The sequence below is a fragment of the Pinus tabuliformis genome, chromosome 6, assembly GCF_031772625.1.
Source record: "Pinus tabuliformis cultivar Carrire ecotype Pingquan chromosome 6, CPIR1, whole genome shotgun sequence".
Classification (NCBI taxonomy): Eukaryota; Viridiplantae; Streptophyta; class Pinopsida; order Pinales; family Pinaceae; genus Pinus; species Pinus tabuliformis.
This window is the reverse complement of record NC_142292.1, coordinates 1,353,931,391-1,353,997,766: the sequence shown is the minus strand read 5'-3', so window position 1 is coordinate 1,353,997,766 and position 66,376 is coordinate 1,353,931,391. Positions and strand designations below refer to the sequence as shown.

The 66,376-nt window shown below is 32.9% G+C and overlaps 3 protein-coding genes across 3 annotated transcripts; all 3 read left to right on the top strand.

Annotated features, from left to right (window-relative positions):
- The first annotated feature begins 16,190 nt into the window (after positions 1-16,190).
- On the top strand, positions 16,191-17,512 carry LOC149263652 (putative expansin-B2). The gene is made up of 5 exons (XM_089389551.1): positions 16,191-16,335; positions 16,549-16,661; positions 16,744-16,940; positions 17,050-17,179; positions 17,273-17,512. The coding sequence occupies exons 1-5, from the start codon at positions 16,191-16,193 to the stop codon at positions 17,510-17,512; spliced, it is 825 nt and encodes a 274-aa protein (XP_089245677.1).
- Positions 17,513-35,796: 18,284 nt separating this feature from the next.
- On the top strand, positions 35,797-37,106 carry LOC149263651 (putative expansin-B2). The gene is made up of 5 exons (XM_089389546.1): positions 35,797-35,909; positions 36,161-36,272; positions 36,355-36,551; positions 36,661-36,790; positions 36,867-37,106. Exons 1-5 carry the CDS (start codon positions 35,797-35,799, stop codon positions 37,104-37,106), a joined length of 792 nt encoding a protein of 263 aa, XP_089245672.1.
- Positions 37,107-51,001: 13,895 nt separating this feature from the next.
- LOC149263650 (expansin-B15-like) lies at positions 51,002-52,323 on the top strand. The gene is made up of 5 exons (XM_089389538.1): positions 51,002-51,146; positions 51,366-51,478; positions 51,561-51,778; positions 51,878-52,007; positions 52,084-52,323. Exons 1-5 carry the CDS (start codon positions 51,002-51,004, stop codon positions 52,321-52,323), a joined length of 846 nt encoding a protein of 281 aa, XP_089245664.1.
- The last annotated feature ends 14,053 nt before the right edge of the window (positions 52,324-66,376 follow it).

Below are 66,376 nucleotides of genomic sequence, written 5' to 3'. Positions count from 1 at the left end.
TACTTTGCTAATTTGAATTTTTCTGAAATATCCAGTTTGCCTAACTCTACCAAATTTAAATCAATTACAACTTTTACTCAAATTCGATGAATCCACCCATGGATTCTAAGTTACTTTGAACAAAATAATATTTTAGGCAAATTTTTTAAATCCATAATTTTTAATGGACTAAACTATCTTGTTTATTTTATGTTATTAAATTTAATTGAATATACAAGTATTTTTAAAATTAATGATGTGATATATAATTAAAATATTCTCTTAACTAATTTATTAATATGATTAAAATAAAATGTAAAATTTGGTTAAATCTAATTAAATATACAATAGTTTTTTAATAATTAATTAAGAGATATATATGATTTTTGATTAAATTTAATTGAATAAACAAATATTTTTAAATAATTAATTAATGATTTATTGCCTTAAATAATTTATTAATATTATTAAAATAAAAATGTAAAATTTGGTTAAATCTAGTGTAATTCTTTTTTTAAGAATTAATTAAAGGGTATATATGAATTTTTTCCCTCAATATGTTTAAGATTAATTAATATTTTTTTATATTGTTAAAATATTCTCATATATATATATATATATACACTATTACACCTGACAAAAGTCATGCCAATTATAACAAGAGAACCAAATACACACATGCATGTACCATGTATGCCAAACCTAGCAAGGAAACCATACATGCAACTCGATACCTGCAAGGTAATCCCACTATAGATACTTGATCCAACTCTTCCTTGCTTGATCCTTGCTTTCCTTTGCTTTCTTTTCCTTCCTTTTCCTTTATTTCTTAAATGCTAGAGTGATCCAAGGATGCTCTAAGTGTGCAAGAGTATGAGAGACAAAATAAAGAGATATCTCTAGGCTAAAATTGACAAAAGTTTGTGAATTGATCCTCATAAGCCTTTTTATTATTGAGGCATATATTTTCTTCAATTTCCTGTAATTTTCCTTTAATTTTACTCTCATACAATTTTGTGACCTTTCACCTTTGTTTTCTCATTGTTTCCTTTATTTTCATAAATAAAATGCCAATTAATGCCTCTTCATCTTTCAAATTCCTTTGTCAATTTCCTTATCCATAATAAACCAAATGAACACTCATTAGGATGTTTTGCCAAATATGCATCTTGGAATATGTGTCCCACATCCTTGGTCTTATTTTTTCCTTTATTAACTTTATTACATGAAATTTTAACCTGGGGCCGTTACAGACCCCACTCCCTTAGCGGAAAACTATCCTGGGTGTTCTATGACACCTACAACTAGCAAATACTACTGAAACCAAAACATACTACCCTTGGAGATTTATAAATTAGCTCAATGTAGTATTTATAGTGGCATCCCACTGAAAGCAAAGCCAACATGACAAACATAACAACATGAAAACCATACCGCTTATTGGATCTTTATAACATAACTTGTTGTGCTATTTACATCAACAACAACCATACATAAGTATGTACATATACAAAAACACATTTGCCTCAATTGGAAAACTATGAAGTATACAAATCCCACATTTGGTCAATCATCTCCGATGTATCTTCATTGGGCTCAAAGTGCTTCCACTACACTTTAACTTGCTCGATTTCTCAGTTCTGGAGCATGATCTATTTTTACTATAAAATGCACTAAGGTTCTCACTGGAATTATTCTTCTGGCTCCACCTACTACAAACCAGTCAATCACATGATCAACATCTTTCACATATTTATTAAGCAAAGAAACATGGAAAACATCATGGACTCTCATTGTTAGAGGCAGTGCAAGTTTGTAGGCCACTGGTCCAATCCTCTCAAGGATCTCAAAAGGCCTACAATACCAAGGTACCAACTTTGCACATGATCCAATAATCAAGGATGTCTTTTTGCACTTGATGCACAAGTACACATGCTCTCAAACCTAAAACTCCTTGAACACATTGTTCTAATTTGCACAACTCTTTTTTTTATCCTATGTTTCCTTTAGATTATTCTTTATAACCTACATTTCTCGTTCCATCTCTGCCAACATGTACAGTCCAATCAATACCCTGTTCGATGGATCACTCCAATTGATGGGAGTATTACAACTCCACCCATAAAGTTCCTCAAATGAACTAATCCTCATTGTCTCCTAATGCCCATTATTATAAGTAAACTCCACCTATGGAAGATATTCCTCCAATCTCCTCTATTGATGCATAACATACATCCTGAACATGTCCTCCAAAATCCTATTGACCCTCTCTCTCTATGGATGATAAGTTGTACAGAAGGCCAACTCTGTACCCAAACCTGCAAATAACTCCTTCCAAGACTTGGAAGTGAACTTGGCATCTCTTTCTATCACAATCCTCTTAGGAATACCATGCAGTTTCACTATCTCCCCGATGAAGACCTGAGCTACCTAACTAGCTGAATAAGTAGACATAACTGCTATGAATTATGAGCTACCTTAGTTAACTTATCAACCACAACCATGATGGAGTCATGTAGTCTAGATGTTCTTGAAAAACATGTAAAGAAATCCATAGAAATGACCTCCCATCTCCATTCAAAAATCAGAATCAGCTGCAATAACCACCTAGATGATTGCACTTTTCTTTTACATGTTTAAAATGAAAGCATCTCACAACAAACACAACTACCTCTTTCTTCATATTCAGAAAATATTAGACTTCTTAACTGATGTTAGTGTCTTCTGATATCCTGGATGACCTAAATACAACTTAACATAAAATTCCCTCAAGATAAGATTCTTGAGCTCATTATTTTCTAGCACATAGATTTTGTCCCTAAATTTTACCAAACCATATGTAGCTAGATGATAATCCACATCATATTCACATGTACCCTACTGTTGTAACCTGTTCCTAAACTTGCTATACATGTCATCTTGTTGTCCTACCTGTAAGGTCTGTTCTTGTAAATGTGTCCCATATGAAATTATAACTGCTATATGATTTCTTTTTCTAAGATAATTTGCAACCTTGTTCTCCTTACCCTTAATGTACTTGATGTTGAAGTCAAACTCACTAAGCTAGGCAACCACCTAGCTTATCTGACATTCATATTGGGTTGATAAAAAAAGTATCTCAACCCATTGTTATCACTAATCAATACAAACCTCCTACCAAGAAGATAATTCCTCCACATATTCAATGCATGAATGATAAATACCAACTCAAGATCACACTTCAGATAATTCTTCTCATGGTCATTCAATTCCCTTGACTTGTAGCATACCACCTATCCCTATTGCACTATGACTCAACCAAGCCCTCTCTTAGAATAATTTGTACACACCACAAAGTCTTTATCTGGATATGTAATCTTTAGAACTGGAGCATTTGTAAGAAATTGCTCCAACTTCTCAAAACTAGCTGCACGTTCCTCTATCCATTCAAATTTGTTTCCCTTTCTCTGCAAAGAAGTGATAGGATAGGAAATCCATGAGAAGTTCCTAATGAACCTATAATAACCTGCTAAACCCATGAATGATATGACCTCATCCACATTCCTAAGAGCTTCCCATTCCATGATAGATCTTATCTTTTCCAGATCCACTACTATGCCTTCCTTGGAAACAACATGTCCCAAGCAATGTACCTATGTCTGAAAGAAACTGCATTTACTAAGCTTGGCATACAACTGATGATCTCTTAGCAATATCAATATTGATGCTAAGTGTTTGAAATTATCTTCATCATTCTTAGAATATATCAATATATCATCAATGAATACAATCACAAACTTGTCCAAATAAGGACAGAACACACTATTCATCAAACACATGAAATTAGCTGGAGCATTAGGTAGAAAAAAAGGAACTAAGACAAACTCATAATGTCCATACCTGGTTTAGAAAGAAGTCTTGTAGATCTCCTCCTCTTTGATACATACCTGATGATAAAATTATCTTAAATCAATATTCGAAAACTCCTTTTCCTTACTATCATAGTACCACTATGACATGTTCTTCTTTTTGAAGAGTCTCTTGAATTCATGCCAACTCACCTACTCTATCCTAATGTATCTGACACACTTCACACCTTTCCACCAAATGTATGCTTTCTCTTTGAGGTTCAAAATAACTATCTTGGACTTCATGTTATCTATATAGTCATGAAGCTCAAATAATTTCTTCATTCCAAGAAACCATGCCTATGAATCTTTTTGTTTCTTCAAATCTCCATCAGATGTAGGTGGCTTGGTTGTCTTGAACTCATTCAAAAAATATCCCCTCTCACTCCTCCTCGAAGGAGGATAGCAATGGTGAGCATGGTACCTATTTGAGCTAGAACTAGAGTAGAACCCATATCCACTTCCTCTCTATTAACAACGATGGACTTGCCAACATTCAAAGGGGTATCCTTGATATGAAGTCCTAATTAGGCCTCACACCATTTGGGATGGGAGCCCCATCTAGAATTCGATTCAACTAATGTCTACTTAAATATCTACCTTGGCTTTAGCTATCAACAAGAGAGATAATCACATATCTACCTTCGAAAAGTAAGCTAGTGTGCCTGGTGAATGTTCAATTGTAGGTACATAAGATTTCTTCTATTATGGATGGGAAGAGGGTGATTCTCAAAGAGAGAGGTAATAGTACCACCTTAATAAATACACATGTAAATGAGAGTGTTCAGTGTAACACCTAGTGGAATAGTCCATAGAGATGCGACGATCATTATAACCATAACAACAAATTCTCAACAAGATAAGCACTAAAATAGATGAAATAGTTCAAGTACCTTAGTACTGGTGAAAGAAAAAATGAACCATAAACATTCATATAATAGTCTTCCAAGCACTCATAGTCCATGTATGAAAACTTGCTGGCCATATGATCGAAAAAGGATCCTAAAAATGCTCTAAGTCTTCGAATAATTAAACTCTATCACATAGGAAAAACCTTCACAACAGGTGGAAAACACTATTACATGAGAAAAACATGAAGAAATTGTGGAAACAGAGCCTATTGGAGGCTAAAACAACATTGCACAGGAGCCGTTGGATCATGCTGATCAACACTCTAGATCTAATTGGAATATCGCAATAGGAGGTAGCAGGTATAGTCTATTGGAGGCAGCCTTATGGAAATCACGATGGAAATCAGCACAATTAAACAAGGACCATCGATCAAGTGCATAGATCAATAGTCCAGATTTACCCACATTATCGCATCGCTCTTATGTAGAAGGACTTAGCCCATGGTTAGAAGGATTGGCAATATGCGATTGCAATTTATCGCATTGCAATATTGCATCACAACTTTGTAAGGGGTGATGCCAAGAAGGCTAGCGACCATGTGATGCGTCGATAGCTGATAAGGCTGATCGGCGTAATCAGTGATCGGAAGCCAAAAGGGATATGCGATAGCAATATATAGCTAGACCTGAAAGGGTTATGAATGCGATAATATAATATTTGAAGTCTGATATGGAGAATTTTGTCAGGTTTCCTTTGTATTTTGGGTTTCTCGCTATAAATCCAAATATGAAGGAAACCATGACTAAGCGATTTGCGATAGCAATTTAAAGTCAGAGCCGATGGAGTTTATGGCAAATTCCATAATATTTCAAGTCCGATAAAAGGCATTTTTGCATATTTTATAGCGTTTTATGTGTATTTCTCTGTGGAACGATATTTTTTTGATTTTAACATGTTGATGATCCCCTCCATTACAAAATAGGCGGCCACCATCCCTTAAGATGTTTAAAAATTATTGTTTAATGCTCAGAGGGGATTTGAGCAGATAGAGGCTGGGAGCCAGAGAGCTGAAAGGGAGAACGAATAGACAAGTGCCGATTGGCTTAAAAGAAACTCAGTGTCAGGGATAGAGAAAAGCGGTGCTAAGATAGAGAGAAAACAGAGACATAGAATGAGAGGGAGAGTATGTGTACGCAGAGAGACTTGAGGGATTCAAGAAAAACCCTGTTGCTTGTTCCTGTTGTGTTGAGACTCAATTTGAGCTCACATTTGTAAAAAATCTACTCTTGAAGACATATTAGAGAGGTCACAACTTAAAGCTGGACCAGGAGATGTAGCCCAAGAGTTTTGGGTGAACTCCTTGATTATTTGCTATGTTATGTGTGTGTATCTGCTATGTTTCTCTAACTGCTCATTGTCTATATTATTCGCGATCTTTTCAATCCGTTGCACTAAGTAATATAGGAAAATTCTACACATGAGTCTGTAATACCTTAATATTAATCTAAGATCACATTTACAAATCAAGTGGTATCAGAGCTTTTGGTTTTGGTTTTGGTAAGGTTAGACAAGATTGTGTTGGATTTTTGTATGCTAACTAGATCAAAGCTCAAACTAGGAGAAGGAGAACTTGTTGAGGCTAATCCAAAGATTGGAAGAGTCTATCCTTAGAGGAGAATGGCAGAAGAAGTTCCATTGGAATTAGAATCCAAGTTCATGAATAGTTTTATGGCGATGCGAACCATGGTGGAAGAGATGTATTGGGAATTTAAGAAGGGTCAAGGTGAAAGCACTTCAAAAAATAAACAAGACAAAGGGGTAGAGGAACCTTCTTTAGTTGACCCTCCAGAGTGTAAAGGGAAAGGGGAAAAGCCTCCTCCATCATCTCCTCCACCATCACCTTCATCATCCTCATCTCCTAGCCCTGATAAGAAAAAGAAGAAAGCTTCTTTGATTAAATTAGATGTAAAGTTTGATTTTCCAATTTATGATGGAGAACTAAATGCAGAAAAGCTAGATAACTAGATTAGACAGATTGATGTATATTGCAGGGTGCAGAAAATTGATTCAAAAAGGAGAAAGATTCAGCCAGCTAGCCTTCGCCTTGGAGGAACTGCACTAGTGTGGTGGGAAGGCAAGACACAAGTTGATCTAAAGAGACATGGTAAAATTCTTTCTACCTGGAATTAATTTGTTTCTGCCATAAAAAAACAATTCTATCCTCTAGCTTATATGCTGCAAGTAATGATGATTTGTCAAACTCTTCACTAATTAAAGGGATAAAGTGTACAAAGTTATACCCAGGAATTTAGAAAAAGAGCTTTAACTCTAGGCATATCTCTAGACACACCTGAAACTCTGTTGAAGTATATAGGTGGTCTGCATAGCTATTTTAATCACACCATTCTAATGTTTAATCCCACTAGCCTAGATGATGTATCAGTTCAGGCTACACATCTAGAAGCTAGAGGCATGAATGTGAACCCAAAGGTTGGGGGATCATCAAAACCCTCTGCAATTAAGAACAAGGAAAAGAAGAAGCTGAAATGGAAGGAGAGGAAGACAAACGTTGTACAAAAGGACAAACCTTCATGCACTCACTGCAAGAAGGATGGACATGATGATGAACACTGTTGGTCTTTGCATCCAGAGATGAAACCTAAGAAGTTGTAAGAAGAAGAAGACTGTTGCTACTATTCAGAAAGGCTCGGGGTCACACTCAGGTGATGAAACAACAATCATAACCATAGGCATAAAAGGTAAAAATTCTGAAGCATCTACAAGTAATTCTGCACATCTGATAATGAAGATAATTAGAGGAAAAGACATGAGCTTTTTCATATTAGAGTTATTTCCAAGAACCAAGAGATTGATACTTTACTTGATAATGGATCACAAGTAAACTTGATTTCTGAAACAATTGTAAAGAAGTTGTGATTACTAACAACACCTCACAAGAAGCCATATCCATTAGGTTGGGTATGTGATAAGGCAAAGCTACAAGTGATAAGACAATGTAAACTTAGGTTTGCTATTGGGTCAACATTTGTAAATGAGGTTGAGTAAGATATAGTTCCTTTGGATATATGCGGTATTGTTTTAGGAATTCCTTACTTGTATGATAGAAAAGCCATTTTTGATAGAGCTAAAAATAAGTATCAACTCGCTAAATATGGAATAGAATATATTGTAAGAGCTCATAAACTCAAAAATAACTATTCTCTCATAAACTCAGGGCAAATTAAAAGAATTGTAAATTCATGCAAGCAATTTTTACTAATGTTTGTAAAGGAAAAGAACCCTAATAAAACCAATGCATTTGAAGGCTGTGATGCTAAACAGAAAGCTGATTTAGTTAAAGTTGTTTTAGAATATGATATCCTATTTCAAGAGCCTAAAGGTGTGCCACCCAAAAGGGAAATAGTACATGATATTCATTTGCAACAAGATTCTCCATTAGCAAACATCATAATGTATAGGTTATCTGCTTTAGAGAATGCAAAGAAAAAGAAGCAGGTACAGGAGCTGCTCAATAAATGGTTCATAAGACCAAGAACATCACCATGTGAATCTCCAATCATACTGGTGAGAAAGAAAGATGGTTCGTGGAGGATGTGCATTGATTTTAGAGCACTGAATAAGATAACGTTCAAGAATCGTTATCCTCTTCCTCGCATTGATGATCTATTAGATCAGTTGAAAGAATCAGTTTACTTTTCCAAGTTAGAATTTCGTAGTGGCTATCATCAGGTCAGAGTTGCAGAACAAGATGCATGGAAGACTACTTTCAAGACAAAGCAAGGGCTGTATTAATGGCTGGTTATGCCTTTTGTCTTAACTAATGCTCTTGCCACTTTCATGAGAGTTATGAATGATGTACGCAAACCTTTTATTAATGATTTTGTAATTGTATATTTAGATGACCTTCTTGTTTTTAGTAAAACATGGGAAGAACATTTGAAGCATGTAAAGCAGACTTTCGATGTTTTGAAAAGAGAAAATCTCTATGTGAAGTTATCAAAATGTGAATTTGGCGAAACATATTTAAATTATTTGGGTCATATTGTAGGGGGTGGTGAATTGAAGATAGATCCCTCTAAGGTTGAAGTCATTGTGAACTGGCCTAAACCCAAATCTGCGACACAAGTTAGGAGTTCCCTAGGAGTAGCACAATATTAGAGAAAGTTGATTGCTAACTTTCCTTGATTTCAGCTCCCTTACATGCTTTAACAGGATTGAACAAGGCATTTCAGTGGGGAGGCAAATACCAGAAAGCCTTCGACACCTTAAAAGAAAAAGTTAGTACAGCACCAGTACTAGGACTTCCAGATCTTCAACACCCATTTGAGATTTAAATAGATGCCAATGACTATTCCATACGAACAGTGTTGATGCAACACGATAAACCCATATGCTATCATTCTGAGATATTTAGTTCTGCAGTAGTTAATTATCTCACGTATGATAAACAATGTATGCATTAGTGTAGAATGTGAAAAAGTGGAAACATTTCCTAATGGGCAAAGAAAAAATTATGCATACAAATCATCAACCACTTCAATATTTGCACTCACAAACTAAATTGCAGCAATCAAGACATTATAGGTGGAGGGGTTTCCTACAACAATTTCATCTTGTCATCAGATATAAGAGAGGCATACCGAATAAGGTTGCAGATATGCTATCAAGACCAATCATAAATGCATCTACTATACTTAAGCATAACTCAGTAATGCATGATAGTTACATTGAACAATATGCTCAAGATGTAGATTTTAAAGATGTATATGCAACTTTAAGTCATGGAAAGAAAGTAGAAGAATTGGATTATTATATTAAGGACCAACTCTTATATCATTTGGGAAAGTTATGCATTACACAATCTGAAAGAGTTAACATAATTTGAGAAGCAAATTCTTCTCTTATATCAGGTCATTTTGGTGTAAGTAAAAGAGTTGCACAGTTGCAAAGGTTCTGTTATTGGCCAAGAATGCATGAAACAATTTCTAGATATATTAAGGGGTGTACTATGTGTGCTACAAGCAAGCCGAGTAATAGAAAATTAGGCTTGTACACTCCACTTATAGTTCCTTCTCATCCTTGGGAAAGTGTTTCCATGGACTTTGTTGGGGGATTGCAAAAATCTAGGAAAGGTCATGATTATTTGTATGTTATTGTGGATAGGTTCAGTAAAATGTGTATTTTGATACCTTGTAACAAGCAGGTTATAGCTGAACAAACAACAAAGTTTTTCTTTCAGCATGTATGGGTTCATTTTGGGCTACCCACTTCTATTTTATTTGATTGAGATTCCCAATTTGTTGGGAAGTTTTGGTCGAGTCTATGGGAGTTGATGGAAACCAGATTGAAGAAGAGCACAACATTTTATCCACAAACAGATGGTAAAACAGATGTGGTCAACAGGATAGTGATCTGGTTGCTCAGAGGCTATTGTAGCAAGCATCTGAAGATTTGGGATGAACATTTGTGTTATGTGCAACATGATTACAACCATGCCAAGCACTCTTCTACTCAGAGATATCCTTTTGAGACTTGTTTTGGTTTTATACCAAAGTCTCCATTGGATTTTGTCTTTGGTAAAGACATAGCAGTTGATGGACACAGTGATTTGGACAAAGCAACCAAGTTCATTGAATAGATCCAAGAAATTCACCAAGCAGTGCATGAACAATTAGAAAGAAGCCAAGCCAAGTACAAGGCAAGGCATGACAAGCATCGAATTGAGCATAGTTTCCAAGTTAGTGATCAAGTCTGGCTATACATCATCAAAGACAGAATTCAAGATGAAGGTAAGAAGTTGAAACCAATAAGGTATGGGCCTTTCAAGATACTTGAGAAAATTGGTGAAAACGTTTTTCGCCTTGATTTGCCAACTTATATGCACACCTATTTAGTCGCTAATGTAGAGAACTTGAGACTGTATGAACCTTGATTGATTGAAGATCCTAAACAGAAAAGTCAGTTTCCTTATGTTGATGATTTCTTGCCTGAATATCTCAATGAGTTACAGGAAGACACAGTTCTGGACAAGAAGGTGAGAAGTACACGTAGAGGGCATGTTGAGTACCCGAGAATCAGACTCAAAGGTTCAAAACCAAGTAGTCCATGATGGATAGAGATTGGACAAGTGAGGAAGTTGTATCCTCACTTGATCGATGCTTAAAAACCAACATTTGGTGGTCCAAAAGCTTTTAAGTGGGAAGAAATGATCCAAAAAGAATGCTAAAAATCCTCTAAGTATTCGAATACTTAAACTCTATTGCATGGGAAAAACCTTCACAAAAGGCAGAAAACACTATCGCATGAGAAAGACATGAAGAAATGCTGAAAATAGAGCCTATTGGAGGCTAAAACAACATTGCACAGGAGTCATCAAATCTGGCAGATCAACGATCTAGATCTAATCGACATATCACAATCAGAGGCAATAGATGGAGTCTATCGAAGGAAGCCTTATGGAAATCACGATGGCAATCAACACGATTAAATGAGAATCGTCGATCAAGAGTGTAGCTCAACGGTCTAGATTTACCCGCACTATCGCACCGCTCATATGCAAAAGGACTTAGCCCACGGTTAGAAGGATTGGCGATATGCGATTGTGATCTATCGCATCGCAGCTTTGTAAGGGGTGATGCCAAGGATGCAAGCAACCATGTGATGCACTAATAGCTGATAAGGCCTATTGGTGCAATCGATGATGGGAAGCCAAAAGGGATATGCGAAAGCGATATATAGCTAAACCCGAAAGGGTTATGAATGTGATAATATATTAGTTGAAGTCCGATATGGAGCATCTTTTTGGGTTTTCCTTTGTATTTGGCATTTTTCTCTATAAACCCAAATATAAAGGAAACCACGACTAAGCAATTTGCTTAGCATAAATAAGGTATAAATATTTAGCACAGAGAAAACTTAGCATAGAAGGTTTGAATGGATTGCTTGCGAGGGTGAATTCACGTGTACCAGGAATTTGTTTCTTCTCCAATGAGCTTATTTCCGACTTACCACCGATTATTGAGAATTATGTAAAGAATTTGGGGTCTTTGCTTGAAGTTCTTGTCATTGTCACCATAAGAAGCATTCGAGTCAAGATAGTGCTTTTGTCAGAGATATATATGGTTGGAAAACTAGAGCCAAAGGGTGTGTATAAATGCATAGCCCAATATGGTTACAAATATGCCCCAAACATGGAAGGATTTCACTTTATCAACTAGGTTGTTGAAAGCATAAAAGATTATCTCAAGCTTAGAGGAACTCATTCCTCCTCACATGACAAAATTTATGCAAGCAGAAATACAGTGGCAGAAAGTAACTACTGTGTAGATGAGGAATTGCAATAGCTTGAATTGGCAAAGAATACAGGGGTTGTCAACCTTGAAAAAAGCACTGGCAAGCAATTCATGTGCCTTGCATCAGATACTAGATTGAATTTTTTCAGAACGTAAAATGGTGGAAAGGATATCAACTCGAAGACAAAGGAATTGCTTGGGAAGAGTGCAACGACTTAGAATTTTTTTTTGATTGTTGTTATGATGGGCACTTGTATGGTGATTGGCTGGAGTGCTGACTATTGAAATATCAGGTCTTCCCATAAATGAATCTCAAAGCATTCTTTCATGTCAAATTAGTATCAGCTTGGCACCTCAACTCAATGATCCATCACACATGTTGATTTTGTTCCAAATTATGATGCCTTTTTTAATCCTGCAGTGTTGTCAGCTATGCAAGGAATTCAGTCAAGGAAGAGTAACATGAGCCAAGGTAAGATGATACAAGAATGCAAAATAGACACTATTAGCTTGGCTTCCATGAGTATATTGGGATGTAATCAAGTTTTTCAGTATGGGTTAGTTTATTTGAAGGAGGGATGCAGCTCCCTATCATAAACATGATATCATCTGTGTGTATAATGTGAATTATGGCATCCCACTTCCTGACATAATTTATGTTTTCGTATGTTAACTCAAGCAGGCGTTGTTGTACTCGTGTCATTTTTTTTTATCCTGTTACTACTGTTCCTTTTTCAAAAACTCGATACAAGTTAAGTTAGCTTCATTTTCTCACCCATAATGATTGCCTGGTTCATGACCAACATCATGATAGGGCAGTATAATATTGTGAAATATTATCCTGGAGCATTCAAGGCATTCAACCCATATTATATACACTATTACTTTCATGAATATCACTAATAAGGATGGGTGATGCTTGGAGGTGTAGTCTTATGTATAACAGGTATTGATTGATGATATGTGTCTCATTTTATCAAATAGTATCCTTGGAATTGTTTTCTAACTCAATTGATAAATCCATACCAATGATTTTCTCAAACACAATTCATAACTTCATCCCAATTATTTATGCTAAATTTGAACAAATAAAAACACTAACATTAGTTCTTTGTTTTGACTAGATCCAGGTGCCGAGGCCATGTTTGCAGACTTGGGCCATTTCAATAGGAAATCAATCTAGGTCCAATCTATATGTCAAAGACAGAATTATTAGTATTTCATCATACCTGTATGCTTCATCCTCCTTAAGTTTTAGTAACATAATGAGAAATTTGGGTGTTTTGTTGCAGCTTGCTTTCTGTGTGTTGGTTTACCCATCTCTACTTATCACATATACGATACAAGCGGCTTATTTGATAAAAAACCCAGGGGACAAAGGCTCTACATTTTACAAAGAAATACCACAGCCTATTTATTGGTTAATGATCATTGTTGCCACTTTAGCAGCCATTGTAGCTAGTAAAGCATTGATTACAACAACATTCTCAATCATAAAATAGTCCATAGGTCTTAGCTTCTTCCCTCGAGTGAAGATTCTGCATTAAGGAATTTGTGCATCCCTATATTTATGAAAATTTCACCGAGAGTTTGATTTCAGCGAGGAGTTTGATGGCGTTCACTTGTATTTTTGGAAACCCTAGTTGACAGAACCATGTAGTAGGAAAAGGACATCTAATTTTTACTCTCACGATGGTAAATCAAATTATACAACAAATAAAATCATATTTATAGTCAGTGGAATATTTTGTGATAGCTAGCAACCTTGTGTGCCCTCTTTAAAAGTGACAATTCATTCTTAAATATGTAACATATGGAAAAACAAAATCTCCAAATACAAAAAAAAAAACTTAAAATAATGTACAAAAACATGTTCACATAAACAACAACTGCTACATGAATAATGGATAACCTCTATATGACATTAACTATAACTCATTATCATCCACCCTTGCTTTCAAGAATGTCCATTCACATGTTGCTATTCTTCCATGTGCTACTATTACTTATCCAAATTCAAAATATACATAACTAATAGTTTCAAGTGTAACTCAATATCATCCACCCTTGCTTTCAACAATGTCCATTCACATGTCACTATTCTTCTACACACTATTATTTACAAAATATCTATATTCAACATAACATAACTAACAATTTCAATTGCAACTCATTATCAGGCACCCTTGCTTTCAACAATGCCCATTCACATGTCCCTATTCTTCCACACTCTATGCCTTACGTCGTTTCCTTTGCAACATCAGGTGCAAATGCTAGTATCCATTATAAGCATTATTATATTAGAGCTTACATATATTATTGATTGCACATAGTGACAATTCTCGATCATATAGATGGAGGGGGATAGAGGCAAAAGGAGATGTAGACAAAGGGAGAGAGAGAGAGAGAGAGAGAGAGAGAGAGAGAGAGAGATGGGAGGGAGACATAGAGAGGGAGGTGTTAGAAAAAGGGCGAGAGAGGAGGGGGCTTTAGAAGGAGAGAGGGAGGGAGATAAAAAGATGAATTTGGAGGGGAGAGAGGGAAGATAGTGACCAATTTGGAAGGAAAAGGGAGAAAGAGAGAGGGAGAGAGAGAGGATAGGAGAGAGAGAAGGAGGGAAGAACAAAGACATAGATAGATATAGGTGTAGAGAGAGGGGGAGTGAAAAGGGAGAGACAAATAAATACTAAGGGAGAGAGGAGAGAAGGAGAGAAGATATAGAGAAGGAGAAGAGAGAGCAAGGGAGACAAGGGGAATATAGAGAGAGGGAGACAAATATTGAGGGGGGAGAGAGGAGGAGAGAGGGAGGGAGATAGCGACAAAGTTAGAGAGAGAAAGAGAGAGGATGAGGGAGGTGGGAGAGAAGAGGAGGGAGAGTACTTGAGAGAGAGATTTAGTTGGAGGAGGGGGGAGAGGGAGGGAAGAAGAAAGACACAACGAGAGAAAAGTGGAGAGAGAGAGAGAGATGAGGAGGATGTAGGGAGAGAGATAGATATGGGTAGAGAGTGTGTAATTTTTTGGGATGAGATAGAGAGACAAAGAAGAAGAGACATAGGAAAATAGAGATATAGATGTAGGATGAGAGAGAAAGAAGAAGCCAGAGATAAAAAGGAGGGTATATATGGAGATATAAAAGTATATACATACAAATATTTTAAATATATAGTGTAAAAATACCATGCAGTATCAGCCCACCAATTATTAACGTAGTTTCACATAATGAATAACTAAAAGCATAAGAACAAGTTGGCTTAACTTAAGCCTGCTAAGGTTTCATCTCTTAAATTTAGATATGTAAATCAAATATTTTGATGGTTGACCAAATATAAAACAAACAAACAAAATCTAAATCAATTATTAAGATAACGATATTAAGAACGTTTCAATTTTTAGACTTTTCGAAACGATCAGAATTTCGATTATGATACAGTAATAATTCCATCACTCTAAATATTAAATTGTTATTTGAAAATTTAGTTTTGCTAACCGAAGTTTCGTATAATCTGGTGACACCAAGAAAATAGAATCGAGAGAGGATCCGTGGTCCAGTTCCGTCAAACTTCAGTGTGCAAACTTAATTGGTTAAATGTGGATTCGGTTGGCATAAGAATATTTGGAATTGGTTACATGGTAAACTTGAAGTATCATGTGTTAAGATAATGGTTATAGGGTAAATATGGTAAATATTAAGCATCATGGTGTTAGGCAAATGATTGGTTTTCGCATTCATTTTATTTATTGGATAAGAATAATATGTTATTTAAATAGATAAGATAAAATCACTTACCAATTCTTAGGCTAGTGAACCAAATATTTACTTAGCATTATTACATTGATTTTTTAATTGTTTATGCTTTATATTGGGTAAATTGATAGAGCCATCCTATCGCTAGAGCGGACTACCGTTAGAGCTGTTATGATATTTGCATTTGCATCCTGGTTTTCGGGAAACAAATGTATTTGCTTGATTTGTTTTCTTATTATAAAAGAGGCACTGCGCAGGAGAGAATTGCCATACATTTGGACTTGGGGACTTCTTTCCATCCATTTTCAGTTGGGGGCTTGGCTTGGCTTGAGATGCTCCAGTGGCAAAATTCTCACATTCTTTGATTCTGGTTCACTGTAGTTTCTCGAAGCTCAGTCTATGTTGTCTACTTCTATGGCATCCAAAATGAGACTTTCCTTTGCTTCTCTAATTCATGTACTTCTCACCTCTCTATTCTTGCGCTCCGAAGCAGCCACTGATGGCTGGAAGACGGCCACTGCTACTTGGTATGGAGATGTATATGGTGCTGGGAGTGAAGGTAATTGTAATGAGTCCTTTTAATCATATTAGTTTTCTGTAATCCGGAATTTGTAATGATATTTGTTTATATTTTTGGAATCTGCAATCCGCAACATATATTATATATTAGATTTATATAAAAATATATTATATATTAAATTTAAATTCAGAAATAGATAAAATTTATTCTACCATTCATCATCATTAAAATTGTTTAAATTTTCTTTGACAGGAGGCGCATGTGGGTTTCAAAGCATTGTGAAACAACCCCCTTTCAATTCTATAGTATCCGCAGGAAGTCCAGTGATATTCCAACGCGGAAAAGGCTGTGGAGCTTGTTATAAAGTATAGATTGAACTGTTGCTGCAATTTTTAGTAGTAAAGTTAATTACTTTTTTGAGGATTCTCAAGAGTTATATGTAAACAGGTAAAGTGCACGGAGAAAGATGTTTGTAGTGGAAAACCCTCTACTGTGGTTATTACTGATGAATGTCCAGAGGGTGGAGTCTGCGGAGGTGGCAAAACACACTTTGATCTCAGCGGTGCCGCTATTAACAGCATTGCAATTCCCGGGAGAGATGCAGATCTCCGTAAAATTGGAGTCATACCTATATTATTCCAAAGGTGAAATTATGTATTTATTTTTATTAGATATTTTCATGTAAATTGTAGATTTCAGAAATCTACGATAAACATAATTCACAGACTGAAACACTTCCTCTTTGTTGTACAGGACACCTTGCCAATATTCGGGAGTGAATATTAACTTCCACGTTGATGCAGGAGCCAATAATTATTATTTCTCTGTATTTATTCAATATATAGGAGGAGATGGTAGTCTTGGGAAAGTTGAGCTCCGACAGGTATCGTATCGTTCATATATATATATATATGAAATTATATTTATTTGAATATCTGATTATATGAGGGATTCATTTCATTTTTATTTTGTGCAGGCCAATTCTAATTCATGGCAAAACATGAGGCAAGTATGGGGTGTAGATTGGGCTCTGAATAGTGCTGACCCTCTCCAAGCTCCTTTTTCTCTTCGTTTGACAACACTTTCCGGCAAGAAAAGGGTGACTGCAAATAACGTTATTCCTAAGAATTGGCAACCAAATGGTGATTACAAATCAAAAACTCAAATGGTTTCAGTTGATCTAACGTCCGACTTGTCCCATTCGTTGGAGTTCTGATCAAATATTGTAATATCTATGGAATACTTACTTTATTGAATATAAGAGAATACTTTTATTTTAAAATTGGTACTTTCAAATTGGTAGAGTTCATTAAATTCCTAGATTATTGGAGTTATGAAGTCATGGTCGTTATAAAGATGCGATTTGTTAAACAAAAATGATGGTCTCTTCTCTCTCTTTTTCTTATAATAAAAGTGAGATTTTAACGATAGATTTGCGTATTAATTATAATATTTAGTTTTTAAGAATCAAAATACTTGTTTTATAATATATCTTATATTAATAAAACTTAAAATGTGATAACAGTAATTAAATTAAAACAATTATTTAAATTAAATGACAAATAAATGGTGATAGGCATCAATTCATCATAAACGTCAAAACACCTATTTCAGAAAACATCTGAAAATGTCTATATTAAAAAATAGATCATAAAATTTTATTTTAAATTAAATTATTATTATTAACTATAAAAAGAATTAATATTAAACAATATTATTAACCATGGAGATTCATTCCAATTTTACAATGGATTTTCTTAACATATAAATAGATTATGCTATAATAGCATCAGTCAATACTACTACTTATCAATGCCACATGCCCAACATGACAAGCTTTGATATAACATTTTCTTTGATTAATTAATTTGAGATATATTAAATAAAAAACAATAGCTATTTCAAAGATAAATTTTAACCCTTGATCTATGAATATTACTATAAATATTCAGACATTTTTCATAGAGGTCAAATCTCTACCACCCACCCAATAATTACTAATAATTAAAGTACAATTCTAGAAGACCTATTCTCAAATAGACAAGTCTATATGCTTAATTAGTATCAACCAAGATATTAATAATAGATTTGAATTATTAATCATTATTAACAATGATGTTTAGTTTTGAAAAATAGTTAGCAAATCCATATAAATTAGATGAACTCCTAAATGTTGATAGACATCAATCCATAATAAGCATAAAAACACTTATTTTATAATATATGCAAAGTTGCTAAAATTTAAAAAGTCATGAAAACTAATTAAATTATAACTTTATTTTAAATTTTTATTATTCTTAATCATAAAATGAATTAATAAATAAGTTAAACATATATACATTTAAAAAAGCATGAAACAAGATCCTTCACTATAAAGATTCACTCCCACCTTACTATGGGGATTCTTAATATGTAAATGTACTTTGTTACAATACTACTATGAGCCAATACAATGACTTATCAATATCACATGCCCAAAAAGCCATGACACTTTTTTTAATTAATCAAATCAATTAAAAGGATAAAAGGACATAGTTGCCTCGAAGATAAATCTCAACATTTCATTTGTGTATAGTATTATAGATATTCTAAGTTATTCCATAAAGGTTAAATCCCTACAATCTTTCTAATAATTATTGATAACTAAATTAAAATTCTTAAAATCCATATTGCACACACACTCAATATTTAATTTTCAATATTATAAAAAAAACTATTTTGTAACATTTAATTGGACCACAACTTGAAGATCTTGTCGCAGTAATTCAACAATACAATGCCATCTGGATAATTGTACCAAATATTTTGTTTTTCTATGATTTCTTGATACAATTCCAATAGTTATGCCATCCACTTACCAGAAATTAGTGCCCACCATTATTTATTTCTTTTAAGTATTTCTCTAAAAAGGAGTAAGTAAAATTGTAAATGTGCATACTTACAAGTGGTTCCTACACACCAAAATTTATGAAGTACTTGTACATAAGTAGAAAATTAATTTCTCCACTTTAGACATCAATTTATTAGTCCCTTTGTGAGAAATAAGTATAACAATTAAATTGTTTGTTCATCACTATTAGTTTAATATCGACCAACCCAAGTTGTAGTGTTTAAATTTGAAAAATAAATATTTATTTTTCAATATTAATTAAAAAAATATTTGTCAAAAATATGATTCCACCATTAACTGTGAAAGTCTTTTTCCAACTTTTACACAATATAACATCACATAGATAAGTATATCACATATTTTATATAATATTTTTTTTAGTACAATTGCAATATTCATACCAATATTTTTAAATATTTACATAGCCATGTTTTATTTTTAAACTTTGCATATTGCTCTTATTTTATGGGATGTTTCCCACAATCATTATTGAAACTCTCAAGCTTTAGCCACAAAATAATAATCTTCATTTGTTTTGTAATCATGTCTCTAAATGTTTTTTACAATTTAGTTTCACAATTTATGTAATAAAATTGATGAAAAATGCAATTTAATAATCTCAAATTGCAATTTAGTTTTACAATTTATGTAATAAAATTGATGGAAAATACAATTTAATAAACATCAAAATACCTATCCAAAAAAGCATCCGAATGTTCCTATATTAAAAAATAAATCATAAAATTTAATTTAAAATTAAATTATTATTATTATTTTTTCTTTGTAAAAGCTAATTCTATTAAAAGGAAGGCAAAAAATATTTACAATGAGGCGGTAGCCTCAGCATAGAACAACTAAGTCCCTTCTGGAAAACATAATTGCCCCAGATTTGGGGAAACCAGTTTGGAGTTTCAGAAAACCATGCTAAAGACCGAGAAAACAACAACAAAACCATAATGAAGACTTGAGAATGCACCATTTTGAAACAGTTGAAAGACCAGATAAAACTTCCTAACCACAGAGCAAGATACAAAACCACAGGAAACATGACCTGACCATTCAACATGAAAACACTGAGGTGGCTTTTGGGAGGGCATGTGTCGTCACATTGGGAAATCCTAGTCTGGAGCCTCCTCGACAACTGGACATTCGTTTCCATACCAAACCATGCCTTCAGTCACCGCATCACTGTCTACCCTGCCAGCTCGAGGACCAGTCGCCAGAGGTATGCCGCTTGAGCAGCGAGTAATGGCATGAGGAGCATTGCCACCCCGGGTCTCCGTAACCGGGGGAGTGCCACTCAAGCTGCCCACGAAAGTTGACGAAGTAGTGGCTCCTCAAGTGTTTCCACCTAGGCGCCTGGTGTAACCTCCAGAATCACCAGAAACATTCAGGTCGACACGCCAGGCAACTCCACCTTCATCCACCGGAGGCTGCTCAGGGCCCAAATTGAATTCCATTCTGCGAATGTTCTGAGTTTGGTTCGCAGAGAAACGCGTAGGAGCACTAAGCTAGCTTCCTTCTTCAGAAAAGATAATGGTGACATTAGCCGAAACAATGGGCTGGTTCAGGTTGCTCTCGAACTTGAAATGGTTCGAGTGGAAAGCTGAGTGAGGGTAGTGATGTCTAGGCGGACTGGGACGGAGAGAGTTGGTCTGAGAAGGAGGCAGAGAAGCAAGAGGTGGAGGCGGAGCCTCATTGCATGCAACCTGAAATTAAATTATTATTATTAACTATAAAAAGAATTAATATTAAACAATATTATTAACTATGGAGATTCGTTCCAATTTTACAATGGTTTTTCTTAACAGATAAATAGATTTTTCTATAATACCATCCGTAAATACTACAATTTATCAATACCACATGCCCAACATGACAAGATTTGATATAACATTTTCTTTGATTAATTAATTTGAGATATATTAAATAAAAAACATAACTATTTTGAAGATAAGTTTTAACCCTTGATCTATGAATACTACTATAAATATTTTGACATTTTCCATAGAGGTCAAATCTCTACCACTCACCCAATAATTACTAATAATTAAACTAAAATTCTAGAAGACCTATTCTCAAATAGACAAGTCTATAGGCTTAATTAGTATCAAGCAAGATATTAATAATAGAATTGAATTATTAATCATTATTAATAATAATGTTTATTTTTGAAAAATAGTTAGCAAATCCATATAAATTAGATGACTCATAAATGTTGATAGACATCAATCCATAATAATCATAAAAACACTTATTTTATAATATATGCAAAGTTTCTAAAATTTAAAAAGTCATGAAAACTAATTAAATTATAACGTTATTTTAAATTCTTATTATTCTTAATCATAAAATGAATCAATAAATAACTTAAACATATATACATTTAAAAAAACATGAAACAAAATCCTTAACTATAAAGATTCACTCCCACTTTACTATGGGGATTCTTAATATGTAAATATACTTTTTTACTATACTACTACGAGCCAATACAATTACTTCTCAATATGACATGCCCAAAAAAACGATGACACTTTTTTTAATTAATCAAATTGATTAAAAGGATAAAAATGACATAATTGCTTTGAAGATAAATCTCAACATTTCATTTGTGTATAGTATTATGGATATTCTAAAATATTCCATGACGGTTAAATCCCTACCATCTATCTAATAATTATTGATAGCTGAATTAAAATTTTAAAATCCATATTCCACACAAAGTCAATATTTAATTTTCAATATTATTAGAAAAACTATTTTCTAACATTTAATTGGACCACAACTTGAGGATCTTGTCATAGTAATTCAACAATACAATGCCATCAAGATAATTGTACCACATATTTTGTTTTTCTATGATTTCTCGAATCAATTACAATATTTATGCCATAAACTTAACAGCAATTTGTGCCCACCATTATTTATTTGTTTTAAGTACTTCAATAAAAAGGAGCAAGTAAAAATGTAAATGTGCATACTTACAAGTGGTTCCTACACACCAAAATTTATGAAGTACTTGTACATAAGCAGAGAGTTAATTTCTCCACTTTAGACATCAATTTAATAGTCCATTGCCAAAAAATAAGTATAACAATTAATTTGTTTGTTCATCACTATTAGTTTAATATCGACCAACCCAAGTTGTAGTGTTTAAATTTGAAAAATAAATATTTATTTTTCAATATTAATTAAAAAAAGTATTTGTCAAAGATTTGATTCCACCATTAACTGTGAAAGTCTTATTGCAACTTTTACACAATATAACATCGCATGGATAACTAAATCACATATTTTCTATAATATTTTTGTGAATACAATTACAATATTCATGCCAATATTTTTAAATATTTACATAGCCATTTTTTATTCTTAAACTTTGCATATTGCTCTTATTTTATGGGATGTTTCCCACATTCATTATTGAAAATCTCAAGATTTAGCCACAAATTAATAATCTCCATTTGTTTTTTAATCATGTCTCTAAATATTTTTACAATTTAGTTTTACAATTTATGTAATAAAATTGATGAAAAATGCAATTTAATAATCTCAAATTGCAATTTAGTTTTACAATTTATGTAATAAAATTGAAGTAAAATGCAATTTAATAATGTCAATTTGTTTTGTAGTCATGTGTACAAACATTTAAGTCTTAAAATATGTGAAACAAAGACTATAGTAAAGGGATATAGTTTCAGTTAGAGTTTCAACATCTAATGGTGGTTCTGCTTTACTAATGTGATCTGTTCATCATACTACAAGATTATCTAATAATTTTCTAGTAAACTTGTGCATATCAATCCATCTTAAAATAGTAATTATTAAGTGATACCCTACAATTAAGGATAATGAAAACTAGCATTATTAACTCCCCACAATTTGTTGTGTCTTTTTATAAATTTCATAATTAACACATACATATTTCATACTTTGAATTTTTCTAAAATATCCTTTTCCCTTAATCCCATTGAATTTAAATCAATTACAACTTTTACTCAAATTTAATAAAACCACCTATTGATTCTAAATTACTTTGAACACGATAATATTTTATGCAATTTTTTTAAATGCATAATTTCTAATGGACTAAAATATCTTGTTTGTTCGTTCTATGTTATTAAAGTTAATTGAATATACAAATATTTTTAAACTAGAAATTGCACCAAATGTTGCAAAGGAAATGACCTAAGGCCCTAGAATAGGAAAGAGTAGTATAGAGGAAATAAGTTCCTAGTGGTCATTCTAGCTTATGGGAATAGCATATTGAAAGTGATGTATAGACTTTTGTCACATATTTTTCCTTTACTATGTTGAGTTTGGATAAAATTTTTGTGATAGCATATTGAAAATGATGTATTGACGTTTGTCACATATTTTCCTTTACTATGCTGAGTTTGGATAAAATTGTTGTGAGAATGTTCATTTCTTCTTCTACACTCATCTGCAACAAAATAGAGTATAGTACTCATAGCAGAAACCAAATTTGAAAATATGAGTTCATTTACAACGTGGCCATGACCATAAAGAAGAAATGATTGTGGCAAACTAAACAATGACAATGTTGGCTAGTGGCAAACTTTTTCCCTTAGTTCATCACCATTAAAAATACATGGGTTAGAAACATAAAAGGGATGGATAATGAACACAAACACAATTGCTTCAAAAATTGTGCTAATACCAAATGAGATGATACCAACAAAATGACATGGGATGTGGAAATCCCTAAAAAAAGTATTTTGACAATTATCATGACTATAGTGACAATCACATTGGTAATTTTAAATATTGTATTAAAATATTTATAAAATAAGTGTTGAAATATTAAAAAGTTAAATATAACATATTTTTTTAATTGGTGTAAAATTATAATAATATTTAAGTGAAAAAAGTGATAAACCATAACTAACAAATATTTAAGCAAATAAACGATAACTAACCTCTCTAATACTTGTTCTTACTTTTAATTATCCTATGAAATTAGGAATTTGTTGCATAATAAAGTAAATAACAATATTTATATAACTTGGGTGGGTGTTACACCTCCTCATATTTTGCATTCACCTCTCGAAATTATTTAACTACAACTTTCCATACATTTAAAGAAAAAGAAATAAAAGAAAACCAAATTTATAACTATCTTCCCTTTCATTCATTAATTTTCCAAATGAAAAAAATAGTGTTTCTTTCATAAAATTTTAAACTTTCCATGCATTTAAAAAAAACTAAATTTATAACTCCTATCCCATTCATTTCCTTCCACTGCTACATGTAATCAAATTTATAACTACCTTCCCATTCATTTCGTATCCCATTCATTTCCTCCTACTGCTACATGTAATCAAATTTATAACTACCTTCCCATTCATTTCCTTCTAATGCATGTAATTAGTTCTAACAGTAGGATGAACTTATTATACTACAAATCCTTTCCAATTTCATCGAACCATATAGTTTCAGTTTGAATTTCAACATCTAATGGTGGTTCTACTTTACTAATGTGATCTTTTCATCATACTACAAGATTATCTAATAATTTTCTAGTAAACTTGTGCATATCAATCCATCCTAAAATAGTAATTATTAAGTGATACCCTACAATTAAGGATAATGAAAACTAGCATTATTAAGTCCCCACAATTTGTTGTGTCTTTTTATAAATGTCATAATTAACACATACTTATTTCATACTTTGAATTTTTCTAAAATATCCTTTTCCCCTAATCCCATTGAATTTAAATCAATTACAACTTTTCCTCAAATTTAATAAAACCACCTATTGATTCTAAGTTACTTTGAACACAATAATATTTTATGCAATTTTTTTAAATGCATAATTTCTAATGGACTTAAATATCTTGTTTGTTTGTTCTATGTTATTAAAGTTAATTGAATATACAAATATTTTTAAACTAGAAATTGCACCAAATGTTGCAAAGGAAATGACCTAAGGCCCTAGAATAGGAAAGAGTAGTATAGAGGAAATAAGTTCCTAGTGGTCATTCTAGCTTATGGGAATAGCATATTGAAGTGATGTATTGACACATATTTTTCCTTTACTACGTTGAGTTTGGATAAAATTGTTGTGATACCATATTGAAAATGATGTATTGACTTTTGTCACATATTTTTCCTTTACTATGCTGAGTTTGGATAAAATTGTTGTGAGAATGTTCATTTCTTCTTCTACACTCATCTACAACAAAATAGTGTATAGTACTCAAAGCAGAAACCAAATTTGAAAAGATGAGTTCATTTGCAACGTGGCCATGACCATAAAGAAGAAATGATTGTGGCAAACTAAGCAATGACAATGTTGGCTAGTGGCAAACTTTTTCCCTTAGGTCATCACCATTAAAAATACACGGGTCAGAAACATAAAAGGGATGGATAATGAACACAAACACAATTGCTTCAAAAATTGTGCTAATACCAAATGAGATGATACCAACAAAATGACATGGGATGTGGCAATCCCTAAAACAAGTATTTTGACAATTATCATGACTACAGTGACAATCACATTGGTAATTTTAAATATTGTATTAAAGATTTATAAAATAAGTGTTGAAATATTAAAAAGTTAAATATAACATATTTTTTTAATTGGTGTAAAATTATAATAATATTTAACTGAAAAAAGTTATAAACCATAACTAACAAATATTTAAGCAAATAAACCATAACTAACAAATATTTAAGCAAATAAACCATAACTAACTTCTCTAATTCTTGTTCTCACTTTTAAATATCCTATGAAATTAGGAATTTCTTGCATAATAAAGTAAATAACAATATTTACATAACTTGGGTGGGTGTTACACCTCCTCATATTTTGCATTCACCTCTAGAAATTATTTAACTACAACTTTCGATACATTTAAAGTAAAAAAAATAAAAGAAAACCAAATTTATAACTACCTTCCCATTCATTCCTTAATTTTCCAAATGAAGAAAATAGTGTTTCCTTCATAAAATTTTCAACTTTCTCTGCATTTAAAAAAAATAAAAATAAAAATTAAATTTATAACTCCTATTCCATTCATTTCCTTCCACTACTACATGTAATCAAATTTATAACTACCTTCCCATTCAGTTCGTATCCCATTCATTTCCTTCTACTGCTACATGTAATCAAATTTATAACTACCTTCCCATTCATTTCCTTCTAATGCATGTAATTCGTGCTAACAGTGGGATGAACTTATTGTACTGCAAATCCTTTCCAATTTCATCGAACGATATAGTTTTAGTTTGAATTTCACCATCTAATGGTGGTTCTACTTTACTAATGTGATATGTTCATCATACTACAAGATTATCTAATAATTTTCTAGTAAACTTGTGCATTTCAATCCATCTTAAAATAGTAATTATTAAGTGATACCCTACAATTAAGGATAATTAAAACTAGCATTATTAAGTCCCCACAATTTGTTGTGTCTTTTTATAAATGTCATAATTAACACATACCTATTTCATACTTTGAATTTTTCTAAAATATCCTTTTCCCCTAATCCCATTGAATTTAAATCAATTACAACTTTTAATCAAATTTAATAAAACCACCTATTGATTCTAAGTTACTTTGAACACAATAATATTTTATGCAATTTTTTTAAATGCATAATTTCTAATGGACTAAAATATCTTGTTTGTTTGTTCTATGTTATTAAAGTTATTGAATATACACATATTTTTAAACTAGCAATTGCACCAAATGTTGCAAAGGAAATGACCTAAGTCCCTAGAATAGGAAAGAGTAGTATAGAGGAAATAAGTTCCTAGTGGTCATTCTAGCTTATGGGAATAGCATACTGAAAGTGATGTATTGACTTTTGTCACATATTTTTCCTTTACTATGTTGAGTTTGGATAAAATTTTTGTGATAGCATATTGAAAATGATGTATTGACTTTTGTCACATATTTTTCCTTTACTATGCTGAGTTTGGATAAAATTGTTGTGAGAATGTTCATTTCTTCTTCTACACTCATCTGCAACAAAATAGAGTATAGTACTCATAGCAGAACCCAAATTTGAAAAGATGAGTTCATTTGCAACGTGGCCATGACCATAAAGAAGAAATGATTATGGCAAACTAAACAATGACAATGTTGGCTAGTGGCAAACTTTTTCCCTTAGGTCATCACCATTAAAAATACATGGGTCAAAAACATAAAAGGGATGGATAATGAACACAAACACAATTGCTTCAAAAATTGTGCTAATACCAAATGAGATGATACCAACAAAATGACATGGGATGTGGCAATCCCTAAAACAAGTATTTTGACAATTATCATGACTACAGTGACAATCATATTGGTAATTTTAAATATTGTATTAAAATATTTATAAAATAAGTGTTGAAATATTAAAAAGTTAAATATAACATATTTTTTCAATTGGTGTAAAATTATAATAATATTTAACTGAAAAAAGTTATAAATCATAACTAACAAATATTTAAGCAAATAAACCATAACTAACCTCTCTAATTCTTGTTCTTATTTTTAATTATCCTATGAAATTTGGAATTTGTTGCATAATAAAGTAAATAACAATATTTACATAACTTGGGTGGGTGTTACACCTCCTCATATTTTGCATTCACCTCTAGAAATTATTTAACTATAACTTTCCATACATTTAAAGAAAAAGAAATAAAAGAAAACCAAATTTATAACTATCTTCCCATTCATTCATTAATTTTCCAAATGAAAAAATAGTGTTTCTTTCATAAAATTTTCAACTTTCTATACATTTAAAAAAAATAAAAAATAAAAACTAAATTTATAACTCCTATCCCATTCATTTCCTTCCACTGCTACATGTAATCAAATTTATAACTACCTTCCTATTCATTTCGTATCCCATTCATTTCCTTCTACTGCTACATGTAATCAAATTTATAACTACCTTCCCACTCATTTCCTTCTAATGCATGTAATTCGTGCTAACAGTGGGATGAACTTATTGTACTGCAAATCCTTTCCAATTTCATCGAACGAAATAGTTTTAGTTTGAATTTCAACATCTAATGGTGGTTCTACTTTACTAATGTGATATGTTCATCATACTACAAGATTATCTAATAATTTTCTAGTAAACTTGTGCATATCAATCCATCTTAAAATAGTAATTATTAAGTGATACCCTACAATTAAGGATAATGAAAACTAGCATTATTAAGTCCCCACAATTTGTTGTGTCTTTTTATAAATGTCATAATTAACACATACCTATTTCATACTTTGAATTTTTCTAAAATATCCTTTTCCCCTAATCCCATTGAATTTAAATCAATTACAACTTTTACTCAAATTTAATAAAACCACCTATTGATTCTAAGTTACTTTGAACACAATAATATTTTATGCAATTTTTTTAAATGCATAATTTCTAATGGACTAAAATATCTTGTTTGTTTGTTCTATGTTATTAAAGTTATTGAATATACAAATATTTTTAAACTAGCAATTGCACCAAATGTTGCAAAGGAAATGACCTAAGTTTCTAGAATAGGAAAGAGTAGTATAGAGGAAATAAGTTCCTAGTGGTCATTCTAGCTTATGGGAATAGCATACTGAAAGTGATGTATTGACTTTTGTCACATATTTTTCCTTTACTATGTTGAGTTTGGATAAGATTGTTGTGATAGCATATTGAAAATGATGTATTGACTTTTGTCACATATTTTTCTTTTACTATGCTGAGTTTGGATAAAATTGTTGTGAGAATGTTCATTTCTTCTTCTACACTCATCTGCAACAAAATAGAGTATAGTACTCATAGCAGAACCCAAATTTGAAAAGATGAGTTCATTTGCAATGTGGCCATGACCATAAAGAAGAAATGCTTATGGCAAACTAAACAATGACAATGTTGGCTAGTGGCAAACTTTTTCCCTTAGGTCATCACCATTAAAAATGCATGGGTCAAAAACATAAAAGGGATGGATAATGAACACAAACACAATTGCTTCAAAAATTGTGCTAATACCAAATGAGATGATACCAACAAAATGACATGGGATGTGGCAATCCCTAAAACAAGTATTTTGACAATTATCATGACTACAGTGACAATCACATTGGTAATTTTAAATATTGTATTAAAATATTTATAAAATAAGTGTTGAAATATTAAAAAGTTAAATATAACATATTTTTTTAATTGGTGTAAAATTATAATAATATTTAATTGAAAAAAGTTATAAACCATAACTAACAAATATTTAAGCAAATAAACCATAACTAACCTCTCTAATTCTTGTTCTTACTTTTAATTATCCTATGAAATTAGGAATTTGTTGCATAATAAAGTAAATAACAATATTTACATAACTTGGGTGGGTGTTACACCTCCTCATATTTTGCATTCACCTCTAGAAATTATTTAACTACAACTTTCCATACATTTAAAGAAAAAGAAATAAAAGAAAACCAAATTTATAACTATCTTCCCATTCATTCATTAATTTTCCAAATGAAAAAATAGTGTTTCTTTCATAAAATTTTCAACTTTCTATACATTTAAAAAAAATAAAAAATAAAAACTAAATTTATAACTCCTATCCCATTCATTTCCTTCCACTGCTACATGTAATCAAATTTATAACTACCTTCCCATTCATTTCGTATCCCATTCATTTCCTTCTACTGCTACATGTAATCAAATTTATAACTACCTTCCCATTCATTTCCTTCTAATGCATGTAATTATTGTACTGCGAATCCTTTCCAATTTCATCGAACTGTTCGGTGTCGTTTTTCCAAAATTTTGGCCTTGGGGAATTTGGTAACTGTGATTTAAAACATTTTTTACTGTAAATTTTGGATTGTCTTTCGATAACGAAAGTTAATTCTCTTCATTCCTTAGCCAGAATAGAGCAAAAAGAATATAAATTTAAGAATAAGGAAAAAATAAATTCAAGAATATGGAAAGCTTGAGTGAATCTGTAACATCTGAATAATATTTATATTGCAAAAATATTTTGAAATATAATTAGCCAGATTAATTATTTGTTTGATCTCATTTATTATAAAGCAAGTCTGCAAGTCAATTCTGCAAGACAGTGGAACTTGGAGGTAGAGTATATTTGTTCCGTAATGTTGTTGGGTAAAAGTTGAACCATTAACCGGAGATGGAGCAAATTCAGTGCACACACGCTCGTTGAGGTTCATTGGTACGAAATATAGTGATGCCTTGGACACATGATTGCGTGAAATCGTGAATTACACAACAACACTGCAGAACCCACATAATAATGCAGGAAGCTCTAGAGTCTTCGAGTGCCAGGAAACTCCACATATTTTTTTATCTTGGTTACAGTTTTTTTTACATTTTTATATGGAGGAAGTTATAGAGTCTTCGAGTGGCAAGAAACTCCACTTATGTTTTAATCTTCGTTACAACCGCTTTTACATTTTCATGGCCTGCAAATCCCCCTGCACTTTACAAATCGAGCTCACTGTCAATGACTTTCAAAAAAGAAAATTAGCACCTCATGCAGTTATCAAACTCCACATTGCTCATAATTACAAAGACATCAACACATATTGTCTAAGGCAACAAAAAATCGCACACCTACGGAGAACAAGTATATAATTTTTTCATAACATACCCTTTCTCATCATAATTATTATTATTTTTAAGTTTTTTAATTATTAATTATTTATCCAATTTATTAATTCAATGGTATACAAATTTTCAATCTTCTAACATTTGGTTTGATGGTACAAATATGTAGACAATAGCAGATGGAGAAGTTGTTTACAAAGTAATAATTTGATATAATTAAAATATTCTCATAACTAAGTTATTAATATAATTATAATAAAATGTAAAATTTGTTTAAATCTAATTAAATATAAAACAGTTTTTTAATAATTAATTATAATTATAATAAAATGTAAAATTTGTTTAAATCTAATTAAATATAAAACAGTTTTTTAATAATTAATTAAGGGGTATATATGGTTTTTCCGTTAGATAACATGTTGAATTTTTTAGATATTAAATCTCATTAAATATAAAAGGTTATTTTTTAAATAAATAATTAATAATTTAATATATAGTTAAAATATTGTTATATATATATAATTAGTTAACAAATTATTTTTTAATATAATATATGGGATATATGTTGGACTCATTAAGATAATATGTCTAAATTTTTTAGTGAATGTTAAATTTAATTATTTATATATATATATATATATATATATTTTCTTAGCTAATTTATTTATATGATTAAGATAATATGTTTAATCTAGACTAGATCCATCCCGGGGATATGTTGCAAGCTAATATATCTATGATTGGGTGGATAGACCTAATTTCATGTGCATCCATCATCAATGGGCTAGCTTCGAAAGTTGGTAGAGGAGATAGGTGTGCATTGGCTTCCACCCTTGGCTAGGTAGCAAATAAAACCACTTCCTTCCCCTCATATTAGAGGAGACATGTGTGCATTGGCTTCCACCTTTGGCTAGGTAGAAAATAAAACCACTTCCTTCCCCTCGTATTAATTGAACACTTGCAAGATCATGGCATTTCTAAGATTGTCCATATCGTAAACCTAGCCACCACCCCTATTTGGAGTCAATGTTGACTTTCTATTGGTGATCTCAATTTGAACAAGGAACACTGAGAGGAATGGATCACATAGATTAAAGCTTTTACTATGGGACATATTCAACTTACTGATAGGGATGATGATATGGTTTGGAGTTTATCCTCCTTTAATTTCCAAAGCTAGGATATATCTCGATTATGGCACTTAGAGATGGTGCAGTTACCAAATGGTGGTGGATGACAATTTGGAAGACCACTATTCAAAAAAATATAATCTTTTCCTGTGGTGATTGATGGAACACAAGGTGCCAAATTGGGATGTTCTTTAGAAAATATATTTGGCAAGGCTTGACTAATGCTCCCTATGCAATAATGATTAAGAATCAACCAAGAATATTTTCATGATGATTAATAATCAACCAAACATATTTTCATGGCTTCCCCTTTTTTCATAAGGTTTGGCTTACATGCAAGTACGAAGTAGGTAAACGTAACCACCCTCCCACATTTACCCACTTTCACTATCCTACCAGGGTAAACATGAGATGAAGGATACTATGAAATGGCTTAACCTCCAAGATCCCCTTAAGGAAATAGAACCAATAAAATGAAACCTTACTAACCTTTCTCAAGAGTGACAAGATCCCTAGGAGCTAAACAACCACTCTAGGTGCCCAATCCATGAGATGGGGCACTCTTTCACTGACCTAGACTATCATTCATATGCATAACACTACATCCATCCAACTACAGGCCCCTAGTCGCATGCATAAGCCTGAAAGGTAGCAAATGCAGCCTGAATTTCTTAGTTTTGAGTATGCGACCCCGAAATCAGTTCCACTTTTCGAGGCTTGTCTCTAGACCACTGCCCAAAACTTGATGAGAATTTCCAAAATGATAGATGACATCAAGATAAAGACACTCATACCAAATTTTCTTAAACAAATGACCTAACCAAGGCTAACCATGACAATCATTTCGTCAAACTCATTGTGAACAAGTAAACTACATTTCATCAATACATATATGAACATAGAGGTCTCATAATTATTTGAAAATAATCAAGAAGGTGTGATGCCCTCTCCCAATAGCTGCAATAACATATATTATGTAATTCATTCAATAACCATTCATTTAGCAATCAATGATGTTAAGATGCATAACTAGAATATGTCATGAAACCATGCTTATAACAAAAATAATAATAATGATATAACAACCATAAAATCCACATAATCACAAGTATAAATACCCATGAAATACAAGAAGAAAATAAATATTATTAACATATGAAAAAGCCAACCAAGTTAGGGAATTCCATGTACCACGTGACCATAGATTGGGCTGAACCAAGTATTTCTTTTGGCTAATTGCTTCCCAGCGATATTCCAAGAATTAATATGGGACTGACAAAAAAACAACCAGGGCTTTCTTAGGACTTACTACAATCCCACCAAAACAGGTCAAGGGACTCATAGGCCTCAAAAAAGTGCCTATAAATAGTCTTAGATAGTAAGGGAAGAATCATCGAGTCTTATTATAATCGAGCTCTACTCTTTTCAAGGTTTCCCCCTTGAAGAGGCAAGTGAACATTACAATATGCTTCTGAATAATAAAATATATTTGCAACTTGTCCTAATTCATGTGATATTTCTGTGTTTCTAGAAATATTATTTCGTATTTTGGGAATTTTGTTATTCTGACAGGTCAAGTGCATAACAAGTGGTATCAGAGTACTTTTAAGGACCAACTGTACCTCCAATTTTCACAAGATTTGTTTTTAGGCTAGAGATGTGTTCCGACGTCTTTAAACCACGAGATCTGTCATTGAGCGCATAGAGATGTAGATTTGGGGAGGCATGCAGACATAAACTACAAGAGGTGCTCACACTTGTTGGACTTTGTTGTGACCCCCATGGGTACCCCTTTGAGTACTAGCATATTGGACAAAACTGCTCATAGACTGCACTTCCACGTGTGCCTGGGTATATTGGAAGCCCCCTAAGATAACCCAAAACCTCACCTTAGATAAGCAGTCATATGTCTTGTAGCTACAGTACACTAAGAAAAACACTCGGGGAGATTACTCACAAGTACAATAGGGTAGTTTGGTAGTGTAGCTAAGGGTACAATCGATCCTCCCTAGCTAGTGCTCTGAAATATTGGGCTGAGTATTATTGTTGGACGCTTGTGTATATTGCAATATGTAGCACTTGACACTCATTTGTGACCATAATTCCCTCGAGGTCACCCCTACATTATTGTGCAGATCGGATCTAGTAGTTGGGTTTCATCCGCCACTGTACAGATCAGATCCAGTAGTTGGGGTTTTACTGCCATAGTACATATCAGGTTCAATAGTTTGGGTTTTCATAGCATAGATTAGAATCTTTGTGCAGTGAGGGTTTTAGTTGCCATAGTCTATATCAATTGTTGTAAAACATTTTTCAATGCCAAAAGTTTGGTGTTTCGATTATTATAGCTTAGGCCCAATTTTCGTAGGATATTGTGCAGTATCAAGAATTTTGGATTTTGACCACCACAGTATTGATGAGATAGGAGAAAAACTTTTACAACTCCTTTTGGAAACCTATCCCATAAGATTCAAGATGATGAGATGATAATAATGGTACCATTGACCTGTAAGCCCACAATTTTTGTGTGGTCCCAAAATTTTCCCAACATCGCTTCAAGTGACCCATAACACTAGAGTCCTGATCTTGCCCTCTTTCCAACCATACTTCTCTTAAGTAATCTTAGAATTTGACCGGGGCTAGTGTATGTACAGTACTAGATATTAAGTTCTGGCTATATAGAAGGCAGTGGAGAGTGTCAAAACTCTCGAGAAAATATTTTATGGCATCCAGGCATCCATTGACAAACTCACAGATGCATTGAATGCCTTGCAAATGCCTCACAAACCCATAAGGGAAGACCATAGTGTTGATGCACACATAGAAGGATAATACAACCATCACATTCATTTCCATGGAGGTCACCAATACTCAAGCCACTGGACACCTAAGATCGACATGTACAAATTTGATGGTTCTAACTTGATAGTAAGTGTTGCACAAATGGAACAATATTTCTACCTTAACAATATGTAGGAAGAGGAAACTAAACTATAGGTGAGAGTGCTTTACTTGGACCAAGAGCAATGGTAGTGGTGGTTGTTAAGAAACCAGCTCAAGAAAAGATAGAAAAGATAGATCAACGCCTTAGAATTCAGCCTCTTCGAGGGGGCAACCTCCTTTACATTACATAAATGAACAATTCTTGGATGATACAATTGAAAAAACCTCCTTTCTATATATAGGAGTCTAAGGAGTCACAATATAATCCAGCCGACCTAACAATAATAATATAAAGCTACAAAAATAGCAATAGAGAGATTCTATGGGGCACATAAATAACAACATGGGGGTAATAGGGGCACAACAATATAAATAAGGGGTATAACTACAATAGTAATGTGGTAATCACTAGTATTATAGGGACCCAACATGCCCCTCTCCTTCAAAAAAGTGTTGTCCTCAATGCTTGAGTAGTTTTGGATACTTCTTCATAAAATTCTCATCCTCCCATGTGGAATCTTCAGTGGATAAGTTCTTCCACTTGATAAGATACTCTGAAATTGATTGATTTCACAGCTGTCGAGTTCTTGTTTCTGTGACTGACTCCGGTTCCAATATAATTTTTCCTTCCTCGTCAAGTTCTGGCAATATTGTTTCAACTGGGAGCTTGTCGCATATAACCTTCTTTAAACATGAAACATGGAAAACTGGGAGCTTGTTCCTGGTTTTTGGGAAACAAATGTATTTGTTTGATTTGTTTTCTTATTATAAAAGAGGCACTGCGCAGGAGAGAATTGCCATACATTTGGACTTGGGGACTTCTTTCCATCCATTTTCAGTTGGGGGCTTGGCTTGGCTTGGCTTGAGATGCTCCAGTGGCAAAATTCTCACATTCTTTGATTCTGGTTCACTGTAGTTTCTCGAATCTCAGTCTATGTTGTGTACTTCTATGGCATCCAAAATGAGACTTTCCTTTGCTTCTCTAATTCATGTACTTCTCACCTCTCTATTCTTGCGCTCCGAAGCAGCCACTGATGGCTGGAAGACGGCCACTGCTACTTGGTATGGAGATGTATATGGTGCTGGGAGTGAAGGTAATTGTAATGAGTCTTTTTAATCATATTAGTTTTTCGTAATCCGGAATTTGTAATGATATTTGTTTATATTTTTGGAATCTGCAGTCCACAACATATATTATATATTAGATTTATATAAAAATATATTATATATTAAATTTAAATTCAGAAGTAGATAAAAATTATTCTACCATTCAGGATCATTAAAATTAACATTGTTTAGATTTTCTTTGACAGGAGGCGCATGTGGGTTTCAAAGCATCGTGAAACAACCCCTTTCAATTCTATAGTATGCGCAGGAAGTCCAGTGATATTCCAACGAGGAAAAGGCTGTGGAGCTTGTTATAAAGTATGGATTGAACTGTTGCTGCAATTTTTAGTAGTAACGTTAATTACTTTCTTGAGGATTCTCAAGAGTCGTGTGTAAACAGGTAAAGTGCACGGAGAAAGATGTTTGTACTGGAAAACCCTCTACTGTGGTTATTACTGATGAATGTCCAGAGGGTGGAGTCTGCGGAGGTGGCAAAACACACTTTGATCTCAGCGGTGCCGCTATTAACAGCATTGCAATTCCCGGGAGAGATGCAGATCTCCGTAAAATTGGAGTCATACCTATATTATTCCAAAGGTGAAATTATGTATTTATTTTTATTAGATATTTTCATGTAAATGGTAGATTTCAGAAATCTACGATAAACATAATTCACAGACTGAAACACTTCCTCTTTGTTGTACAGGACACCATGCCAATATTCGGGAGTGAATATTAACTTCCACGTTGATGCAGGAGCCAATAATTATTATTTCTCTGTATTTATTCAATATATAGGAGGAGATGGTAGTCTTGGGAAAGTTGAGCTCCGACAGGTATCGTATCCTTCATATTATATTTATTTGAATATCTGATTATATGAGGGATTCATTTCATTTTTATTTTGTGCAGGCCAATTCTAATTCATGGCAAAACATGAGGCAAGTATGGGGTGTAGATTGGGCTCTGAATAGTGCTGACCCTCTCCAAGCTCCTTTTTCTCTTCGTTTGACAATACTTTCCGGCAAGAAAAGGGTGACTGCAAATAACGTTATTCCTAAGAATTGGCAACCAAATGGTGATTACAAATCAAAAACTCAAATGGTTTCAGTTGATCTAACGTCCGACTTGTCCCATTCGTTGGAGTTCTGAGCAAATATTGTAATATCTATGGAATACTTACTTTATTGAATATAAGAGAAGACTTTTAGTTTAAAATTGGTACTTTCAAATTGGTAGAGTTCATTAAATTCCTAGATTATTGGAGTTATGAAGTCATGGTCGTTATAAAGATGCGATTTGTTAAACAAAAATGATTGTCTCTTCTCTCTCGTTTTTTTTAAAATAAAAGTGAGATTTTAACGATATATTTGCCTATGAATTATAATATTTAAAATACTTGTTTTATAATGTATTTTATATTAATAAAACTTAATAAATTATATAAGTAATTAGATTAGAATAATTATATAAATTAAATGACAAATAAATGGTGATAGGCATCAATCCATGATAAACATCAAAACGCCTATTTCAAAAATCATGTGAAAATGCTTATATTAAAAAATAAATCATAAAATTTTATTTTAAATTAAATTATTATTATTAACTATAAAGAGAATTAATATTAAACAATATTATTAACCATGGAGATTCATTCCAATTTTACAATGGATTTTCTTAACATATAAATAGATTTTGCTATAATATCATCTGTCAATACTACAACTTATCAATACCACATGCCCAACATGACAAGTTTTGATATAACATTTTTTTTGATTAATTAATTTGAGAAATATTAAATAAAAAACATAACTATTTCAAAGATAAATTTTAACCCTTGATCTATGAATACTACTATAAATATTCCGACATTTTCCATAAAGGTAAAATCTCAACCACCCACCCAAAAATTACTAATAATTAAATTATAATTCTAGAAGACCTATTCTCGCTTAATTACTATCAAGCAAGATATTAATAATAGATTTGAATTATTAATCATTATTAATAATAATGTTTATTTTAGTTAGCAAATCCATATAAATTAGATGACTCGTAAATGTCCATAGGCATCAATCCATAATAAGCATCAAAACACTTATTTTATAATATATGCAAAGTTGCTAAAATTTAAAAAGTCATGAAAACTAATTAAATTATAACTTTATTTTAAACTTTTATTATTCTTAATCATAAAATGAATCAATAAATAAGTTAAACATATATACATTTAAAAAGAACATGAAACAAGATCCTTAACTATAAAGATTCACTCCCACTTTACTATGGGGATTCTTAATATGTAAATATACTTTGTTACAATACTACTACGAGCCAATACAATGGCTTATCAATATCACATGCCCAAAAGGCCATGACACTTTTTTTAATTAATCAAATCCATTAAAAAGGATAAAAATGACATAATTGCTTTGAAGATAAATCTCAACATTTCATTTGTGTATAGTATTATGGATATTCTAAAATATTCCATAAAGGTTAAATACCTACCATCTATCTAATAATTATTGATAGCTAAATTAAAATTCTTAAGATCCATATTCCACACAAAGTCAATATTTAATTTTCAATATTATTAAAAAAAAACTATTTTCTAACATTTAATTGGACCACAACTTGAAGATCTTGTCGCATTAATTCAACAATACAATGCCATCTAGATAATTGTACCACATATTTTTTTTTTCTATGATTTATCGATACAATTGCGATACTTGTGCATACATTTATTTATTTGTTTTAATTACTTCAATAAAAAGGAGCAAGTAAAAATGTAAATGTGCATACTTACAAGTGGTTCCTACACACCAAAATTTATGAAGCACTTGTACATAACTAGAGAATTAATTTCTAGACTTTAGACATCAATTTATTAGTCCCTTTCCAAGAAATAAGTATAACAATTAATTTGTTTGTTCATCGCTATTAATTTAATATCGACCAACCAAAGTTGTAATGTTTAACATTGAAAAATAAATATTTATTTTTAAATATTATTAAAAAAATATTTGTCAAAGATATGATTCCACCATTAACTGTGAAAGTCTTATTGCAACATTTACACAATATAACATCACATGGATAACTATATCACATGTTTTAAATAATATTTTTTTGAATACAATTGCAATATTCATGCCAATATTTTTAAATATTTACATAGCCATGTTTTATTCTTAAACTTTGCATATTGCTCTTATTTTATGGGATGTTTCCCACAATCATTATCTAAAAGATTCCTTGAAGGTTAAATCCCTTCCATCTATCTAATAATTTTTGTTAACTAAATTAAAATTCTTAAAGCCATATTCCAAAATAGACACAAAGTCGATATTTAATTTTCGATATTATTATAAAATGCATTTTTCAAATATTTAATTAGAACATAACTTGAAGATTTTGTTGCAACCATTCCACAATACAATACCATGTGGATAATTGTACCACATATTTTATTTTTCTATGATTTATAGATACAATTTTAATATTCATACCATACAATTACTAGAAGTTGGTGCCCACCATGCATTTTTCAAATATTTAATTAGAACATAACTTGAAGATCTTGTTGCAACCATTCCACAATACAATACCATGTGGATAATTGTACCACATATTTTATTTTTCTATGATTTATAGATACAATTTCAATATTCATACCATACAATTACTAGAAGTTGGTGGCCACCATTATTTACGTGTTTTAAGCACTTCAATAAGGAGGAGTAAAAATGTACATGTGCATACTTACAAGTGGTTCCTACCCACCAAAATTTATGAAGTACTTGTACATAAGTAGAGAATTAATTTCTCCAATTTAGACATTAATTTGTTTGTTCATCACTATTAATTTAATATTGACCAACCCAAATTGTAATGTTTAACTTGGAAAAATAAATATTTATTTATTTTTCAATATTATTAAAACAAGTATGACAATTAATTTGTTTGTTCATCCCTATTAGTTTAATATCGACCAACCCAAGTTGTAATGTTTAACTTGGAACAATACTTCATGACTTTGCAAACTATAGATTAAAAAAAGAAAAACCATAAAAATATTCTTGAAGTAAGTAGATTATTGAAAATATTTATAAATGAGTAAAAATACTCTTCAATATATATTTTGTAATATTCTGAGGGGCAAAGTAAGAATTAATTGATTGTCAAAAATTGTGATACTTAGAATTAAATAAAATAAATGTGCACAATGAATTTTTATAAAATCTACAAATTAATTATTGACAAAATCATCTTCTTCTAATTAATTACTAATAAAAAAGAATATCAGTTCCAATAAAAAAAATTGAAAAAATAAATATATAAGAATAAGACCAAACATTCATGTCAACTTTGTGCGAAGGTTATCGATAACACCAAGTTATGGATGGTAAAAAGTGTTGATGAGACTCCCTCTCTCTAGAGATTACTCTGTGGCATAAATGTTAAATTTAAATTGTGATTTTAAATTTAAACTATAATCTCTGCACCATGAAACCACCACAAAAAAATTTGCAATCTACCATGAAGTTGTGCCTTCACGCTTTAGTCATAATTTCCATTCATGTCCTATATGTAGATATGAATTGAAGTAGCTCTATGTGATAAAGGAAAATCTCTGCGGCATCATTTGTTCGTTTTACTTAATGTTCATTTTCCTACAATGGCAGTCAAAAATTATCTCGGTCCTTTTAATACCATGTGCTTTATCGTGTGTAAGCGTTAGTACAGTTTGGTAAGATTGGCAAATAACTTTATCAGTTAACTCTTTTTTCTTTCTGCTGGTGAAGGTTTCACTTAAGTGCCATTTTCTTAAAATTTCAGTTAATTGATTGATAAATTAGTTTTTGATAAATTAATTATTTTTAAATTGATAATAATTTTAATAGATTTTGCAATATTGGAGATTAAGCAGTTGGGAAAGAGGTTGCACACCTTATGTTTTGTGTATATTGTTTGGTTGTAATACATTTAACAGTTAATATTTATTTTTCATTCAAATTTGGTTATAGTTAGATCACATAACATATCACATTTTATTTCATTTATGTTATTCTTTGATATGTGCTACCCCTTTGAGTAGATTGTTTGGTTATATTACATTTAACATTAAGATTTATTTTCATTCAAATTTGGCTATAGTTATATCACATAACATATTACATTTTATTTCATCTGTGCTCTTCTTTCATTTGCTACCGACTTACAGTGTTTTCTTTGTAACATGTGGTGCAAATGCTAATAATAATAAACTCCCCTGCTATGTACCTATCTTCACTATACACCATTCGATGATTGAATTATAATCATTCGTTGATTTACATGTGACAGTTGTGACCAGCTAGAAACTCGCGTAGACTAGACGAAGGCGGTTGTAACTGGCGGTTCTCATTTCTTGATAGAATATGATGGAGCACTAACTTATGAAACTGATTTCAAGTTGGATTAGTTGCAAGATTATCAGCAACCGAAACCCTCAAACTTAGCACTCTTGCTCGAAACATTGAAATGTGTGGAATGGACGCACTGCCATGAGGGTGTTCATGTGATGGAGCACTAACTTATGAAACTGATTTCAAGATGGATCAGTGGCAAGATTATCAGCAGCCGAAGCCCTCAAACTTAGAACTTCTTCTCGAAAAATTGAAATGTGTGGGATGGATGGACTGCCACGAGGGTGTTCTTTTGGCATTACAATCTTCTTCCTTGATTTATGGTTAAATGTAATAGAAATTAAATTGCAAGAATATTTTAAAATTTAACTAAAAAATTAAATATAAAATTTATTCTCAATTTTCTTGCATTTTAGATTTAAGTATTGTTAAATGTGATAGAAATTAAGTTGCAAGAATATTTTAAAATTTAATTAAAAAAATAAAAATATTTGTTGAAATATATTTTAATTGTATTATGTAGTGGATGTATTTCATTTCATATGACAATTTTTTCTATACTAGTTTTACTTAATTAAGTTAGAATTTGAATTGAAATAGGTAATTTTATAAACTCCATCTTAATAATAAATGTGGTTTAAGAGTGTAAGTATATATATATGATGATGATGATGATGATAGTGGTTAACGTCCACTAAGACCAAATTGGTCTATCGGACCTACAATTTTCTTAGTTTTTAATTATCTGGCTCCTCGTCTTCCTTGGCGAGATTGGTGCTGTAGTTTTCTTTTTTTTCTCTACGGTCTTCCAACTTCCTTTATCTTGCATCTCCTTCATCTCTTCTGAGTTCTTGGGACATTGGTGTCTTAGCTTCGTGATCTATTGTGTTCGTCCTTTTGAAGATAGTCGGAGAAGAAGTTTCGTCTAGGAGATCTACCTTGCTGTTAAATGAAGATTTATTTTGTGTGGTATTTGAATCCTCATAGCTGTTGATTTGTTGGGCGGGGCTTTCTCCCTGCTTGTCTTGAGAGTCATTTCTCTCTTGCCCGTTTTCTTGTGATTCAGAGTTTTCTCTAGAGTATTCTTCTTTGATGACAGTGTCGTGTTCTTTTTGTGCTCCTTCTCACCATGTAGATTTATGGTGGTTTTTTCTAGCAGAGTTTTTCTGGGAGGCTTTTGGCCAATTTTTGGCTAGATGGCCCGTCTCAAAGCAAGATTGACATCTAAAGTAGACACTTTCATAATCGAGTTTCGGGTTCCACACATAGTCTTTACTTGTTAGGTTTATTTCAGCTGGGAATCCGGCGCTGAAGTCCATTTCCACACAAATTAGTGCATAGGTTGTTCTGGCATATTCCTCTATTTCTGGGCACCTACATTAAAATTTCCCAATCACATTTCCAACGGCTGTTAGCGAGCAAAGATTCCAGAGATGCAAGGGTAGGCTTGGAAATCTCACCCAAACTGGTGCTGAGGTTATGACTGCTATAGAGGGATCGAATGATGGGTTCCATGGCTTCATGAATAGGCCTGATTTTTCCCAAAACCAAGGGCCGAAATCTAGAATGCATTGTCTGCTTTCAGGATTTCCAAAATCTACTATAAAGAAACCCCTAGCACAGGGGTAGATATTAATTTCATTAGAAATGACAAGCTTCCATACCTTTGAGATCCAATTATGGAGAGCTGTCTACCGCGGCCAAAAACCATTGAAGCTGCAGATTAAGGCACTTTCGGAAAACTTCAAAGCCTCATCGAGTGAGGCTTGGACCACCTGGACAGTTGGAGCTGGGGCTTCACTGACGATATGGGTAGGAGCTTGCCCTCCAGAAGCGGATGAGCCAGCCACAACGAAATAAGGCAGAACATAAGATTAGATATAGATCTAGCCGCAGAAGATTAGATCTAGAACTTAGCCGCCTAGATCTAGATCTAGCCCCAGAAGATTAGATCTAGAACGAAAAATGTGTAAATAAACTTATTCACTCAAAATTTCAGATTAGAATTATTAGAAACCAGATGCCTACTTAATGGATCAGCCGTTCACAACTCTGAAAATCCCTACTGTAGTTCTCAGGAGCAGGCCGCCAAAGGGACAACGAGCTCTCTCTGAATCATTCTTCGCTGATCCGGCGATCTTTGTGCTCCGTGAAATACCCAATCAGGTCGATGGATCACACAATCAAGCAAGTACACACGCCGATCACTCACACAAATGGTAGAGAGGATTCGCATTAGCGGAGATACCCTGCATAACTAGTTACTCATCACTTGTAGATCTCAGCCTGAGGTGTAGAGCCGCAGAGTGTGAATTCGCAGCCGCAGAGCGTGAATTCGCAGCCGCAGAGCGTGAAGATGAATAGCATGAAGCCGTAGCCGCAGCCTCAGAGAAATCAGAAAAATAAATGGAAAACCTGGAAACATGACCATCAAAGATCATTAATATATATATTAAATTTTATTTTTGAATTCTTAAATAGATTCAACAACTTGAAAACTTCATTTGAACATTTAGATTGTAGAGAAGACATTTTAACAATTATTTGTTCTATTTTAGGTAAAATTAATCAAAACTATCCATGCAAAAGGATGAAAATGAAAAATAGTAAAATTGCTTTAAAACTTTCCAACCACAACATTTTTTGAAACCATATAAATATACATATATGAAATTAAAATATTTTACTTAAAATATCAATTAAAATATTTTAGTTATGGATGTTGTCTACTTTTATGGTTTTTTTTTGTTATTAACATATTCTAAATAAATCCTAATTTTACTTAATGTTACATATTAAAAAAATTATTTATAACTTATATTGACTTTTTTTGTTATTAAATTTATTCATATTTTCAAATGAGACATATTAATTTTTACTCTGTAAGGCGTTTCCCTTTGAAATCAACTCCCCTTATTGTCTACCTATCACACTTAGATACCATTAGATTATATGTTAGACGATTGAGAAAGGCTGAACTATTCGATCACAAAAAAGTAGTTACGAATTGTTGAAGGTAGAGAGGTATTCGATTTGCATAGGTAAAGACCTGTCTGCGAACTCAAGCATCCAACTCTTCAATCCGGTTGCAAAGAAGGGAAAAATGAAGGAAGAGGAAGCAAAAACTATTTTCAGTAGTTGATTAGCCCGGTCGATTTCTACCACAGTCGGGGTTCATATCACCGGAAGTCAAAGAACTAGGTTTTAGATGAAAATGGTGATATGAAGGTCACCGACTTTAGCCTTAGTGCTTTGTGGGAGCAGTTCATACAGGATGACCTTCTCCACACAGTGTACGGTGCGCTGTCATATGTTTCACCGCAGGTGATTACCAAGAAGGGATACGACGCAACCAAGGCCAACATCTGGTCCTGTAGAGTTCGTGTTCCTGGCGGGCTACCTGCCTTTCCAGATGCAAATCTGATAGTGATGTATAAGAATATCTGAAGGGGGATTTCAAATGCCTGACCTGGTTTTCCTTTGAAGTCTAATGTTTGGTTATCTGGGTGCTAGACCCTAACCCTATGCTTAGATCTGAACCATTACACTTCAGAACCTTACACAATCTTTAGACATGCCCAATTTTGCTAGATAGATATTTTGTAACAACTGTTTCATGAAAGTATAAATATTTAGCATGAAGAAAACTCAGCATAAAAGGTTTGAATGGATTGCTTGCCAGGGTGAATTCATGTGTACCAGTAATTTGTTTCTTTTATAGTGACCTTCTTACTAGCTTACCATCCATTATTGAGCATTATGTAAAGAATGTGGGGTCTCTGCTTGAATTTCTTGTCATTGTCACCATAAGAAGGGTTCCAGTCAAGACAGTGCTTTTGTCAAAGAGATTTATGGTTGGAAAACTAGAGCCAAAGGGTGTATATAAATGCATAGCCCAATATGGTTACAAAGATGCCCCAAACATGGAAGGATTTGAATTTATCAACCAGGCTATTGAAAGCATAAAGGATTATCTCAAGCTTAGAGGAACTCATTCCTCCTCACATGGCAGAAGTTATGCAAGCAGAAATACAGTGGCAGAAAGTAACTACTGTGTGGATGAGGAATTGCAATAGCTTGAATTGGCAAAGAATACTCCATAGATACTTTCATTGAGTTCAGGCCTTATTTTCCACCACAGGGATGAAAAATGTTGCCTTATTTCATATCATAATGTACTAATATTCAGTATATAATGAAAATTGTAAGCATTTACCATGTTTTAAATATGCATTCATTTATAAATTTATGGTAGATTATTTATGCTTTTATTTAGCAGACATGTTTCTCATCAATCTAGGGTGGAGACTAATCAGCATGCATGACCTTTAAGTATATATAGAGCATACATATGAATCATGATTTGAAATCTTGGCGTTGTAGTAGAAGATTTCCAAAGTTCTATTATTTTTAGGTTATCATTAGATAGGTAAAAGATGGACAAGATGTCACAACGTGTTTTTAAATTATGTTTTGGAAGAGGTAAAAGTTTTGAGAGTGTTTTCAATTTACTTCAATTTTGAAAGTGGATATGTGCGCTAGGATATATGGAGATAATTAGAGCTATTTTATCCTGCTCATTGTTTGGTGAATTTGAGATTCAAAGTTTGTCTACCAAGTGTTTTACAACAAATTAACAACATTGGCTAGCTTGCTGCTTGAATCTGCATCAACTCTTGAAAATTCACCATTTATGGATTACCAGCGGAGAATAATAGCATATATAGGGTTAGATATTTTATTTTTCTTACCTATATTGTTACTGGTCTTGATGGTGTTGTTTTGGTTGTGGAAAATTTTAAGAAGAATTGATCACGCTCCTTTGGAAGTGCCAACCTTTGATGCTTATTTGTGATGTAAAATATAGGAAGATAGAAACCTTTGCATTGTTTTATTGATAATATGTTGTTTTTATTGACTTTTGGGACTTGAAAAAACTTGTTTCCTTCACCGGTGAGAATATTAGAAGGATAATCTATTACAAATAGTGCACGGGACATCGTTTACACAAAATATTTTCCTTATACTACCCTTCACTCTGTTTTTTGCTATCTTTGAAGGCGTTTATCTATCATCTGTACCGCAGGGAGGTTGGTGTCCCTTCCTAATTGCAGCAACTTTTCTGACCATAATGATCTCTTGGAAATATGGAAGGTAGAAAAAGTATAAATATTTAGCACGGAGAAAACTTAGCATAGAAGGTTTGAATGGATTACTTGCCAGGGTGGATTCACGTGTACCAGGAATTTGTTTCTTCTCCAGTGACCTTATTTCTGGCTTACCACCGATTATTGAGAATTATGTAAAGAATGTGGGGTCTCTGCTTGAAGTTCTTGTCATTGTCACCATAAGAAGCATTCGAGTCAAGATATTGCTTTTGTCAAAGATATATATGGTTGGAAAACTAGAGCCAAAGGGTGTATATAAATGCATAGCCCAATATGGTTACAAAGATGCCCCCAAAATGGAAGGATTTCAATTTATCAACTAGGTTGTTGAAAGCATAAAATATTATCTCAAGCTTAGAGGAACTCATTCCTCCTCACATGACAAAAGTTATGCAAGTAGAAATACAGTGGCAAAAAGTAACTACTGTGTAGATCAGGAATTGCAATAGCTTGAATTCGGAAAGAATACAGGGGTTGTCAACCTTGAAAAAAGCACTAGCAAGCAATTCATGCGCCTTGCATCGGATACTAGATTGAATTTTTTCAGTACGCAAAATGGTGGAAAGGCTATCAACTTGAGGACAAAGGAATTGCTTGAGAAGAGTGCAACGACTTAGATTTTTTTTTTTTTTGATTGTTGTTATGATGGGCACTTGTATGGTGATTGGCTGGAGTGCTGATTATTGAAATATCAGGTCTTCCCATAAATGAATCTCAAAAAGTTATTTCATGTCAAACTAGTATCAGCTTGGCACCTCAACTCAATGATCCATCACACATGTTGATTTTGTTCCAAATTATGATGCCTTTTTTAATCCTACAGTGTTGTCAACTATGCAAGGAATTCAATCAAGGAATAATAACATGAGCCAAGGTAAGATGATACAAGAATGCGAAGTAGACACTATTAGCTTGGCTTCCATGAGTATATTGGGATGTAATCAAGTTTTTTAGTATGTGTTAGTTTATTTGAAGGAGGGATGCAGCTCCCTATCATAAACATGATATCATCTGTGTGTATAATGTGAATTATGGCATCCCACTTCCTGACATAATATATGTTTTCGTATGTTAACTCAAGCAGGTGTTGTTGTACTCATGTCATTTTTTTATCCTGTTACTACTGTTCCTTTTTCAAAAACTCAGTACAAGTAAAGTTAGCTTCATGTTCTCACCCATAATGATTGCCTAGTTTGTGACCAACATCATGATAGGACAGTATAATATTGTGAAATATTATCCTGGAGCATTCAAGGCATTCAACCCATATTATATATACTATTACTTTCATGAATATCACTAATAAGGATGGGTGATGCTTGGAGGTGTAGTCTTATGTATAACAGGTATTGATTGATGATATGTGTCTCATTTTATCAAATAGTATACTTGGAATTATTTTCTAAATCAATTGATAAATCCATACCAATGATTTTCTCAAACAGAATTCATAACTTCATCCCAATTATTTATGCTAAAGCTGTACAAATAAAAACACTAACATCAGTTCTTTGTTTTGACTAGATCCAGGTGCCAAGGCCATGTTTGCAGACTTGGGTCATTTCAATAGGAAATCAATCTAGGTCCAAGGTATATGTCAAAGACAAAATTATTAGTATTTCATCATGCCTATGTGCTTCATCCTCGTTAAGTTTTAGTAACATAATGAGAAATTTAGGTTTTTTGTTGCAGCCTGCTTTCTGTGTATTGGTTTACCCATCTCTACTTATCACATATACGAGACAAGCGGTTTATTTGATGAAAAACCCAGGGGACATAGGCTCTACATTTTACAAAGAGATACCATAGCCTATGTATTGGTCAATGATCATTGTTGCCACTTTAGCAGCCATCGTAGCTAGTAAAGCATTGAATACAACAACATTCTCAATCCTAAAATAGTCCATAGGTCTTAGCTACTTCCCTCGAGTGAAGATTGTTCATTAAGGAATTTGTGCATCCCTATATTTACGAGAATTTCACCGAGAGTTTGATTTCAGCGAGGAGTTTGATGGAATTCACTTGTATTTTTGGAAACCCCTAGTTGACAGAACCATGTAGTAGGAAAAGGACATCTAATTTTTACTCTCACGATGGTAAATCGAATTATACAACAAATAAAATCATATTTATAGTCAGTGGAATATTTTGAGATAGCTAGCAACCTTGTGTGCCCTCTTTAAAAGTGACAATTCATTCTTAAATATGTAACATATGGAAAAAGGAAATCTCCAAATACAAAGAAAAACTTAAAATAATGTACAAAAACATGTTCACATAAACAACAACTGTTACATGAATAATGGATAACCTCTATATGACATTAACTATAACTCATTATCATCCACCCTTGCTTTCAAGAATGTCCATTCACATGTTGTTATTCTTCCATGCACTACTATTACTTATCCATATTCAAAACACACATAACTAATAGTTTCAACTGTAACTCAATATCATCCACCCTTTCTTTCAACAATGTCGATTCACATGCCACTATTCTTCTACACACTATTATTTACAAAATATCTATATTCAGCATATACATAACTAACAATTTCAATTGCAGCTCATTATCATCCACCCTTGCTTTTAACAATGCCCATTCACATGTCCCTATTCTTCCACACTCTATGCCTTACGATGTTTCCTTTGCAACATCAAGTGCAAATGCTAGTATCATTATAAGCATTATTATATTAGAGCTTACATATATTATTGATTGCACATAGTGACAATTCTCGATCATATGGATGGAGGGAGGGAGGGAGATAAAAAGATGAATTTCGAGGGGAGAGAGGGAAAATAGTGACGAAGTTGGAAGGAAAAGAGAGAGAGAGAGAGAGGGGATAGGAGAGAGAGAAGGAGGGAAGAACAAAGACATAGGTAGATATAGGTGTAGAGAGAGGAGGAGTGAAAAGCGAGAGACAAATAAATACTAAGGGAGAGAGGAGAGAAGGAGAGAAGATATAGAGAAGGAGAAGAGAGAGCAAGGGAGACAAGGGGAATATAGAGAGAGGGAGACAAATATTGAGGGGGGAGAGAGAAGGAGAGAGGGAGGGAGATAGTGACAAAGTTAGAGAGAGAAAGAGAGAGGATGAGGGAGGTGGGAGAGAAAAGAAGGGAGAGTACTTGAGAGAGAGATTTAGTTGGAGGAGGAGAGAGAGGGAGGGAAGAAGAAAGACACAACAAGAGAAAAGTGGAGAGAGAGAGAGATGAGGAGGATGCAGGGAGAGAGATAGATATGGGTAGAGAGTGTGTAATTTTTTGGGATGAGATAGAGAGACAAAAAAGAAGAGACATAGGAAAATAGAGATATAGATGTAGGATGGGAGAGAAAGAAGAAGCCAGAGATAGAAAGAGGGAGAGTAGGAGAGACAGATATATATGGAGATATAAAGGTATATACATACAAATATTTTAAATATGTAGTGTAAAAATACCATGCAACTTCAGCCCATCAATTATTAAAGTAGTTTCACATTTAGTCTAAAAGCATAAGAAGGAATGGGCTTAACTTAAGCCTACTAAGATTTCATCTCTTAAATTTAGATATGTAAATCAAATATTTTGATGGTTGCCCAAATATAAAACAAACCAACAAAATCTAAATCAATTGTTAAAATGACGATATTAAGAAGGTTTCAATTTTTAGACTTTTCGAAACGAAGAGAATTTCGATTATGATACAGTAATATATTCCATCACTCTAAATATTAAATGTTTATTTGAAAATTTAGTTTTGCTAGCCTAAGTTTCGTATAATCTAGTGACACCAAGAAAATAGAATCGAGAGAGGATACGTGGTCCAGTTCCATCAAACTCCACTGTGCAAACTTAATTGGTTAAATGTGGATTCGGTTGGCATAAGAATATTTGGAATTGGTTATATGGTAAATATGAAGTATCATGTGTTAAGCTAATGGTTATATGGTAAATATTAAGCATCATGGTGTTAGGCAAATGATTTGTTTTCGCATTCATTTTGTTTATTGGATAAGAATAAAATGTTATTTAAATAGATAAGATAAAATCACTTAACCAATCCTTAGCTTAGTGCACCAAATATTTACTTAGCATTATTACATTGATTTTTTTAATTGTTTATCCTTTTATCCTAGATAACTAAACGTGCTGGTTGAGCCATTGGGTAAATTGATGGAGCCATCCTATCGCTAGAGCGGACTACCGTTAGAGCTGTTATGATAATTGCATGCTATTAATTGCACTTTGTTCCTGGTTTTCGGGAAACAAATGTATTTGGTTGATTTGTTTTCTTATTATAAAAGAGGCACTGCGCAGGAGAGAATTGCCATACATTTGGAGTTGGGGACTTCTTTCCATCCATTTTCAGTTGGGGGCTTGGCTTGGCTTGAGATGCTCCAGTGGCAAAATTCTCACATTCTTTGATTCTGGTTCACTGTAGTTTCTCGAAGCTCAGTCTATGTTGTCTACTTCTATGGCATCCAAAATGAGACTTTCCTTTGCTTCTCTAATTCATGTACTTCTCACCTCTCTATTCTTGCGCTCCGAAGCAGCCACTGATGGCTGGAAGACGGCCACTGCTACTTGGTATGGAGATGTATATGGTGCTGGGAGTGAAGGTAATTGTAATGAGTCCTTTTAATCATATTAGTTTTCTGTAATCCGGAATTTGTAATGATATTTGTTTATATTTTTGGAATCTGCAATCCACAACATATATTATATATTAGATTTATATAAAAATATATTATATATTAAATTTAAATTCAGAAATAGATAAAATTTATTCTACCATTCATGATCATTAAAATTAAATTTGTTTAAATTTTCTTTGACAGGAGGCGCATGTGGGTTTCAAAGCATTGTGAAACAACCCCCTTTCAATTCTATAGTATCCGCAGGAAGTCCAGTGATATTCCAACGCGGAAAAGGCTGTGGAGCTTGTTATAAAGTATGGATTGAACTGTTGCTGCAATTTTTAGTAGTAACGTTAATTACTTTCTTGAGGATTCTCAAGAGTCGTGTGTAAACAGGTAAAGTGCACGGAGAAAGATGTTTGTACTGGAAAACCCTCTACTGTGGTTATTACTGATGAATGTCCAGAGGGTGGAGTCTGCGGAGGTGGCAAAACACACTTTAAACACACTTTGATCTCAGCGGTGCCGCTATTAACAGCATTGCAATTCCCGGGAGAGATGCAGATCTCCGTAAAATTGGAGTCATACCTATATTATTCCAAAGGTGAAATTATGTATTTATTTTTATAATATATTTTCATGTAAATGGTAGATTTCAGAAATCTACGATAAACATAATTCACAGACTGAAACACTTCCTCTTTGTTGTACAGGACACCTTGCCAATATTCGGGAGTGAATATTAACTTCCACGTTGATGCAGGAGCCAATAATTATTATTTCTCTGTATTTATTCAATATATAGGAGGAGATGGTAGTCTTGGGAAAGTTGAGCTCCGACAGGTATCGTATCCTTCATATTATATTTATTTGAATATCGGATTATATCAGGGATTCATTTCATTTTTATTTTGTGCAGGCCAATTCTAATTCATGGCAAAACATGAGGCAAGTATGGGGTGTAGATTGGGCTCTGAATAGTGCTGACCCTCTCCAAGCTCCTTTTTCTCTTCGTTTGACAACACTTTCCGGCAAGAAAAGGGTGACTGCAAATACCGTTATTCCTAAGAATTGGCAACCAAATGGTGATTACAAATCAAAAACTCAAATGGTTTCAGTTGATCTAACGTCCGACTTGTCCCATTCGTTGGAGTTCTGAGCAAATATTGTAATATCTATGGAATACTTACTTTATTGAATATAAGAGAAGACTTTTATTTTAAAATTGGTACTTTCAAATTGGTAGAGTTCATTAAATTCCTAGATTATTGGAGTTATGAAGTCATGGTCGTTATAAAGATGCGATTTGTTAAACAAAAATGATTGTCTCTTCTCTCTCGTTTTTTTTTTAAATAAAAGTGAGATTTTAACGATATATTTGCCTATGAATTATAATATTTAGTTTGGAAACATAATTACTAAGAATCAAAATACTTGTTTTATAATGTATTTTATATTAATAAAACTTAATAAATTATATAAGTAATTAGATTAGAATAATTATATAAATTAAATGACAAATAAAGGTGATAGGCATCAATCCATGATAAACATCAAAACGCCTATTCCAAAAATCATCTCAAAATACCTATATTAAAAAATTAATCATAAAATTTTATTTTAAATTAAATTATTATTATTAACTATAAAGAGAATTAATATTAAACAATATTATTAACAATGGAGATTCATTCCAATTTTACAATGGATTTTCTTAACATATAAATAGATTTTTCTATAATATCATCTGTCAATACTAAACTTATCAATACCACATGCCCAACACGACAAGTTTTGATATAACATTTTCGTTGATTAATTAATTTGAGAAATATTAAATAAAAAACATAACTATTTCAAAGATAAATTTTAACTCTTGATCTATGAATACTACTATAAATATTCCGACATTTTCCATAGAGGTAAAATCTCAACCACCCACCCAATGATTACTAATAATTAAATTATAATTCTAGAAGACCTATTCTGAAATAGACAAGTCTATAGGCTTAATTACTATCAAGCAAGATATTAATAATAGATTTGAATTATTAATCATTATTAATAATAATGTTTATTTTAGTTAGAAAATCCATATAAATTAGATGACTCGTAAATGTTCATAGGCATCAATCAATAATAAGCATCAAAACACTTATTTTATAATATATGCAAAGTTGCTAAAATTTAAAAAGTCATGAAAACTAATTAAATTATAACTTTATTTTAAACTTTTATTATTCTTAGTCATAAAATGAATCAATAAGTTAAACATATATACATTTAAAAAGAACATGAAACAAGATCCTTAACTATAAAGATTCACTCCCACTTTACTATGGGGATTCTTAATATGTAAATATACTTTGTTACAATACTACTAAGAGCCAATACAATGGCTTATCAATATCACATGCCCAAAAGGCCATGACACTTTTTTTAATTAATCAAATCCATTAAAAAGGATAAAAATGACATAATTGCTTTGAAGATAAATCTCAACATTTCATTTGTGTATAGTATTATGGATATTCCAAAATATTCCATAAAGGTTAAATCCCTACCATCTATCTAATAATTATTGATAACTAAATTAAAATTCTTAAGATCCATATTCCACAGAAAGTCAATATTTAATTTTCAATTTTATTAAAAAAAACTATTTTCTAACATTTAATTGGACCACAACTTGAAGATCCTGTCGGAGTAATTCAACAATACAATGCCATCTAGATAATTGTACCACATATTTTGTTTTTCTATGATTTATGACACAATTGCGATATTTGTGCCATACATTTACTGCCCACTATTATTTATTTGTTTTAATTACTTCAATAAAAAGGAGCAAGTAAAAATGTAAATGTGCATACTTACAAGTGGTTCCTACACTCCAAAATTTATGAAGCACTTGTACATAACTAGAGAATTAATTTCTCCACTTTAGACATCAATTTATTAGTCCCTTTCCAAGAATTAAGTATAACAATTAATTTGTTTGTTCATCACTATTAATTTAATATCAACCAACCCAAGTTGTAATGTTTAACATTGAAAAATAAATATTTATTTTTAAATATTATTAAAAAAATATTTGTCAAAGATATGATTCCACCTTTAGCTGTGAAAGTCTTATTGCAACATTTACACAAAACATCACATGGATAACTATATCACATGTTTTACATAATATTTTTTTGAATACAATTGCAATATTCATGACAATATTTTTAAATATTTACATAGCCATGTTTTATTCTTAAAATTTGCATATTGCTCTTATTTTATGGGATGTTTCCCACAATCATTATCTAAAAGATTCCTTGAAGGTTAAATCCCTTCCATCTATCTAGTAATTTTTGTTAACTAAATTAAAATTCTTAAAGCCATATTCCAAAATAGACACAAAGTCGATATTTAATTTTCGATATTATTATAAAATGCATTTTTCAAATATTTAATTAGACCATAACTTAAAGATCTTGTTGCAACCAGTCCACAATACAATACCATGTGGATAATTGTACCACATATTATTTTTCTATGATTTACAGATACAATTTCAATATTCATACCATACAATTACTAGAAGTTGGTGCCCACCATTATTTACTTGTTTTAAGCACTTCAATAAGGAGGAGTAAAAATGTACATGTGCATACTTACAAGTGGTTCATACCCACCAAAATTTATGAAGTACGTGTACATAAGTAGAGAATTAATTTCTCCAATTTAGACATTAATTTGTTTGTTCATCACTATTAATTTAATATCGACCAACCCAAATTGTAATGTTTAACTTGGAAAAATAAATATTTATTTATTTTTCAATATTATTAAAAAAATATGACAATTAATTTGTTTGTTCATCCCTATTAATTTAATATCGACCAACTCAAGTTGTAATGTTTAACTTGGAAAAATAAATATTTATTTTTTAATATTATTAAAAATATTATCTATCAAAAATTTGATTCCACTCTAACTTTAAAAGTCTTATTGAAACATTTACACAATATAACATCACATGGATAACTATATTACATATTTTCTAATGAATTTTTAATACAATTGTAATATTCATGCCAATATTTTTAAATATTTATATAGTTATTTTTTATTTTAAAACTTTACACGTTGCTCTTATTTTATGAAGTGCTTTCCAAAATCATTATTAAAACTCTTAAGCTTAAACTTTAGGCACAAATTAATAATCTCCGTTTGTTTTGTAATCACGTGTCTAAATATTTTTACAATTTTAGTTTTCAATTTTATGTAATAAAATTGATAGAAAATGCAATTTAATAATATCCCATTCTTCTCCAGTCATGTCTACAAACATTTAAATATTTACATAAGTATTTAAATATGTAAAACAAAGTTTATAGTAAAGGGATATAGTTCCAATTTGAATTTCAACATCTGATGGTAGTTCTGCTTTACAAATGTGATCTATTCATGCATATTACAAGATTATCTAACAATTTTCTAATAAACTTGTGCATACCAATTCATCTTAAAATGTAATTAGTAAGTGATACCCTATTACTAACTCCCCACACTTTGTTGTGCCTCTTCATAGATGTCATAATTAATACACACCCATTTCATATTTTGATAATTTGATTTTTTCTGAAATATCCAGTTTGCCTAAAACTACCGAATTTAAATCAATTACAACTTTTACACAAATTCGATGAATCCACCCATGGATTCTAGTTACTTTGAACAAAATAGTATTTTATGCAAATTTTTTAAATCCATAATTTTTAATGGACTAAACTATCTTGTTTATTTTATGTTATTAAATTTAATTCAATATACAAGTATTTTTAAATAATTAATTAATGATTTGATATATAATTAAAATATTTTCTTAACTAATTTATTAATATGATTAAAATAAAATGTAAAATTTGGTTAAATCTAATTAAATATAAAATAGTTTTTTAATAATTAATTAAGAGGTATATATGACTTTTGATTAAATTTAATTGAATATACAAGTATTTTTAAATAATCAATTAATGATTTGATATATAATCAAATTATTGCCTTAACTACTTTATTAATATGATTAAAATAAAAATGTAAAATTTGGTTAAATCTAGTGTAATTTTTTTTTAATAATTAATTAAAGGGTATATATGATTTTTTTCCCTCAATATGTTTAAGATTAATTAATAATTTTTTATATTGTTAAAGTATTCTCATATATATATATATATATATATATATATATATATAGATATAGATATAACACTATTACACCTGACAAAACCCATACCAATAATAACAAGAGAACCAAATACACACATGCGTGTACTATGCATGCCAAACCTAGCATGGAAAGCATGCATGCAACTCAATACCTGCAAGGTAATCCCACTATAGCTACTTGATCCAAATCTTCCTTGCTTGATCCTTGATTTGCTTTCTTTTCCTTCCTTTTCCTTTATTTCTCCAATGCTAGAGTGATCCAAGAATGCTCTAAGTGTGCAAGAGTATGAGAGACAGAATAAAGAGATATCTCTAGGCTAAAATTGACAAAAGTTTGTGAATTTATCCTCATAAGCCTTTTTATTATTGAGGCATATATTTTCTTCAATTTCCTCTAATTTTCCTTTAATTTTACTCTCATACAATTTTGTGACCTTTCACCTTTGTCTTCTCATTGTTTCCTTTATTTTAATAAATAAAATGCCATTTAATGCCTCTTCGTCTTTCAAATTCTTTTGTCAATTTCTTTATCCATAATAAACCAAATGAACACTCATTAGGATGTTTTGCCCAATATTCATCTTGGAATACGTGTCCCACATCCTTGGTCTTATTTTTTCCTTTATTAACTTTATTACATGAAATTTTAACCTGGGGCCATTACAGACCCCACCCCCTTAGCGGAAAACTATCCTCGGTGTTCTATGACACCTACAACTAGCAAATACTACTGAAACCAAAAAATACTGTCCTTGGAGCTTTATAACTTAGCTCAATGTGGTATTTATAGTGGCATCCCACTGCAAGCAAAACCAACACGACAACATAAAAACATGAAAACCATACCGCTTATTGGATCTTTATAACATAACTCGTTGTGCTATTTACAACAACAACAACCATACATAAGTATGTACATATACAAAAACACCTTTGCCTCAATTGGAAAACAATGAAGGATACAGATCCCACATCTGGTCAACCATCTCCCATGTGTCTTCATTGGGCTCAAAGTGTTTCCACTACACTTTTACTTGCTCGATTGCTCAATTCTGGAGCATGATCTACTTTTACTATAAAATGCACTGATGTTCTCATTGGAATTCTTCCTCTGGCTCCACCTACTACAAACCAGTCAATCACATGATCAACATCTTTCACATATTTATTAAGCAAAGAAACATGGAAAACATCATGGACTTTCACTGTTAGAGGCAGTGCAAGTTTGTAGGCCACTGGTCCAATCCTCTCAAGGATCTCAAAAGACCTACAATACCAAGGTGCCAACTTCGCACATGATCCAATAATCAAGGATCTCTTTTTGCGCTTGATGCACAAGTACACATGCTCTCGAACCTAAAACTCCTTGAACACATTGTTCTAATTTGCACAACTCTTTTTTCTATCCTATGTTTCCTTTAGATTATTATTTATAACCTACATTTCTCGTTCCATCTCTGCCAACATGTACGGTCCAATCAATAACCTATTCAATGGATCACTCCAGTTGATGGGAGTATTACAACTCCACCCATAAAGTTCCTCAAATGAACTAATCCTAAATGTCTCCTAATGCCCATTATTATAAGTAAACTCCACCTATGGAAGATACTCCTCTGATCTACTCTATTGATGCATAACATACATCGTGAAAATATCCTCCAAAATCTTGTTGACCCTCTCTCTCTATGGATGATAAGTTGTACAAAAGGCCAAATTTGTACCCAAACCTGCAAATAACTCCTTCCAAGACTTGGAAGTGAACTTGGCATCTCTTTCTATCATAATCCTATTAGGAATACCATGCAATTTCACTATCTCCCTGATGAAGACCTGAGCTACCTAACTAGCTGAATAAGTAGACTTAACTGCTATGAATTATGAGCTACCTTAGTTAACTTATCAACCACAACCATGATGGAGTCATGTAGTCTAGTTGTTCTTGGAAAACATGTAATGAAATCCATAGAAATGACCTCCCATCTCCATTCCAAAATCAGAATCAGCTGCAATAACCACCTGGATGATTGCACTCTGCTTTTACATGTTTAAAATCAAAGCGCCTCGCAACAAACACAACTACATATTTCTTCATATTCAGCGAATAATAGACTTATTAACTGATGTTAGTGTCTTCTGATATCTCGGATGACCTGAATATAACTTAACATAAAATTCCCTCAAGATAAGATTCATTATTTTCTGGCACATAGATTTTGTCCCTAAATTTTACCAAACCATATGTAGGTAGATGATAACCCACATCCTACTTACATGTACCCTACTGTTGTAACCTATTCCTAAACTCACTATACATGTCATCTTTTTGTCCTACCTGTAAGTTCTGTTCTTGTAAATGTGTCACATATGAAATCATAACTGCTATATGATTTACTTGTAGTCTTTTGCTAAGAGAATCTGCAACCTTGTTCTCCTTACCCTTAATGTACTTGATGTTGAAGTCAAACTCCCTAAGCCTAGCAACCACCTAGCTTATCTGACATTCATATTAGGTTGGTAAAAAAAGTATCTCAACCCACTTTGATCACTAATAAATACAAACCTCCTACCAAGAAGATAATTCCTCCACATATTCAATGCATGAATGATAAATACCAACTAAAGATCACACTTCAAATAATTCTTCTCATGGTCATTCAATTCCCTTGACTTGTAGCATACCAACTATCCCTATTGCACTAGGACTCAACCAAGCCCTCTCTTAGAAGAATCTGTACACACCACGAACTCTTAATGTGGATATGTAATCTTAGAACTGGAGCATTTGTAAGAAATTGCTCCAGCTTCTCAAAAGGCGCCGTTAGATCAAGCCAATCAACAGTCTAGATCTAATTGGAATATCGCAATTGGAGGCAGTAGGCAGAGTCTATCGGAGGTAGCCTTATGGAAATCGCAATGGCAATCAGCACAATTAAACAAGGACCATTGATCAAGTGCATATATCAACAGTCTAGATTTACCCACATTATCACATTGCTCATATGCAGAAGGAATTAGCCCGCGGTTAAAAGGATTGGCGATATGCGATTGCAATTTATCATATCGCCATATCGCATCACAACTTTGTAAGGGGTGATGCCAAGGAGGCTAGCGACCATGTGATGGGTCGATAGCTGATAAGGTTGATCAACGCAATGAGTGATCGAAAGCCAAAAGGGATATGCTATAGCGATATATAGCCAGACCTGAAAGGGTTATGAATGTGATAGTATAATATTTGAAGTCCGATATGGAGCATTTTTTCAGGTTTTCCTTTGTTTTTCGGGTTTTTCGCTATAAACCCAAATATGAAGGAAACCATGACTAAGAAATTTGTGATAGCAATTTAAAGGTGGACCCGATGGATTTTAGGGCGGATTCCATAATATTTCAAGTCCGATAAAAGGCATTTTTGTGGATTTTACAACGTTTTATGTATGTTTCTCTGTGTAAACAGACGAACGATATTTTTGGGATTTTAATGTGCCGAAGGTCCCTTCCATTACAAAACAGGTGGCCACCATCCCTTGAGATGTTTAACAATGATTGTTTAACGCTCAAAGTGGATTTGAGCAGATAGAGGTTGGGAGCCAGAGAGCTAAAACGGAGAACGAATAGACAAGTGTCGATTGGCTTAAAAGCAACTCAGTGTTAGAGATAGAGAAAGCGGTGCTGAGATAGAGAGAAAATAGAGACATAGAACGAGAGGGAGAGTATGTGTACTCAGAGAGACTTGAGGGATTCAAGCAAAACCCTGTTGTTTGTTCCTGTTGTGCTGAGACTCAATTTGAGCTCACATTTGTGAAAACTCTACTCTTGAAGACATAATAGAGAGGTCACCACTGAAAGCTAGACCAGGAGATGTAGCCCAAGAGTTTTGGGTGAACTCCTTGATTATTTGCTATGTTATGTGTGTGTATCTGTTATGTTTCTCTAACTTCTCATTGTCTATATTATTCGCAATCTTTTCGATCCGTTGCACTAAGTAATATAGGAAAATTCTACACATGAGTCTGTAATACATTAATATTAATCTAAGATCAAATTTACAGATCAAGTGGTATCAAAGCTTTTGGTTTTGGTTTTGGTAAGGTTAGACAAGCTTGTGTTGGATTTTTGTATGCTAACTAGATCAAAGCTCAAACTAGGAGAAGGAGAACTTGTTGAGGCTAATCCAAAGATTGGAAGAGTCTATCCTTAGAGGAGAATGGCGGAAGAAGTTCCATTGGAATCAGAATCCCAATTCATGAACAATTTTATGGCGATGCGAGCCATGGTGGAAGAGATGTATTGGGAATTTAAGAAGGGTCGAGGTGAAAGCAATTCAACACCTAAACAAGACAAAGGGGCATAGGAACCTTCTCTAGTTGACCCTCCAGAGGGTAAAGGGAAAAGGGAAAAGCATCATCCATCATCTCCTCCATCATCACCTTCATCGTCCTCAACTCCTAGGCCTGATAAGAAAAAGAAGAAAGCTTCTTTGATTAAATTAGATGTAAAGTTTGATTTTCCAATTTATGATGGAGAACTAAATGGAGAAAATCTAGGTAACTAGATTAGATAGATTGATGTATATTGCAGGGTGTAGAAAATTGATTCAGAAAAGAGAAATATTCAGCTAGTTAGCCTTCGCCTTGGAGGAACTACACTAGTGTGGTGGGAAGGTAGTACACAAGTTGATCTGAAGAGACATGGTAAAATTCTTTCTACCTGGAATGAATTTGTTTTTGCCATAAAAAAACAATTCTATCCTCTAGCTTATATGCAGTAAGCAATGATGATTTGGCAAACTCTTTGCTAATTAAAGGGCTAAAGTGTACAAAGTTATACCCATGAATTTAGAAAAAGAGATTTAGCTGTAGGCATATCTCTAGACACACCTGAAACTTTGTTGAAGTATATAGGTTGTATTCATAGCTATTTTAATCACACCATTCTAATGTTTAATCCCACTAGCCTAGATGATGTATCAGTTCAGGCTACACATCTAGAAGCTAGAGAGATGAATGTGAACCCAAAGGTTGGGGGATCATAAAAACCCTCTGCAATCAAGAACAAGGAAAAGAAGAAGCTGAAATGGAAGGAGAGGAAGACAAACGTTGTACAAAAGGACAAAACTTCATGCACTCACTGCAAGAAGGATGGACACGATGATGAACAATGCTGGTCTTTGCATCCAGAGATGAAACCTAAGAAGTTTGGTGGTAAGAAGAAGAAGACTGTTGTTGCTATTCAGAAAGACTTGGGGTCAGACTCAGGTGATGAAACAATAGTCATAGCCACAGGTATAAAAGGTAAAATTTTTGAAGCATCTATAAGTAATTCTGCACAATCTATTGATAATGAAGATAATTAGAGGAAAAGGCATGAGGTTTTTCATATTAGAGTTATTTCCAAGCACCAAAAGATTGATACTTTATTTGATAGTGGATCACAAGTAAACTTGATTTCTGAAACAATTGTAAAGAAGTTGGGATTACTAACAACACCTCACAAAAAGCCATATCCATTAGGTTGGGTATGTGATAAGGAAAATCTACAAGTGATAAGACAATGTAAACTTAGGTTTGCTATTGGGTCAACATTTGTAAATGAGGTTGAGTTAGATATAGTTCCTTTGGATATATGTGGTATTCTTTTAGGAAGTCCTTACTTGTATGACAAAAAAGCCATTTTATATAGAGCTGAAGATAAGTATCAACTCACTAAAGATGGAATAAAATATATTGTAAGAGCTCATAAAGTCAAAAATAACTATTCTCTCATAAACTCAGGGCAAATGAAAAGAATTGTAAATTCATGCAAGCAATTTTTACTATTGTTTGTAAAGGAAAAGAACCCAGATAAAACCAATGTATTTGAAGTCTGTGATGCTAAACAGAAAGCTGATTTAGTTAAATTTGTTTCAGAATATGATATCCTATTTCAAGAACCTAAAGGCCTGCCACCCAAAAAGGAAATAGTACATGATATTCATTTGCAACAAGATGCTCCATTACCTAACATCAGAATGTATAGGTTATCTGCTTTAGAGAATGCCAAGATCAAGAAGTAGGTACAGGAGCTGCTCAATAAATGGTTTATAAGAGCAAGCACATCACCATGTGGATCTGCAATCGTACTGGTGCGAAAGAAAGATGGTTCGTGGAGGATGTACATTGATTATAGAGAACTGAATAAAATAACGATCAAGAATCGTTATCCTCTTCCTCGCATTGATGATCTATTAGACCAGTTGAAAGAAGCAATTTACTTTTCCAAGTTAGACTTGCGTAATGGTTATCATCAGGTCAGAGTTGCAGAACAAGATGCATAGAAGACTACTTTCAAGACAAAGCAAGGTCTGTATGAATGGCTGGTTATGCCTTTTGGCTTAACTAATGCTTCTGCCACTTTCATGAGAGTTATGAATGATGTACTCGGACCTTTTATCGATGATTTTGTAATTGTATATTTAGATGACACTGTTGTTTTTAGTAAAACATGGGAAGAACATTTGAAGCATGTAAAGCAGACTTTAGATGTTTTGAAAAGAGAAAATCTCTATGTGAAGTTATCAAAATGTGAATTTGGCAAAACATCTTTAAATTATTTGGGTCATATTGTAGGGGGTGGTGAATTGAAGATAGATCTCTTTAATGTTGAAGTCATTGTGAACTGGCCTAAACCCAAATATGTAATAGAAGTTAGGAGTTCCCTAGGAGTAGCACAATATTAGAGAAAGTTGATTGCTAACTTTCCTTGATTGCAGCTCCCTTACATGATTTTACAGGATTGAACAAGGTGTTTCAGTGGGGAGACAAATAGCAGAAAGCCTTCGACACCTTAAAAGAAAATGTTAGTACAGGACTAGTACTAGCACTTCCAGTTCTTCAACGCCCATTTGAGATTGAAATAGATGCCAATGACTATGCCATGCGAATAGTGTTGATGCAACACAATAAACCCATATGCTATCATTATGAGATATTTAATTTTGCAGTAGTTAATTATCCCACGTATGATAAAGAATGTATGCATTAGTGCAGAATGTGAAAAAGTGGAAACATTACCTAATGGGCAAAGAAAAAATTATGCATGCAAATCATCAACCGCTTCAATATTTGCACTTACAAACTAAATTGCAGCAATTAAGACATTATAGGTGGAGGGGTGTCAACTCAAGAAAAGATAGAAAAGATAGATCAACGCCTTAGAATTCAGCCTCTTCGAGGGGGCAACCTCCTTTACATTACATAAATGAAAAATTCTTGGATGATACAAATGACAAAACCTCCTTTCTATATAGGAGTCTAAGGAGTCACAATATAATCCAGCCGACCTAACAATAATAATATAAAGCCATAAAAATAACAATAGAGGGATTCTATGGGGCACAGAAATAACAACATGGGGGTAACAGAGGCACAACAATATAAATAAGGGGTATAACTACAATGGTAATGGGGTAATCACTAGTATTATAGGGACCCAACATGCCCCTCTCCTTCAAAAAAGTGTTTTCCTCAACGCTTGAGTAGTTCTGGATACTTCTGCATAAAATTCTCATCCTCCCACGTGGAATCTTCAGCGGATAAGTTCTTCCACTTGATAAGATACTCTGAAATTGATCAATTTCGTAGCTGTCGAGTTCTTGTTTCTGTGACTGCTTCTGGTTCTAATATAATTTTTCCTTCCTCATCAAGTTCTGGCAATATTGTTTGCACTGGGAGCTTGTCACCTATAACCTTCTTTAAACATGAAACATGGAAAACTGGGTGCAATCGAGAAGCTGCAGGAAGCTCCAATTTGTATGCCATAGTACCAATCTTTTGCAACACGTTGTACGGACCATAATACTTTGGTGATAATTTATTATCCTTCTTAGCTTGCTTTAGGGACATTTGCTTATATGGTTGTAGCCGTAGGAATACCCAATCACCTACATCAAAACATCTTTCACTGCGATGTTGATCTGCCTATTGTTTCATTCTATTTTGTGCCAACACGAGGTTATCCTTTAAGAGTTGGAGGACTTGTTGTTGATGTTCGATGTGATGTTCCACTGCCTGAACCTTAGAATTTTCTCTTAAATATGATGTGATGGATGGTGGTTGATACCCATAAAGTGCCATAATTGGGGTCATTTTTGTTGCTGTATGGAAGGAAGTGTTATACCACCATTCAGCCAAAGGCAACCATTTGACCCATTGTGTCTGTTTATCATATACAAAGCAACGAAGATATCCTTCCAAACATTTGTTTACTATCTCAGTTTTCCCATCAGATTGAGGATGATAAGATGAGCTATGAGCTAACTGAGTACCAAGACAAGAAAATAATTATGTCCAAAAATTTCCAGTGAAAATGGGATCTCTGTCACTTACAATAATCTTTGGGTTTCCATGTAGCTTTTGAATTGTTTCCATAAATGCAGTAGAAACTGTACTGGCTTTAAATGGATGTGATAATGCACAAAAATGTGCATACTTGGTAAGTCTGTCAACTACCACCATGATGACACTCTTTCCCTCAGACTTGGGTAAACCTGTGATAAAATCCATTGAAACCTCCTCCCAACGTTGGCTTGGAATGGATAAAGGTTGTAATAGACCCGGTGTCTTAATTGTTTCAACTTTATTTTGTTGGAAAACCAAACATTCCGCCACAAACTTTTGAATATCTGATTTAAGGCCATCCCAAAAAAAGTCCTTCTTAACCCTGTGGTAAGTTTTTAAAAATCCCGAGTGCCCTCCTAAGGGAGAAGTGTGCAATTCCATAAGAATCTTTTGTTTTAGCTGGGAATTCTTACAGAGGTATAAGCGATCTTTGTACCATAATGAATCATTTTGCCAGCTAAATGTATCAGACGTACTGGAATCTTGTTGTAGCTTTCGAATAAGTGCCCACACTTCTTCATCATTCTTCCATTCCTCCCTTGCTTCGTTTATCCAATCTGGTTGGATAATAGAAATGGCGCACAACAATGCTTCCACATCCTCATCCTTTCTTGAGAGTGCATCTGCCACCACATTTTGCTTCCCTTTTTTGTAGATGATTTCAAAGTCATAACCCAACATCTTTGTGACCCACTTTTGTTGCTCTTCAGAGGATAATCTTTGTTCTAAAAAATATTTAAGGCTATCATGATCCGTTTTTACCTTGAAGTGTCTTCCCATTAGGTAGGGTCGCCATTTCTTAAGTGCATGGAGTATTGCCAACATTTCCTTCTCATAAATAGCTTTTCTTAAAAACTTTCCCTTGATTGGACGACTTTCAAAAGCAATGGGTCTTTCATCTTGCATTAGAATAACACCAATTCCATTTCCTGAAGCATCACATTCCACAATAAAGGTTTTTGTGAAGTCCGGTGTAGCTAAGACCGGTGCTTGGCACATTGCCTCTTTAAGATGTTCAAAGGCTTTTGTTGCTTCCGGAGTCCATGAAAATGCATCTTTCTTCAATAATGTTGTTAGAGGTGCTGCTATTCTCCCATAATTCTTAACAAACTTGCGATAATACCCTGTCAACCCAAGAAATCCTCGCAGATGCTTTATGGATGTGGGGATTTTCCATTCCTTAATGGCTTTAATTTTGCTAGGGTCTACCTTAACTCCTTCATGAGATACAATATGACCCAAATATTCCACCTCCTGGACTCCAAAGAAACATTTGGATCTTTTTGCATATAATTGTTTCTCCTCCAATAGTTGTAGCACCCTGTCAACATGTTCAACATGATCCTTCCAAGACTTGCTGTAGATTAGTATATCATCAAAAAATACTAACACAAATTTTCTAAGGAATGGTTTGAAAATTGAATTCATCAAACCTTGAAATGTTGAAGGTGCATTAGTAAGGCCAAAAGGCATGACCAAAAATTCATAATGACCCTCATGAGTTCTAAATGCCGTTTTTGGAATGTCTTCAATCTTCATTCTGATTTGATGATATCCCAAACGAAGATCCAACTTGGTGAAGTAAATTGATCCATGCAATTCATCTAGTAATTC

Coding starts and splice junctions, on each gene's coding strand:
- LOC149263652 (XM_089389551.1), top strand. CDS start 16,191: ATGGCATCCAAAATGAGACTTTCCTTTGCTTCTCTAATTCATGTACTT. Junction 16,941..17,049: donor ATACCTATATTATTCCAAAG/GTGAAATTATGT, acceptor TTTGTTGTACAG/GACACCTTGCCAATATTCGG. Junction 17,180..17,272: donor GGAAAGTTGAGCTCCGACAG/GTATCGTATCGT, acceptor TATTTTGTGCAG/GCCAATTCTAATTCATGGCA.
- LOC149263651 (XM_089389546.1), top strand. CDS start 35,797: ATGGCATCCAAAATGAGACTTTCCTTTGCTTCTCTAATTCATGTACTT. Junction 36,273..36,354: donor GCTGTGGAGCTTGTTATAAA/GTATGGATTGAA, acceptor GTGTGTAAACAG/GTAAAGTGCACGGAGAAAGA. Junction 36,791..36,866: donor GGAAAGTTGAGCTCCGACAG/GTATCGTATCCT, acceptor TATTTTGTGCAG/GCCAATTCTAATTCATGGCA.
- LOC149263650 (XM_089389538.1), top strand. CDS start 51,002: ATGGCATCCAAAATGAGACTTTCCTTTGCTTCTCTAATTCATGTACTT. Junction 51,779..51,877: donor TATTCCAAAGGTGAAATTAT/GTATTTATTTTT, acceptor TTTGTTGTACAG/GACACCTTGCCAATATTCGG. Junction 52,008..52,083: donor GGAAAGTTGAGCTCCGACAG/GTATCGTATCCT, acceptor TATTTTGTGCAG/GCCAATTCTAATTCATGGCA.